A 72,089-nucleotide genomic window follows, 5' to 3' on the forward strand; every position below is an offset into this window, starting at 1 on the left:
TTAGGGCACAGGCCACTCTGTTTTTAGATATTTTAGTTCGTAGTACGTGACCTTGTATCTCTGGTTACCCGGCTACCATTTTAAAATTGTATTTGTATTGTTTTAACTTTGCTGACCCGCACCTTAACAAAGAAATTCACCGGAACTCCTTTGTTCCTTTCTTTTAATCTTTCGTTATTGCTAATTTGCACTGCCTAACATGGCGCTGTTTTGAAGCGCTCAGTCGCTGACTCCTTCAGGGTCACGTGACTCACGAGCCAATCAGCTTGCACCGGCCTCTATTTGGACTGCCGGATGCAAGCGCGCACTTTGCTGTAACTTTATGCCGCTTGCCGAAGGACGATCCTATTGCTTTGCGAGATTGTTTTTGTAATAAATAAGATTGCTGCACTTTAGGGCACAGGCCAATCTGTTTTTAGATATTTTAGTTCGTAGTACGTGACCTTGTATCTCTGGTTACCCGGCTACCATTTTAAAATTGTATTTGTATTGTTTTAACTTTGCTGACCCGCACCTTAAAAAAGAAATTCACCGGAACTCCTTTGTTCCTTTCTTTTAATCTTTCGTTATTGCTAATTTGCACTGCCTAACATGGCGCTGTTTTGAAGCGCTCAGTCGCTGACTCCTTCAGGGTCACGTGACTCACAAGTCTATCAGCTTGCACCGGCCTCTATTTGGTGTGCCGGATGCAAGCGCGCAGCGCACACGCCCAGCGGGCGCGCTGGTGGCGCGCCGGAAGCGCGCCAGAGGCAAGCCCGTCTGCGCCCGTCCGCGCCCTGCCGTGCCCAGTGTCAGGTAAGTGCCCTTTGCATGCCATTTCAAGGCCTAATATTATTAAATACTCTGCTGCGAACCTGAGGTCTTTACGAGCTCTGGCCTCCCCTACCTGTACCGTAGCCACACGTCTACCACAAAGATTTGTATGTGCTAATTGCCATTTTGCTCTAGGCCGCGGCCTTAAAAAACGCCAGAAGGCTTCTGTCTTGTCTATTCCAAAGAATAAGTCTCTTCCAGGAGCAGACAAGGTTTTTCACTTCTGGAGTTTAAACTGTCGCTCTCTCCCTAAAAACAGGCTCATATTTATGATTTTTTACATAAAAAAAAAACTGACGCCCTTTTCCTTACTGAGACTTGGCTTCATGATGGCTCTGGGCCGGATATTGTTGAGGCTCTTCCTCCTGATTATGTCTTTGTCAGGAGCGATAGGAGTATGGGAAGAGGCGGCGGGATAGGGATTATTTTTAAATCTGTTTATTCTTGTAAATTTGAGTCCCAATCCCTCCCAGGTTGCGAGTCCGCCTTATTTAAACTTGCGATATCTTCGCAACTTACCATTTCTGGACTACTCATTTATCGCCCCCCTGGCTACGCAAAACTTTGGTCATCCTCCCTGCCAGATTTAATTGCCCCTCTCATTCTACATGCAGCTAATCTTTTGATTTTGGGCGATATTAACCTTCATTTGGAAGACCTAACGAGTTCGGACAACTCTACTCTTCTAGCCGACCTGGAAGCCCTTGGCTTGTCTCTCCACAACAAAGGACCTACACATCAAGCAGGGCATTTACTAGACCCTATTTTTTCTAATCTTTCCTTTGTATGTAACTGCCCTGCTCTGCCCCTAAGTTGGTCTGATCATTATGCTGTCCACTTCCAACTTAAGGTTCTTGATTCTCCAGTGTCTCGGCCAATATCTGACTCAGGGAGTAAGAGACCCTGGCATAAGCTGAAACTAGACACGTTAAATGGTGTTCTTGAAGGGAATCTTCCAGATCCGACACTTCCACTTACCCCCTTACACAAGGCAATATCGGACTGGTTATTTTCCTCTATAAACCTTTGCCTGCCTCCCTCGTCAAAAATGTGCTATTCCCATCGCACCCCAGTTCCATGGTTTAATGAAGACTTGAAGATTCTAAAATCACAATGTAAAGTCTTAGAAAGAAAGTGGCGAAAACTTCATGCTCCTAACTGTAAAATTGACTATAAGACAGCTCTTCATAAATATCATGCTGCCTGTAAGGCAGCAAGAGCAATGCATATTTCCAAAACCATTACTAACTCATTGAACAAACCTCAAGTTTTGTTCTCAATGGTTAAAAAACTGTCCGGGGCAAATACTCTTCCTGTACCCCCTGCCCTGGATGCTACTAAATGCAACAACATTGCTAATTTTTTTACCGAGAAAGTGAAGACAATATATAGTAAATTTGTTCCTACTTTGTCTCAGGACTCAAATCCGTCTGACACAGATACGATGCACATGGATTCCCCCCTGACACAGTGCAAATGGATTCCCATTTTGACACAGTGAAAATCTCACAGTGGCCTCTCCTTAATCAGGAATCATTTAAATACTGCCTATCCAAGGTAAATTCAGGTTCCCCTCTGGACCCCCTACCAGCTAATATTTTAAAACTACTTTCCCCTACCATATTGGGACTCTGAAGAGACCTCCTAAATACTTCAATACGCGAGTCATATGTTCCAATGGATTGGAAACACGCGATGGTGATTCCTCTATTGAAAAAACCCAATGCTGATCCCTCGGTCCTGGCGAATTACCGCCCTATTTCACTTTTACCAGTATTTTCTAAAATTCTGGAAAAACATGTCAATTTTCACCTAACCACTCATATTGAAAAATCTGGATATCTGCAACCTTCTCAATCGGGCTTCAGAACACACCACTCTACTGAAACTACCCTTTTGGGAGTAACTGAAAAATTACGTCATTGCTTAGATCAGGGTGAGACCATGGCGCTAATTTTATTAGATCTGAGCGCAGCATTTGATACCGTGTCTCACCCTATCCTGCTGAAATCTCTTCAGTTAGCAGGTGTGGAAGGCTCAGCCCAGCTATGGCTGTCCTCTTTTCTTAGCGACCGTTCATTTCAGGTCTTCTCTTCTGGTTTTTCTTCCACCTCTCGAGCATCTGCATATGGAGTCCCACAGGGTTCTATCTTGAGTCCACTACTTTTTAATATCTATGTGCGTCCCCTTGCTACCATTGTTGAGAACGCAGGGCTCACCCTATACTCCTCTGCAGATGACACTCAGATCATTTTTTCGTTATCCTCTTCTAAAGACAATACGATATCTTCTCTAAGGAATGGTCTGCTCCAAGTTTCGAAATGGATGAATACCAACTGCCTTAAATTAAACGGGGACAAAACGGAGGTCATTATCTTGGGGAAAGATAAACATCTTTGGAACTATTCTCATTGGCCTCAAGAAATGGGTTTATTTCCTCAGCCGGTAACCCAAGCCCGTTTCATTATTGACAGCCAACTTTCCATGCGGCAACAAGCAGTGAATACTGTGGGTACCTGTTTTTCCATACTAAGATGGCTGCGGAAAATAATTTGGATGCTCCCTTTTTCTACACAAAGAACCGTAGTCCAATCCCTTATTATGTCCCGATTGGACTACGGGAACATACTCTACTTAGGCTGCAATACAGAACCCTTGAGGAGGCTGCAAATGGTCCAAAATTCTGCAGCGCGTCTTCTCTGCCATATTGCAAGGAGATCCTTGGTTACTCCTTTTTTGCAGGATCTTCATTGGCTCTGCATTAGCAACCGCATTAAATTTAAAGCTCTTTGTCATATTTTTAAAATAAAGCAAGATGCAGCTCCAGTGTATCTACGGGAAATCATTTGCCCTTACACACCGATTGCGCCCTGCGCTCCTCCACCCAGGGTAACTTGACGCTTCCCAGATTTAAATTGACAAGAATGGGCGGACGCTCCTTCTCGTACCTTGGACCGAAACTCTGGAATTCCCTTCCTAATCATGTGAAGCAGGAACCTTCTTATCTAAAATTTCACCGAGACATTAAGACCTGGCTCTTCATTCAGCAATTGGCCTAGTTACTTAGTCTAATTCAGACTTATCTGCGCCGGGAAACCCTAATAGGGTAGCTGTGCGCCTAACAAATTCAATAATAATAATAATAATAATAATAATAATAATATAGTGCAGACTTGTCAGGTATTGGAGTGCTTTACATGAACATTGATTACATCACACAAGATCAAATTCATTTTGGTTGTAGACATGGGGAGATTAAGTGATTTGACCAGAATCACAGAATGTTGAGCTGAAGCAGAAACTCCAACCTGGTTCCCCAGCTGCAAAGTCTGCAGCTCTGGAAGTAACACCACATCCTCTCTCCTAAGTGCAACATTTAATCAAGTGGTCTACTGGATAAAAAAACATAAAGATTACAAATAATTTAAAAGTTCTTTGTCGCTATTTGAAAACTCAGAAAATATGTCCTCATTTTAGTTTTTTAGAGCACTAACCATAATTTGGATGCAAATAAGACCCTCTCATATATGTAATTGCTAATTGAAATGCTCTAGGTATTACAGTTTTGATTACATCAAGATGACGTCAGGCGTTCCACACTTTTGTAATAAATAATATTGAATGTTAGCAATCTAGTTGTTCATTGGGATACTGTTGAGAGGCGGAGGCCAGGGGCACGGACTCTGAAAATTGAAGGCAGGTAGGAGAGTGCAGAGGCAACAATTTGACCACACTGGGCAGGCAGGAAGGGCAGTGGCAGCACAACAGACTATGGAGGGCAGTGGGAAGGGGGGCAGGGGCAGCAAACCAACAATACAGGACTGGCAAAAGAGGCTGTGGCAATATAATAGAGACCATTGTGGGCAGAAGGAAGAGGCAGTGGTAGTACAACCATACATGCCAACAGACCCGTTTCAGCCAGGAAACGTCCAATGTTTTTAAGCTCAAATGGGCTTCATTTGATCTGTCTCCTGTCTACATTCTCCTCTTTTTCAATGTAACTCAAAGGGGAAAATCAATACCCCAGTTTTTTTTCAAAATCTCCTTCTTACCAAGTTCAAAATATTCACAAGTATGGTACATTGGATCATGGTAGGCAGGAGGAATTGGGGTAGGGACATGGACTCGTATAACAGAGGACATGAGGGACATGGAGAGGTGCACCAAACTGACCCTACAGGGCAGGCATCAGAGTTTGCAGCAGCACAATACACCACACAGGGCATGCGGGACGGGAGTGCAGCACAACAATCCATAGAAAGCAATAGGGAGGGGACAGGGCCATGCACATGGACAACAGAGAACAGAGGGGAAAGAGGCAATGATAGCTAGCTGGCCATAATGGACAGACAGGAGAGAAAGCTGCAGCATAACAGACCATAAAGGGCAGGAGGGACAGATCAGGGGCATTACAATGGAACAGACAAGCCAGGAGGGAGGGAATAGGGGTCTGCACATGGAAACAGAGGGCTGGGGGCAAGGGGGCAGGGCAGGAGCAGCAAGATGACCATGGAGGTCAGGCAGGATGGGCACTAGAAACAAGACACACCATAGAGAGCAACAGTGAGACTATGATGGCAAACACACAGAACATGGAGGGAAGGTGGGAGGGGGTCAGGGGCAGCTAGCTGACTACACAGGGAAGGTGGGAGGGGCGATGGCAGCACAGAAAACCATGCATGGCAAGCGGGAGGGTTAGTGGCAGCACAATGGCTATGATGGGCAAGAAGGAGGGTGCAGGGGCATGCACAAAGGACCATGGAGGATAGAAGAGAGGGTCAGGACCTGGGCACAGACAAGAGAGTTCAGGGGAAGGGGCCTCACTACAGACCGTGCGGGGCAGGCAGGAGGAGCAGTTGCAGCACTACAGACCAGGGAGGGCAGAAGGGTGTGGCAGTAAAATGGACCATGGAGGACAGGAGGAAGGGGATAGGGGCATGGCATGTGGACAGGCAGGGTGGAGGTGGCAGCTCAACAGAACACTCAGAGTAGATAGGAGTGGCAGGTCCATGGAACATGGTGGGCAAAAATGATGGAGCTGGGGCATGCACAAAGACATCGGATGGCAGGGGGAAGGAGAATAGGGGCAGCAAGCTAAGCACAGAGGCTAAGCAGGAGGTCAATGATGGGCCATAGAATTGGGCAATGGAGGGCAGGAGGAGTGGACTGGTACATCATGCTAAATGGAGGGCAGTGGCAGCACATCAGACCATGCATTGCAGGAAGGAGGAGGCTAGTCCATGGATTCAGACAACAGAGGATAGGGAGGAGGTGGATGGGGCAGCAAGCTAACTATTCAGAGAAGGTGGGTATCAGGAACCTTATTGTTTTTAAAAAGTGTGTCTGTGCGAACTACTTAAAATATGAACAAGTATGCAGCATAATCTCACTTTTATTCAGGAAGAAGAGGACGTTTGTGACTGTGACTCCAGGCTCACTTGGCAGAAACACCCCCTGACCCTCCACCCCCCATCGCAAAATGTAATGCCCATGAAAAGGATAGGTGGACGCAGTGTTATATAGAACATAGTCCTGAGAGCATGATTGAAAATGAAAACTAGATATAGTATATGGTATAAACTATGCACCAAAAAGTGTGATATAAGATGAACCGGGCGTGAAATATAATATGCAATACATTGTGCGCAATGACAGATTAATTGGAGAGTGCAAGATAGCACAGGCACTAGTGCGTGCTATGCGATATGCGCCTTGGAGTGTAATATGCACAGGGCAGTGTTGTGTAACCTAACTAGTCTCTAAAGTTGTAATATAAAATATGTGCTGGGGAGTGTAACGTTGCATATGCATTGTGACAAAGATATGGATCCCAGATTGTAATATGTATGGCATAGCGCTGTGTGTTATAACATAAGCATCGAGGAAGGCACGTTAGATGGGGCAATATAACTAAGCCTGGGCTAAAATTCAGTTCCGGTCGCGGAAATTGTCATAATTTGACATTTTCGAGTTCCGCGGAGAGCGCGAAAATGTCAAAATTTCTGCAATCCGCATTTTACCGGAAATTTTGTGCTTACTCGCACTGTAAAATAAAACATTCTTGCGTGCGCGCGATCGCCTTACCTGAATACCTGCGTTCGCCGACAAGTTTTCCCGATCCGGTCGCGTTCTCCATGAGATGTTGGATTGTTGGTAGCCATTTGCGCTGTCTCGCGACAGTTCGCGCCCGCAGTGACGTCATTCGTCCCGCGATCACGTCTTTCTTCTCGCGATCATGCACCCCGAGACAAGTGAAAACAAGATGGCCGTGCCCGCGAGCAACCACATGGGTAAGTTGGTGAGCCGCGACCATGCAGAAAATACCGCGAACGGGCGGGAAAGAAACTTCCGCATCTTCGCGATATTTCCGCGTGTTTGCAGAGATTTTTAACATTTTCGCGATAATTTGCGAAAGCGAATTTCGCAAATTCCGCCCACCCCTAAATATAACCTGTGCGAAGGCAAGTGTGGCAAGACATATTCACGGGGTGGTATTACAGTGCACATGGGCTAGAGAGTGTCGTAGCATACGCACTAGCTGGTGGAATACAACACAGAGGTGTGTGGCATTTGGCGGGCACTGGTGGGTGTAACATAGCATTGGGCTCAGCCAGGAGCACCCTATGACTCTCAAGTGAGGTTTGTCTCCTTTCCAGAGAGTAAAATAAAATGTATTACACAACTGGAGGTGGATGTGTGTTTTATTAACCGTGAGGGGGGTTTCTTGCATAGTTCGGTCGAATTTTTGTTGATTCCCCTTAGAATAGCTTGGTGTGCATGTGTATTAAATGTGCCCATCAATAGCTACCCATGTTTGTATAAATAAACAGCAAGGGTTTCTACTTGGAGAGTACCCACCGGCGGGGGCGCCGGGATTAGGCACGGTAGGGCATCAGACACGTCAGAGCTTCACTAGCGGTGTAAATACCTTCCACGTGGATTCATTGTATGCATAGTCGCCTTTTAATGAAAATCACGCACATCGTCATGGTGATAGGTACATACGGTTTGTCCAGCATGTCCTAGGTGTTTGTATAAATATATATTTTTTAAAAACTAATAAAAAACAAAGGCCGGCCCCGGAGGATGGTGTCCCCGGGGCCATAAGTGGCCTAAGGAGGGAGGCAACGCAGCCCCCCTCCTAAAGATTTTTTTTTAAAAAAGGCCATGACCCGAGGTTTGGGGTCCCCAGGACCGATTAAGGCCTTGGGAGGGGGGCCACGCGGTCCCCTTCCAAATTAATTTTTTTCAACAAAAAAAATTAGGATGCAGGCCCTGGTGGATGGGGTCCCCAGGGCCAATAAATTAGAAAAAGAAGGGGGGCCACACAGCTCTCCTTCTTGAAAAAATAAAAAAATAAAAGACCGGCATCACGCCGGAGGCCACACCCCCTCCTTGCAGTACTCTGCGAACGCACCCCCTGGCCAGTTGTAAGTTGGGGAATTAATTCCCCTTCAATACTGAAGGTCCCTGAGGGCCAACTAGCCCAACAGGTATCTCCAGTATGCACCAGGGAGCAGCGTTGCAGACAGGTGTTCTGGGGCCACGCCCCTTTTTACACCTCTATGCAACGCAGCTCTGTGGCGCTTACTGGAGGTGCCTAGTGGGCTAGTTTGACCCTAGGGACCCTTAGGATTCAAGGGGACTTAATCTCTCAACTTAGAACGGCCACACGGCACGTTTACACAGTGGTGAAGAGAGGGGACGGGGCATGAGGTAACGTGTGCAAACACGCCCTGTGGCGCATTTTAAGTTGGGGAAATAATTCCCTTTCAATCCTGAGGGACCCTGGGGGCCAACTAGCCCACCATGTGCTTCCTGTAAGCGCCACTGCTCTGCGTTGCAGAGAGGTGGTGCAGGCCATGCCCCATTTTACACCTCTCTGCAATGGCGCTTACTGGACGTACCTAGTGGGCTATTTTGCCCCTAGGGACCCTCAGGATTCAAGGGGACTTAATCTCACAACTTAAAACGGCCACAGGGCATGTTTACACAGTGGGGAAGAGAGGGGACGGGGCCTGAGGTGACGTGTGCAAACACGCCCTATGGCTCGTTTTAAGTTGGAGAAATAATTCCCCTTCAATCCTGAGGGACCCTGGGGGCCAACTAGCCCACCAGGTGCTTTCAGTAAGCGCCACTGCACTGCGTTGCAGAGAGGTGGTCCAGACCGTGCCACTTTTTACAGCTCTCTGCAACGCAGCTCTGTGGCACTTACTGGAGGTACCTAGTGGGCTAGTTGGACCCTAGGGACCCTCAGGATTCAAATGAACTTAATCTCCCAACTAAAAACGGCCACAGGGCGTGTTTACACAGTGGTGAAAGGAGGGGACGGGGCCTGAGTTAACGTGTGCAAACACGCACTGTGGCGCGTTTTAAGTTGGGTAAATAATTCCCCTTCAATCCTGAGGGACCCTGGGGGCCAACTAGCCCACCAGGTGCTTTCAGTAAGCGCCACTGCGCTGCGTTGCAGAGAGGTGGTCTAGGCCGTGCCCCTTTTTACATCTCTCTGCAACGCAGCTCTGTGGCGCTTACTGGAGGTACCTAGTCAACAAGTTGGACCCTAGGGACCCTCAGGATTCAAGGGGACTTAATCTACCAACTTAAAACGGCCACAGGGTGTGTTTACACAGTGGGGAAGAGAGGGGACAGGGCCTGAGGTGACGTGTTCAAACACGCCCTCTGGAGCCTTTTAAGAGGTAGTTTTAACCCCCTGCCCTATTATGTACTAGGGGCTTACAGAGGAGGTCAGGCTAATCACAGGGGGACCCCAACGCATAGTGTTCCCTAGTGTATGTAGGTGTTTTCACTGTATTCTGAGTGTCTTTTAACATAGCACTGGCTCTAGGACTGGTTAGTCAGACTCAGTTACCACCAGTATCCGTCTGAAAAAGTTGAGGGTACAGGATGATTTTGCAACAAGGCTTCTTTCTGCTCTTGTTTGTTCTTTCTGCACGTTATCCTTCTTCCTGCACTTTTCTTCGTCTTTGAGGACTTCTGTTGCTCATTTCTGCATTTCTTTTTTTTCTTTCTATGCTTTTTTTCTTCTTTCTTCACATGGCCTATCTCTGTAGGCATAGTTAGAAATTAGCATTTAAAAAACCTTTGAAATTCACTGAAAAAAACATAGGTTTCAGGCACGTTATAGTTAGGAATTAGCATTTAAACAACCTTAGAAATTCACTGAAAAAAACATAGGTTTCAGGGGCGTTATAGTTAGCTGGACTTTTCACTCGTACAAAACCATTGAAATTCCCCCGTTATAGTTAGTTCAGCTAACTATAACTCGCGCGCCCGCAATGCACTGCTGATGACGTCACATATTACATCACTCATGACATGGTCAGTGACATCACTCATGACATCACTGATGACATCTCAAATGACATCACTGATGACATCACTGATGACATCATCCAGCGAATGTGTGTTTTTCTGAAAATTACATATGTTTTATGTATGTATATCTCAAGGTCGATGGAAGAATAAATGGGTATAGAAGTGTCTAAATGGATGATTTGTTTTTGAAAAATTGATTGTATAACTGACTCATTAAGTGTATCTTAGTGAATACATGGCTTAGTGAGTAATGTTTAAATATGTAAATATCTGTATCAGTCTCTCACTTTGTGTATAAGTGGCTGCATGGGTTGGTGAGTAGCTACATGAATGTCTTTATAGGCTATTAGTTGGTTTTTTGAGTATCAGTATGAGTGTCTGAGTGTCTGTATGGTTCGGTGGGGGGTGTTACATAGTGCATAGGTGCATGAATGAGTGACTCACTGTTTGTATGTGTTGAAGACAGCATGTGTGCAGGACTGCATGGGTGGATGAGTGTGTACATGGGTGTGTTAGTGAGTGAATGACTGTCTCAATAGTGTCTTTATGAGTAACTACATATGTTTGAAACTAGTATATGTGACTATTGGTGTATATAAGTGAGTATATGTGAGAGTGGGAGTTTGGAAGAGTTCCTGTATGAATAAGTATGTGTTTCTATAAGTGATTGTTTAAAAGACTAAGCATGTGTAAGTTTCTGTAGAAGTAAGTGTGGTGGTGTGTGTATAACTGTATATGCAAGTAAATGGATGTTTGATTCTTTATTAGCATGAGTGACTATGTGTGTGAGTAACTCTATGGATGAGTGGCATTGTGTAACAGGATGTATAGGTGTATGAGTACATATGATGAGTGAGTACATGTATGAGTGAATGTATAGGACTGTTGGTGAATGAGTGGATGTGTATGTAGATCTTAGAATTACTGAATAGGTTGTTGTAACTGGTATTGGTATGTCCATTGTTTTGAACATTTTAGTTTCTATTTTTGAATGTGTGTATCAAAGGTTATATTAGAGGGAGAGGAGGTCTACCACTCTATCACAAGGATGATGACATCAGTGATGTCATCAGGGATGTCATTTGAGATGTCATCAGTGATGTCATCAGTGATGTCACTGACCATGTCATGAGTGATGTAATATGTGACGTCATCAGCAGTGCATTGCGGGCACGCGAGTTATAGTTACCTGAACTAACTATAACGGGGGAATTTCAATGGTATTGTATGAGTGAAAAGTCCAGCTAACTATAACGCCCCTGAAACCTATGGTTTCTTCAGTGAATTTCTAAGGGTTTTTAAATGCTGATTCCTAACTATAACGTGCCTGAAACCTATGTTTTTTTTCAGTGAATTTCAAAGTTTTTTAAATGCTAATTTCTAACTATGCCTACAGAAGTCCTCAAAGACGAAGAAAAGTGCAGGAAGAAGGATAACGTGCAGAAATAACAAACAGAAGAGCAGAAAGAAGCCTTGTTGCAAAATCATCCTGTACCCTCAACTTTTTCAGACGGATACTGGTGGTAACTGAGTCTGACTAACCAGTCCTAGAGCCAGTGCTATGTTAAAAGACACTCAGAATACTGTGAAAACACCTACATACACTAGGGAACACAATGCGTTGGGGTCCCCCTATGATTAGTATGACCTCCTCTGTAAGCCCCTAGTATATTATAGGGCAGGGGATTAAAACTACCTCTTAAAACGCCCCACAAGGCGTGTTTGCACACGTCACCTCAGGCCCCGTCCCCTCCCTTCCCCACTGTGTAAACACACCCTGTGGCCGTTTTAAGTTGGGAGATTAAGTCCCCTTGAATCCTGAGGGTCCCTACGGTCCAACTAGACCACTAGGTACCTCCAGTAAGCGCCACAGAGCTGCGTTGCAGAGAGATGTAAAAAGGGGCACGGCCCAGACTACTTCTCTGCAACGCAACACAGTGGCGCTTACTGGAAGCACCTGGTGGGCTAGTTGGCCCCCAGGGTCCCTCAGGATTGAAGGGGAATTATTTCCTCAACTTAAAACGCGCCACAGGGCCTGTTTGCACACGTTAACTCAGGCCCCGTCCCCTCCCTTCACCACTGTGTAAACACGCCCTGTGGCCATTTTTAGTCAGGAGATTAAGTTAATTTGAATCCTGAGTGTCCCTAGGGTCCAACTAGCCCACTAGGTACCTCCAGTAGGCACCACAGAGCTGCGTTGCAGAGAGGTGTAAAAAGTGGCATGGCCTGGACCACCTCTCTTCAACGCAGCTCAGTGGCGCTTACTGGAAGCACCTGGTGGGCTAGTTAGCCCCCAGGGGCCCTCAGGATTGAAGGGGAATTATTTCCCCAACTTAAAACGCGCCATAGGTCGTGTTTGCACACTTCACCTCAGGCCCCGTCCCCTCCCTTCCCCACTGTGTAAACACGCACTGTGGCCGTTTTAAGTTGGGAGCTTAAGTCCCCTTGAATCCTGAGGGTCCCTAGCGGCAAAATAGCCCACTAGGTACGTCCAGTAAGCGCCATTGCAGAGAGGTGTAAAAAGGGGCACGGCCTGCACCACCTCTCTGCAACGCAGAGCAGTGGCGCTTACTGGAAGCACCTGGTGGGCTAGTTGGCCCCCAGGGTCCCTCAGGATTGAAAGGGAATTATTTCCCCAATTTAAAACGCACCACAGGGCGTTTTTGCACACGTCACCTCAGGCCCCATCCCCTCCCTTCACCACTGTGTAAACGTGCCGTGTGGCCGTTCTAAGTTGAGAGATTAAGTCCCCTTGAATCCTAAGGGTCCCTAGGTTCAAACTAGCCCACTAGGCACCTCCAGTAAGCGCCACAGAGCTGCGTTGCATAGAGGTGTAAAAAGGGGCGTGGCCTCAGAACACCTGTCTGCAACGCAGCTCCCTGGCGCATACTGGAGGTACCTGTTGGGCTAGTTGGCCCTCAGGGACCCTCAGTATTGAAGGGAATTAATTCCCCTACTTACAACTGGCCAGGGGGCGCGTTTGCAGAGTGCTGCAAGGGGGGGGCATGGCCTACAGCGCGATGCCGGTCTTTTTTTTTTTTAAGAAGGAGCGCTCTGTGGCCCCCTTCTTTTTCTAATTTATTGGCCCTGGGGACCCCATCTCCCAGGGCCTGCACCCTAATTTTTTTGTTGAAAAAAATTAATTTGGAAGGGTGCCATGTGGCCCCCCTCCCAAGGCATTAATCGGCCCCGGGGACCCTAACCCCCTGGTCATGGCCTTTTAAAAAAAAAATCTTTAGGAGGGGGGCTGTGTTGCCCCCCTCCTCAGGCCACTTATGGCCCCGGGGACCCCATCCCCCGGGGCCGGCCTTTGTTTTTTAATTTAAAAAAAATATATATATTTATAGAATCACCTAGGACATGCTGGACAAACCATATGTACCTATTACCATGACGATTTGGGTGATATTCAAGTTCAAGAAGTCTTTATTTCGAAATATTTCATCATAAAAGACATTGTCATGTATAAAAACCACATTTAAAACGTACGCCAAGATAAAATCTGAATAAAAACAACGTTTAAAACCTACAACAAAAGGAGAATAAAATACCATTGTTAATTTCTAAGCCACCGGAAGGGTCGTTAGAGAGGCCTCCCACTGGGACTTGTTAAGCCCTCAAGAACCACACCCAGCCCAAGAATTTTGATACAGCTATAACAATTGGTTCGCTTGTGTCCGATTTGAGAAGTCTTAGGGCCTCGGAACCAACCCGTATTGACATGCTGCGACAAATTTGTTTGAGCCATTTGGCCCGAGGAGCTGCATAGACCGGGCATTCAAAGAATATATGGGCAATCGATTCCTTGCGGTCTGGGCAACTGCGGCAACGATCAGACTCCTGACCGTTCCATTTCTGTACAAACAGTCTCGTTGGAAGGCAGCCGACCCTTAACTGATGGTAGAGTTTTCTATCACTGTGCTTTGTTACTGTATCCCAATATTCTTCTAGGGCGGGAGTAGATTTAAGATCCAGAAACATTCCTGACAAAGATGTGGATGGAATTTGGCTGAAATGTTTCTGGTAAACTGTTGCCCAGTAGATGTTTTTATAAACTTTTTTAGGGGGAAACAAGTTATTAACGGGATCTGACCACAGGTTACCCAAGCCCATTGACTCAAGTAATAATTTGAGTTTTTTAAACCAGGGGATATTACCCGAACCCAGGATGGATCTTACATCCATGGTGGCTTTAGCATAAGCTGCTAATTCGGGGGTGGTCCATAGCCTCCTCCACAGCGCCACTGGTTTAAAGTGCGCTAAATCATCTATTGCGTGGCAGCCTAGATCCATTAATAAAGGAATCATGGGGCTAGAACAGGGGAGACCTGTCAGTTTTCTTAAAAATTTGTTCTGTGCTTTTACCAAAGCAGACAGGTCAGCAAAACCCCAGAGGTCCGCACCATACAAGATCGCTGAAACTATCTTAGCGTTGTACATCTTCATGGCTGGGCCTATCCTCTTGGTCTCAGATTTTCTCTGTTCTTTTATCAAACACCCCGTAAGCTGGGCAAACTTGAGTGACAAGGCATCAATCTGGGGCTTCCAACTCATTTTACTCTCCAAAACAATCCCAAGATAGGTCATATTATTTGTCTGTTCTAACATAAAGTTATTCATTGAGATATGGCCAACAACAGGTCTGCCCTTGGTAAACACCATAAATTTATTTTTCGAGATGTTGACCTGCAGGTCATGGTCATGGCAAAATTTCTCAAATATAGACAATGCCGCTTGAAGGCCTACCTGGGTCTGCGATAGCAGAAGGGTATCATCCACAAACATAAGTAGCGGAAACTTAATACCGCCCAAGGAGGGGGCATCAGTCGGAGAGGCTGAGTAGTATTGCACCACCCCGTTGATGAATAACAAAAACAGGGTTGGGGCTAATACGCAGCCCTGCCTAACACCCCTGGACACTGCAAATCTTCTAGTGACCTGCCCTTGTTTTCCCCAACGAACTTGGGCAAAGTTAGCTTCGTGCAGCTTTATTACCATGTTCAAAAGCTCTGGGGGCATCCCCTGAGCCTTTAACACCACCCACAATTTGCCCCTGGGAGCTAAGTCGAACGCTGATTTTAGGTCGACGAAAGCTGCATAGATAGTAACAACTTTCCAGTAGAGCAGTTGAAACCTAAAAACCTGCTCAATTGTACTGATACAGGACCTGAACCCTGCCTGGAGGGTATTTGTTATTTGGTATTTTATTTATTATGCATGATTAATCAAAACCTTTGCATATACAAAAATAAAATTCTATTCATTCCATAATAAAATCGCTATATACAGTAGCTTATATGTCACAGACAATAAAATTATCAACACAATTAACAAAAGATAGCTGCTGTTGTTATTGTAGCTGTGGCCAAAGATATTGGAGTCTAGATTTAGTATTAGACTTAGTCTTTGAGCGACTCAGGCCAGGTTTTTTAGTCTCTTTGCGGTAATGTCGAGGAATTTAATCAACCTACAGTTCAACTGTACCCGGTCTGGGTTGAAACACAGCATTATTGCTTGTCTGCATGTTCTGACACCGTATTGTTTAAAGGCAGGTTTTAATAAGGTATACCTGATGTCTTTTAACTTATTGCAAATACACATTATGTGGATTGCATCTTCTGTACCGCTACTACAAAGCCGACATTGGGCATTTTCGTCCTTTCTCTCCCAAGGCGGCAAGAATTGATTGAAAGGGCCTGCCCCCAGTCTTAGCCTGAGAAATTTTTCCTTTATAGTCATTTTTAAGCCCATTTTCAAGTAGGGTTGAGGTATTAGTTTATTGTAGGTGTGTAAAACCATCCAGCCGTGTGATCTTTTAGCTAGGGTTTTTTATCTTCTAAAATGTATAGGGTACGGGTTACCTTGGTAACTGTTTTTTTGAAAATTTGATGATTGCCCTGGACCTCCCACAGTTCTGTTAACCCCAGCTGTTTGATTGCTTCCTGAAGGTATGCGTTTGCAGATGAATTTCTTAGGAGGGAAAGTTCTGTCCAGAGTAGCTCGTTCAGGGTACCCTTGTCATCGTGTTTAATTTTATGCCAGCATTTCACATAGGTACCCATGCGTTCTAAGGATTGTTTTTGAAGTCCAAATTCTAATCGAATTTGGGCGGGGAGACCAATCTGGGAAGATGGAAGATTGCGCGGTATGCCTTGGATATAATGTTATCTAGAGGTACTGCATCTTTTCCCTTCAGCGCTTCACTCCCGTAGAATATGGCTGGCTGAAACTTTGCTTGTATAATCCTAAGCAAGGGATCAAATGACAAGTCCGGTAGAAGTTTCTTTAGGTAGTTTGATTGTTAGATATGTTGTAACCCCCTTTCTCCGCACGGCTTCTAGTTGTGGTTTTGCTGAGTTATGTTGGTCCAGTATGACCCCTAGGTATTTATAACTTGCACCTTGGTCCAGGCGATGGCCATCTAGAAACCAGCTAAGATGTTTTCTTTTGTGGTAATTAACCGCCATGATTTTTGTTTTGTTGTAATTTATTATTAGAGCGTTTTCTTGCGAGAACTGCAAAGTGGCGTTTAGTAGGCGTTGGAGGCCGGCGGGGGTCCTGCTTATCAAAACCAGGTCGTCCGCATATAACAGGCAGGGTAGAGGAACGTTTCCTAATTTAGGAGCGTGGCCTATAGTTTTGCTCAGCGACTCTGGTAAGTCTGCAAGAAAAAAGTTGAATAACATGGGGGCTAGGACGCATCCTTGTTTGAGGCCTTTTGAGGTGGGAATTTTTCTTGATACTTTACCGCTGTTTGCCAGTTTTATCCTTACCCATGTGTTGGTATGCAGGTTCCTCAATTGGGAAAGAAGATTGGAAGGAATACCCCAGCTATCGAGCTTTTGCCATAGCTTAGTACGGTCGACGTGGTCGAAAGCTGCTTTAAAGTCTATAAAACATAGAAAGAGTGGGTATTTTCCCTGCTTAGCAGCGTCCATGAGTAGGGTCAGAGCTATTATGTTGGTTATGGTGCCTTGTCTTTTCCGGAAGCCAGTTTGGGTCAAGGGTATTACCTTATTTTCCTCAGACCAGGTAGATATTTCTTTTAGGAGGAGCCCTGCAAAGTATTTGGCCTCTGTATCTATCAAAGTTATTAGACGATAGTTTTTTGGTTCAGCCCTAGCCCCTTGTTTGTGAATTGGGCTTATAATTGATCCTCTCCAAGAGTCTGGAATTGTGCAGTTTAAGTTTGCGTATTGAAAAATGGGCTCTAGTGCCTTGCTCCAGAAGACCGGGTCGTTTTTAAAGAGTATAGATGGTATCCCGTTAGGGCCCGGGGCACCTGAAGGACGGCCCTTTGCTATTTGGTTCATTATCAGTTTGTTAATTTGGGCCGTGCTTTCTCCGTTTGTGGGCGATTCCGCTATGTACTCTGAGGTATCCTCTATATTTTGGGTTGGAGCTATTCTTGTTTGGTTGCCAGATGAATGTTGGCTAAGGGGCTTTGATTGATTTTTGGCCTTAATGTTAGTCCCCGGGATGTAATATTTGGAATGGGTTGTTGATTCATCATTATTGTTGAAATGGTTGAAAAGAAAATTTGCCCAGACCTCTTCGGAGATGTTGGAGTTTATTCCGTGATGCTGCGGCTGTTGCAATTTATTTATTGATTGCCAGAATTTAGCGTTGTTTTTTTGCTTGGCATCATAAATCAGTTTGGCCCAGAAATCATTATTCTTTGTTGTTTTTCTTAGCCAACTTTTCTTTTTTAAGAGGGCTTTAGTTTCACGTAGCAACTGGCGAAGATTTTGGTTTCCAGGTTGTGATCGTAACTGTCTTAATGTATGGTTTCTTGTTGTTTTCAGCTTCTTCGAGACGGGGCTGGTAATTTTCAAATTTGGAGGGACGTTTATATACTTTTTGGAGCTTTTATCTACAGGAAATCTTTTTCCAAGATTGGCGATGAAAGTCTCCCAAATTTCCAATGGGTGAGCGAGATTGTCTTGTGCTTCCTTCAGCGCTTCTTTAGCCTGTACTGCTACGTTTTCCATGTTTGTTGAGTTACACCTAATTCGGTGGAGGTTTATTGATCCCAATGGGGCAATAGATGTTTCTGCCTCCAGGTGTAATATAGCTGTAGCATGAAGTACCATCTCTTGCGGCATGTGGTCACTAAGGGTACTATTGCCTATTCGAAATGATACAACTTTGTTGAACATAGCTAATGTTGTAAATGTGAAGTCGATCGTGGTCGAAGCTTTGGATGAATGGTACGTTGGTGCTGGAGGGTTATCGTCCTTGAAACGGCCATTGGTTGCCCTCAGGTTTAGATGTTCAAGTTCTGATAGAAAGAGTATTGAACTCTTTGTAGATTTGTTTACTAACGAGAGGCCTTGGATTGGGACTCCCCAAATGCCAGTCAAGTCAGTGCAGAGATCGTCTTCCTGTGCTGTTCCTAGGAGATACATGTTGAAGTCTCCTGCCACGATGACTTTATCCGTATTTTCCTCTTCCATTATTCTTGATATCTCTTTAACCACTTCCTTTGATGATTGTGTTTTATTTTTCGGGTGAAGGTAAACATTTATTAATATTACCTTTTGAGTTTTCTGGTCAAGAGTCATTTTAATTACTGTAGCTTGGATACAGCTTGGGGAAGTAATGCGACTTGTTAACGGGTATGTATCCCCGAATTTCAGTATAAAAGAAAAAAGGAGCAGACCGCCCGAACGGCGTCCAAAGCTGGTGTTTTTTATTGCAGGTTTGAAGCATGAAATGTATCCCGGGAGGTCAAAGGATGTATCCGACCAGGTCTCCTGAAGTAAAATGATGTCAAACATTTTGAGGTAGTTCAGGAATTCCGGGTCGCTTTGTTTGGAATTTAGGCCGTTAATATTCCAGATAGTTATTTTAATTTCATTGGAGCCCCTAGAAGAGGGCAATGTAAGTAATGACTTTTGTCAGTTTGAGCTTGTTAGCCAAATAGTCCGTTGTAAGCCTTGCCTTCCATTCTTGGCCGAGGGATCCATTGAGGGGGACTGGTTAACTGTTGGAGAACTGCTTCTTGCGCCCCTTAAGATTGATACCGATGTACGGCATAGGCTGTCTGAGATTAGAAATGGAGTTGGATATTGTGGTTTGGGGACTGTTGTTAATGCTATCCCCCAGTTTTGAAATATTGTAGTTTCATTGCTGATTCTAGACGCTATCTCCGATGTTCTCCAAATTGTTTTGGAGGCGTCCGAGTTTGTTGAGTTGTAATTTGGTAAAAATTCAACAAACAAAAGGTCGGAACTATGAATCGTTGTTAGTGATGGAATAGCTTGTAAGAGGCGTAATATATTCCCCCTATTTAAGATGTCCAACCGGCCTCGGGACTTGTATCTGGGGGCAAAGATAATCATGTCGGAGACCTCTGCGTCAGTGGAATCGTCTGTTTCATGTCCGCTAGGGAAGGCCGCGTGTCCGGCCATTGAAGCGCTATGGCTGTCTCGTGCAAGGTTGCCCAGTCCATTTCTTGCATTGTCTTTTGAGGGTTTAGTTTGGGGGTGCCGACCTTTATCTTCTAAGTCTCCAGACTGAGGCAATTTTGGGGTTTTTGTAGGTTCATGACTTTGTTGTCCTGCCGTCGACTCTTGGGTTTGTAAGCTTTTGTTTACCTTACCTGCCTGGAGGGGTGATAATATAGCCTCCAGCTCGATCCAGCTCTGGATTCGTAACAAAACCATCCTAGCGATGATTGTTTGTACGGCATCAATCAGGCTGATAGGACGATAGTTTCCCGGGCTGGAGTGGTCCCCCTTCTTATAAATCGGGAGGATCTCAGCTCCACGCCAAGAGTCGGGAATTGTGGCCCCCTTTGCTATTGCATTACCCAGAAAGACTATATAGGGGACCCAGTTGTCTTTGTCATGCTTGAAGAGATCGGCAGGGGCACAGTCGATACCTGGTGCCTTACCGCTAGGGATCTTTTTAAGTACTGCCTCAACTTCGCTGCTAACAAATGTCAGATCATGGACAATATCCTTGGAGATAGAAATAGGATTCAGACTGCTAACAGTCAAATTGTCCCCAGAAAACTGGGACCCAAAATACTCAACCCAAACTTGTCGCGGTACATGATTGGCAGGGACCTGTGAGACAATGCCTTTACCCCATTTGACTATGTGCCAGAACTTTGTTAGATTTCTTAGTTTACTGGCTTCTAAAAGGTCCTGCCAGTGTTGGGTATCCCAGTTTAGCCTTCTTTTTGGCTTTATGGTAGTTAAGCCTTGCCATAATATTGGGGATTATTTTAGTTTTGATGGCAAGAGCCTATCTACTATAGGAATCCCTGCACAACTTGTTATACCTTGATTTACACAGTGGGTTACCATGAGTCTTCTTGGGTATGTCAGGTTTAGAAAAATACAATCCAAGGTCACTAAAAAGATCTTCGTGGAGGTTGGTTATCTCCCTGTTTATGTCTTCCTGTGTTGGGAGTAGATGCAAGACCCCCAGAGTCTTAGTTAGCCTATTTGAAATCTCATCCAAGACCTCAGGATCAATGGCAATCTTGTCCCACCGCACCCTGCGTAGGTTGTTAGTAAGCTGTGCATCAGCGGTGGCAACCTTAGCTGTAGAATTGATTTTGCCACCATTTTTTAGCAGGAGGCCCACTATGAAGGGATTATGGTCGCTCTCTGGACGGTCCAAGATCTCCATGTCAATCAATATGGACCAATATTCAATTTTTATGAGGGCATAATCAATTCTGCTTTGATAGCGGCCATTGTCAAAAGTGGTCCTGCCCATTTTGTCAGATGCAGACCGCCCATTAGCAGCTCTAAAGCCGCGCTCAAGGCAGAGACCCATCCACTGTAAAGCTGATTCTGTCCATCTCTTAATGGGTACAAGATTTAACTGGGGGATGCTCCACACGGCATTCTCCTCGGTCGTAAGGAATTCCCCATCCAAATTTAAGGGCTCGAACGAGCAATTTAAATCGCCAACGATTATTATAATGCTGTCAGACCTAAGGGAGTCCAAAAAGGAGTGCAATACTGGAAAAGTGTTAGAGCCACGCCCACCTGGTTTAACTCTATTGTACACATTGATAATATAGAGCTCTGGACCATCTATCTGGTGTAGCATTAAAGCAAGAATGTCTGGACTGTCAACCTGTAGTTCTTTGATTTGGTGGTTCATAGACTGTTTAATCCAAATAGTTAAACCCCCTGACGGTCTACCTCTTGTCCCATAGACTGCGACTTTGCAAAAATTAAGGTACCCCGTGTGATGTACTGGTTCTGTAGCCCAGGTCTCCTGGAATGCCAAGATGTCATATTTATCCACCAGGTCAGTCCACTCTACGGTGGGGATTTTACTCTTAAGACCAGCAATGTTCCATGATACCAGTGAATGCAGGTGGGTGTCACCATCAAAGGCGGTAGAAGAAAGTGGCAATGTCGTTTGAAAAACATTAGTACCAGGTGGATTCAAATTGCAACAACCCAAATTGGGATAACTAATGTCCTCAATCATACAAACTCCACGGGGTTCATCAATCATACAAACTCCACGGGGTTCGTACAAACTCCATGGGGTTGATATTCATTAAAAGGCGACTATGCATACAATTAATCCACGTGGAATGTATTTACAAGTCTGCACTATATAAAACTGGAAATACACAAAAAATAAGTGTTTTGCACACTTCTGTCATTGGGCTACATGTGGGCTACATCTTGGTGATATGTGTGCTGCATTTGGGCTCTTTTGTCTCTGGTGGCCATCTTGGGAGATTTATTTGTTATGAAGTTTCCTAATTTCCTCATTTACTGCAGTCTCCTCAGTAGGAAATGCTTTCAGTTTTTTACTTTGATTCCATCAAGAAGGTACTCAGATATGTCACACATTTGCCATAAACTCTGAATGTTAGCACTCTAGTTGCTCATTAGATCACTGTAGTAAAGCTACTGCTCACCACGGAAGTCTGCTGCTGGTATTAAAAGTGCATGTTTCAGTCTGCATATCAGAATTTTTTAATGAAATAGAAGAGGATTTGAGAAGTCACTCAAAATGTGCCCTAATTTTTCTTTCTTCAGCACTAATCATAATTTCTATGGCAAAATGAACCCCCCTCATTGTGTTCCTTTTTAAATTAAATGTTTTAAGTGTTACCAGTTTATTCCAATCAAGATGGCTTCAGGTGTGCCATTCTTTTGTCATCAGAAAGACAGTAAGCGCTCTAGTTGTTCTTAAGAGCGCTCTGGGACATTCTGTCATTGGGCTATACTTGGGCTACATCTGAGTGATATTTGGGCTACAGTTGGGCTCTTTTGTCTCTGGTGGCCATCGTGGGATATTTAGTTGTTATGAAGTTCCCTAATTTCCTCATTTACTGCAGTCTCCTCAGTAGGAAATACTTTCAGTTTTTTACTTTGGTTCCATCTAGAAGGCATTTAGATGTGTCACACATTTGCCATAAATTCTGAATGTTAGCACTCTAGTTGCTCATTAGATCACTGTAGTAAAGCTACTGCTCACCAGGGAAGTCTTCTGCTGGTATTCAAAGTGCATGTTTCAGTGTGCATGTCAGATTTTTTTTATGAAATAAAAGAGGATTTGAGATGTCAAAATGTGCCCTAATTTTTCTTTCTGCAGCACTAATCATAATTTCTATGGCAAAAAAAAAACCCTCATTTTGTTCCTTTGTAAATTAAATGTTTCAAGAGTTACCACTTTATTCCAATCAAGATGGCTTCAGGTGTGCCATACTTTTGTCATAAGTAAGACTGTTAGCGCTCTAGTTGTTCGTTAGAATGATGAACCTGTATGATTTTATTATGCTGCAACACTGCATATTGCACATCACACACTTGTTCGCTTAAAACATACCAGGTTATTCTACGCGGGACACTGTCAGCCAATCATTCTTTACTCATATGTATTTTAATGGCTGGTATTGTTTGGCGCTATATAAATATCAACATGGATGTACAAAGAGAGGACACCCTGACCACTGGTGTACATGAGTGTGCGCCTGCGAGTGTACTTTGAAGCCGGCAGACTGAACATGGGGTCACAGCAGAAAGCACAAACATACATGTGAACTGGAGGGCTGTCTGGCCTAGGACATAGAAGAGAGTGGGCAGCCTGCTTCTGTGTGTGCAAGGGAGAGTCGAGCCGAACGTGGGTGCACCTGCAGGAGGGCCGCTTGACACTGGTGGGCAGAAGACAGGGCAGAAGGTACATGACGGACCATCTGCCCAGGTGCACAGTTAAATGAGCCTGCGCGTGGGGTGAAGGTGAGAGGGGGGCCGGTGAATGAGCATGTTGTACAGAAGAGAAACTACGATGAGAGGGTAAGAAAGGGGGCGGCTTTACTTTATGTATACATGAGACAGACTGAAGGGAGGCGTACCTGTCAGTCACAGTAAACCTGCCAGCTCCTGCTGAATTCCTCATGCCGAAGAAAGCACCAAAATAAGCTGACGCGCAAACCGCCGTGAAACAGATCTGACCGACCTCCCAAACCTGCCGGCACCGCAGTGCGCTTCTCTTCCTGCTCTACTGGGCGGCTGCCTGGGTCCTGGTAAACACCTTCCTCGTTTTGCGCAAGAGCGTCTCCATGCCGGCTGCTGGACAGGTCAGGCAAAATAAAGTGCAAATTAAGCCAGACAATCCAAGGAGAAAACAAGCATTTAAAAATGCAATAGGACTCGTATTACGCAAGACCTATTGCATTATAAACAAAAGTGTGGGGGTCCAAGAAGGCATGATCGGGAGGGGGTGAGCAGAGAAGTTACGGACTGCGGGAGGGAACGGGGGCAGGGGAACAAAAGAGTTTTTAAAGTAAAGGGGCCGATAGCCATTGAAGGAGAAAAGTGATGACATGGCCGTCAGGAGGAGAGACAAACAAGTCGAAAACAAATCAGAATGCAGCATTTCTGATTTAAACCAATGAAAAACATGGAAGGAAAGTGGACGGAGCTTCCCCCGGTATAGTGCATACTGCATGCCTCGCAAAGCGGGCAGCGCATGCGCTGCACCGCTGGGCGAGACCTAATAAAGGCACAGATAGGGAACATTATGGACATTATGACGCCTACGTCAGCGTCATGACATCGTATGCCCCTTGCGTACGACGTCATGACGCTGGCGTAGGCGCTAATGCATCGCATCACATGACCAAAAAAACCACATCAAAAACAACAAAACGCTGCTGTTCTGCAATATGCATGGTTTAGAGTACACACCTAGGTCTTTGGAGGGCGTGTATCTTTGATGAAGAATGCGAGGTACTGGGGAGGCAGGCCCAGGGCCTTTATTTTAAAAAACAGTGCAATAAGATGATTATTAACTAGAAGACAACGATGCTGTGGCTGCTGGTTTTTACTTACGAATTGCTTATCCTTCCTTACAGAGTGTGACTACAGGTTCCGTCCCTATGGGGCACTAAGACTTCTCGAAATGAGTATGTTTGTACATTTCAAATAGAATTGCATGTCATTGGGCACAAGTCCACCATTTTTGTGTGCATATCACATTGTTCACTTTGAGCATGCGGGCAGTCTGTGGCAGCCAGTGATACTAGTCCTTGATCAGTATCTATAATATCTCTGCATTTTGACGTGTTATATTCTCACCATTTACTTTAGAAGCACAAATGAAATATATTTATACAAGAATTGAAAAATTAATGCCCAGATGTATCTCATTCTATTTTTTATTCTTTTTCAGGTTACCCAAATCAGGCAATGTGCAAATTGTAACTAGTGAGGCATGTGATAAAATAATAGCATGAGTGATTCATACTAACAATGACAACAACTATTGCACAAAGAGTGTTTGAAAAGAGATAAATAGCTGCTAGGGATCTATAGTTGTGGTCCTGAGCAAAGCTATTCGACTGCGTAGTGTGGGCATTCTTTAGTGCCTGAGACATGTAGACCTATAGATGTTTCGGTCCATTGCATACTCCAGTAATGTTTAACAGTGTTTTTAGTCTTGCCAAAGGTTATCATAAGGAATAAATAGATAAAGAGAATCGAGGTTATCTGCAGGCAATTTTAAAGTAGATCCCATACTAAATTACAGTCAAAGAGTTCCACTGGTAAAAAGCATTGAAGCCCATCCTGGTACAATCAGGTACCACGGACGGATGAGGACAAGAGGATGAAGCATGCCACCTAAATCAAAGAGGGGTTAAGGTCCTTTTAAAAAATAGCTCCCCCCATCAAGAATAAAAAAGCATTAGGTAGGCAGAATTTTGAAGAATCACTAGCTCTTTTTTTGGGAATAGATACCTTACCTGAAGTTAAACACGCATTGACAAAGTTGATTGTGTTGGCATTTATAGTCTGAAAAACCTTTTTACAAGGTTTCACTAACAGAACTGTGACACGATTCACTAACACAGAACACAGGTAGAGCAGAGGCAGCCCAGTGAAGCCCAGGCAACACAAATCACAAGTACAAGAAGGATGGCAACAACAATCCGATCGTGCTACCTTCTCTCACAGAACAGATCACCACAGGTAGCAGTAATGCATGTTTCACTGTCCATATAGAGAACAGGCCGAATGTGTGCAGCAGGAGTGGAAACTTTCCTCATCTAAAGTGGCCAGTAATGAAAAAGAAACCACCAGGGCACGCCTATTTGCAGGTGCATCACACACAATATGTCTGCACTTTGCTACACACACATCAGAGGTAAAGCACGCTCAACAGCAGTAAACAATTCCCAATTTTTAGGTCAAGCCTCAATCGACCTGTTGTATCCTCTTCTATGGGCTCAGGCAAAGCCACCAATTGCATTGTTTTTTTCTTGTGCAAGTCCACAATGTTGGCCTTCTATTGGTCCATTACCTCCTCGTTAGTCTTCCTCGCCACATGATAACAAGTGAGCTTCAGCTCCACACCAGAACCCTCCAAAGCAAAAAAGTCAACCTCCCATGCCTCCCATCCCTTCCCAATATGGCCGACCCAGTATACCCATGACCTCTATAAGAGGCGGGCCGGCCCAACCCATCAGCCTATTTTTTTCGTTCTGCGCTGCAGATTCTCCTGAGCATTTCAACAGGTAAGTTGGGGCCTGGGCCTGCTCTCGCAGTCTTCCGGCCCAGGGGATGAGGCCCTGCTCTAGCGGGCTCCTGCTCTGGGTGTTTTTCATCCACCTTGTGCTCTTCCCTTGCCCCCTTGGTTTGCCTGCTCTGCTCTAGCGGGTTTCAGGTTGGGGGCTCTGGGTGTTTACAGCCCTGCTCTAGCGGGCTCTCCTTACTGGGTCTCCCCGCTCCTGATGGCTCCGGGGTGTCGCTGGCCTCATCTTCTGTTCCCACCCCCCACCTTTGTTACCTCCTGAGTGCCGGGTGTGGGGGCTCTGGTGGGCTGTGGTCATGGAGGGTCCCCGGTGTTGTTTTGTATCTGTGGGGCACTCCTCCCGAAGGGCTTCCCACTTTTGTTTCCTGCGAGGGTGGGTTGTCGGGCTGCGCTAGTCGCCTCATTATGTCCTTCGCAGGGAGAGTATGTGGCCTCATGGCGGTGGTGGTCTACCTCAGAGCTGGGGAACCAGGTTCAGGTCTCGGGAGGGACGCTCAACATTCTGTGATTCTGGCATATCACTTGTTCTCCCCGTGCCTGACAACCATGTCTGCCTCCGTATGTGATGGGCTGTGCGCGAAAGGTGCGTGTCCGTGTGACCCACGGGTGTCCCTACCGCCTTCGGTGAGGTTGGTTCTCGGATCCCCTTGCGGTCTCCCGGCCGTAGCCGTTGCTTTTTCCTTTGTTGCTTCCGGTCCCCAGGCGGATATCCGTTTGTGCTCCAGGGAGCCGCATGCAGCTCCAGGCGGCCAGAGGTCGCACACTGCTGTTTGGCCTCGGCTCCCCTGATCCTGGAGGTACCGTGCTGGCTCGTTCCCCCTGACGGTGGGCGTCTGGTGAATTTTGCCCAGATCGGTGCCCCTTGTCGGGTGCCGCGAGTTTGCACTCCCCTGGGGGGGGCTGCATGGTTTTTTATGTATCCGTTTCTCTATGGGTCTGTTTTCCCCTTTGGCTGGCGGATTTTCCTTGTACCGCCGAGCCTGTGGTCCGTGTTTTTCACCTATGGGTGTCTCGGTCTGTGTTTTGTTTTGTGATGTTGCTACTGTTATCACGTTTTGTCTCTTCCTTCGCAGAGAGTCTCTCTGGCCTCATGGTTATGGTCTTTGACTCTTCCTCTGGGGCTTGGGTGTTCCATCCCTGGTCTTGCTCTGTCGCTGTTGGTTCAGTCTACAGGGTAGGCACTGGTATTTCCTTCAGTTGGGTGTCCTGGGGTTGGTGATCCTGCTGCGCTGAGCTGGGTGTGGATGGTCTCCGGTGCTGGGGCTCATGGGTTCGTCTGGTGTCTGGTCCTGTTACGGTGGGCTCCAACTCCGTCGGGTCCTACTTGGGCTTGTGGTTTGGCGAGTTTGGTTTCTGCCTTACTCTTCACTGTTCTCGTTTGGTTTTTCGGTGTCCATTCCACCTTTTCAGTGCTGTATTCCCGTCTGGCGGGCGCATTCACTCGTTGTCCTGGCGGCTTTGTCCCTTCCTGGTTTTCCGTGTCGGGTCCCTTGGGGTTTGGTTCCGTCCTGGGGGCTCTTGCTCTCTGGTTGGTCTTGTGTCCCTGGTGGCTCAAGATCTGGCAGGGCGATGTCCATTTGCCCTGAGGGTTTGTTTTCCTGCCCCGCTGGGGGTTTGTCCCGGGGCCTTGGATTCATGTTTCCTGTGTTGTCCCTGGCTTTTTCTTCCTTTCCGTGCTTTGGGCCTGCCGTCCTTCCGTCCTGTGGGCTCCTGCTCGCCGTTGTGTGGCAATGTCTGTGGGTTCATGGTTGGGCATCCTCCTTCGCCATGCTGTTGGTTTCTGCATCTGGGGCCAGGCGTCTGGCACCTGTCCACTCTTCACTGGGCTCTTTTCGGTGATATCCGTGCCGGCTCTTGCCGCTCCTCCTTCACCTGGGGGGCTTACCCTTTTTCTTCCTGTCGGGAGGCCCCATCCGTGGCTTACCCATCATTTATTGCTTCCCTGGCTCGTCCAGCAGCTGCGCCGCCTCATGTCCGGGTCGTTCTTCTCCTCGGCTCCGGCCACCTGTCCGGGTGGTCTCCTCTCGGTACCGGGCCTGTGTCCGCTGCCGGGCCGCTCCATTCAATTCAATTCAATTCAAAATGCTTTATTCGGTATGTACAAGTACAACCATATAGCAACATACATCAAAACAGTAAAGAATCAAATTTATGCAAATTAAATACAAGAACATTTAAAATGACATCACTATCCATGCCAATATTGTTAAATCAATAAAGTATATCACTTTGTGTGCAGAGTTAAATTTAATCATTAAATACATTGTAATAATAGTTGTTAAGGGGGGAGTTAATTCAGTTTAGACATTTTAGCAGCAATTTGTTTGTAATGAAAGTTTGTGCAAATGCCAGTACAGAAATAAATATACAACAAACAATGTAACTTAACAGTAAATCACCAATAGTCATAGTCAACGGGTGAGCGGGGATAACGGAACGAGGGGATCATATAATAATTGATTTCCTGTGCCAGGTGCACTTTAAAATGTAGATGGCCACGCGATAGCACACATTCGGGGAAGCCAAATCAAACAACAATTGTATTGCGGCTCTTGTATTGTATATCTTATATTCTAAAAATAGTTGCTTCAAATAAAACTTCCTAAAACCAGTATAAAAATTACAAAAAAGTAAAAAGTGGCAGATGCTCTGTTTTGATTTCCCGTCGCATGGGCACAAACATGACCCGGGTTTTTTTACGGTTGGGAAAGCCACCAGATGGTGGACTATTCCCAACCTCAGGCGTGCTAGAACGAAGCGATGAGAATTAATACTAACAAATGTAAGATAAGGTGGGAATCTTGTACTAAGATTGTACTCCAAATATAATTTGAACGTACTTTGCATTGCATACTCCTTCGTTCTGGTCCCTTTTGCATGGTCCAAGTAAATGGTTTTAAGGTTACGCTTTGTTAAAACCGATGTTGTTAAAATATCTTTAAAAATATCCTGGCCAAAGAGAATCTTATACCAGGAGTGAATATGTTCTAACCAGGGAATTTTCGAATGATGATCTAGTTGGATACAGTCCAAAATTACTTCCTGGGTAAACCTAGTTTCTTCTTTGGCCCATATGGACCGCCATAGGGACAGGGGACGCAATGCAATCAGATCTGCGGCATGATTTATGCCTAGCTCTCTGTGGGTAATCTCATTTGAGGCAGAAGCGGGGAGGCATAATAGTCGTTTCAGGTACTTGTTTTCCTCTTGCTGGATGGACAGAGCAATCTGACGATTATATCCCCATATCCCTGCTCCATACAAAGCAGAGGACATGCACCTTGAATTATAGATAGAAATCATCTCACGAATTCTACGACCCCCCAATTTCGAGGCAAATCTGAAGATGCAATTTGTATTTCTGGTCATCTTCATACCAACACAGGATTGCTCGTTTACCCATCTCCCATCACCTGAAAAGGTGATACCTAAATAGCAAAAATGTCGGACTGCCTCAAGTTTATCCCCATCTAAAAAGAATGACTTGTTTTTCTTTATTCTCTTACCACAAGTCATAGTCATAGTCTTACCCTTGTTAATTTTAAGCTTTCTGCCCTGAATAAAAATATGAAATTTCTCAATTAACTTTTGCAACCCATTCGCGGTCCTGGAGATCAGGACCGCGTCGTCCACATATAGTAGGACGGGTATTTGCTTTCCGTTGATGATGGGAGCATCAGCATAAGATTCTTGTAAAAATTGATCAACCTGATTTATAAAAAGGGAGAATAAAAGGGGAGCAAGCACACACCCTTGTCGGATCCCTCTACCAATTTTAAAAAGGGGGGTGCATTCACCATTTGTTCCGAATCTAACCTTACTTGAAAGATTACCATACATTCTAGCCAAGAGGTGGATGATTTCAGGTGGTGCGCCCATGTCAAGTAGTACTGGCCAGAGCAGTGCGTGTTCCACTAAATCAAAAGCAGAACTTAAATCGGCAAAGCACATAAACCAATTCCCCTCCTTGGCTTTAGTGTACTTGCCGATGATAAGTTCAAGGTTCACGCACTGCTCCATAGTTCCTAAACCCCTTCGGAACCCAAACTGAATAGGCGAAAGAACATTATTGTCCTCAGCCCAGGTCTCTAGTCTCACCAGAAGTATACGACTCAAAATCTTTAACGACGAGTCTAAAAGTGAAATTGGGCGATAATTTCGTGCTTCAGCCCTTGAACCCTTTTTAAAAAGTGGTACTAAGATAGATTGACCCCATGAGGTTGGTAACTCGTCCTCGATTGCAGCATTAAAATAACGAGTTAAAATGGGGGCCCATAGAACAATCTCAGATTTAAAAAAGTCCACGGGGACCCCATCTGGGCCCGGGGCTTTCCCCCCCTTACTCTTTTCAATTGCCACAATCACCTCGCTTAGTGTCACCGAGAACAATAGTTTCTCCCATTTAAAACAGGTTGGAGTATCAGTTAAAACATTAGAATTAAAAACGGTAGTAAAATCAGAATTAAAAATCCCAGTAAAGTGAGCTATCCAGGCCTGACAACTGACATGCGAGGTTAGTTCAGGGACATTGTCATTCTTCAAGAATGGGCTATTTATAGTGTCCCAAAAAAGTTTATGATCTTTAGTATCTGCAGCCTGGTCTAATTTTTCCCATGCCGCATCCTGCAATTCCTTCTTCCTAATGGAAAGTGCAGTTTTATAATTATGACGCTCTTCCCTGATCTTACAAACGTCTCTTGGTATTGCATCAAGTGAAGTTTTTAACCTTTTTAAAGACTGCGCACAATGGTCATCAAACCACACCGCCTTAACTTTCCTTGATTTCCGAGGTTTGTGTGTCAGGGATTTCTCAATGGTTTTGGTAATAGTTAGGAATTTGGATAACAGAATTTGTGGGCATGGGTCCAGCAATAAGCAATATTCGACCTCCCCACAACAGTTTGTGATCACATTGGCAACAAGTTTAATGGGGTCAACTTTTGTCCATTTCACTCTCATCCCATTCGGTCTTACTGCAACAATGTCCTGAATTGGTTGACCAAAGGTATTCCTTTTGATTCCCCAACCCAATAGTTCAACGGTTACACTGTTGTGATCACTGACCGTTTGTTCAATCACCCAAACATTAATATAAGCTACAGAGCAAGATATCATAATATGATCAATAAATGTTTGACTGTTCCTCCCATGGAATGTTGGACATCTAACGTTGTTTTTGTTCTTATTACATTCAAGGAGGTCCAGGTCATATTTGGCCAATAGGTTATTCAGAGCACTACCATAGTTGTTATGCGGGAAATGATTATATACACATGTTGTTTCCCTTCCCGAGTACTCCTCCCTGTGGCCACAAGCCCCCTTGAGTGCATAGGTACATGATTTAATGTTAAAATCTCCCACCCATATGATGGCAGCAGGTTTGGGTGTACTCAATAAAAAGGCATCAATGGCCTGCTCTATATCAGAAATAAACTTTCCCTGTTTGTGCCCAGCAATGTTGTTATAAAAGTTCACTATTATTAAGTCTCTGCATCCGCTATGGACCATACGCAGAACCGAGGCATGTTCGCCTAGAACTACATGATCACTAACACAGAACTCAGTCAGTGCAGTGGATATCAGGGTCACGAGTCCACCCTTGGCTCGACCAGCTTGGGATGCCACAGCCTGCACGTTAAAAGAAGTATAGCCCTCAACATGTACTTCGGCCCTATCCCAAGTTTCTTGCAGGCAAATAATATCATAACCTTGTTTAATAAAATCAGCCCATATGGGGGTGTTTACCTTAGAGGCTAGCCCAGCTATATTCCACGTAATAGCCCTTAGGTTCTCTTCTAAGGCTACTTGGGATGGGTTGGTATCTATTGTGGCCGATAATATTATTGGATTTAACATACTTTTTTCGGCAGTACATGTGGTGGTATCTATCACATTAGGAATTCTTAAAGTAGTGTTTTCTGCATCCTGGAGAAGCACATCACTACTTTGGGGGTCATCAACCACATTGGGTAACACAGTAACGTTCCCCGCAACTCCACCTCCAATTGGACTCTCCCACCTACCCTGCCCAGACTGTAATTTTCAATCACAATCATCAATGCTGGAAAAAACATCAAACCTGTTCCCTAATTCTAAAGGTGTAAAAGGCCTCAGGTACTCCATTCTCCGAATGTTGTTATTCCTGTGGCCACTAAAGGGAACCGTGTTCCAACCTTGGTGATCGATTCGCTGATTTGGTGCATAAAGGGCAGTGGGGTCATTTGCGTAAACTGAACGATTTTTCCTTACATGGGATGTGGGGAAAACCAAAGACCTGGGATAAAAATAGGTCAAAGATCGAGGGCGAATTTGGCTAGTACCATTGCCTAGGGGCCAGTTCAATATAAGAGCTACCGCTTCTGGGTCTCTGAAATTAATCAGAACTATATCTCCATCGACGTCTTTATTCCTTCCACCAAGCCATGGAAGACGTCTAACATGTAATATCTCACCATTTACTTTCCTGTTTATGGGTCTATATGTTCTTAGCCAGTGGATAGTTTTGTTTTTAAGCTGGGCATAATCCTCACTCTTATTAACAGTTAAAACAGGAACCCCAGTCAACACCACCACTAAGGGTGCAGCTTCTGGGGGTAAATCAACCCGAAGACCGTGAATCCCAGGAACCCCCTCCCACCTAGGGTTACCCTGCGCCTGGACAGTGCTCCCTTCTGGGGCAATACTGGCTTCCTCCACCAAATCCATAACGGGCTTGCTAACTAAATGTTCCTTCAGCAACAAAGGTTCATTTCTGCCCTGATCCGTAGTTAGGTGGCCCACAGTCTGCACTACATTCCTACTGAGATCAGGAGGTTCCCTGGGTGGATTTATAAGGGGAGCTCCAGCCTGTTTACTAGTACCATCCGTTGTAACCTTACCTACAACGGCCATATTTCTCATTGTAGATTCGATGTTCGCTAGCCTATGCTCCAGCTTCCTTAAGGTGCCAGTAATTGGTAAAAGGAGAATGCTAATCATGCCCCCCAGTTGGGGTAAAAAATCTATGGGGATGGGCACCTGTGGGATAACTTCAGCTGATAGAGCAGGCTCTGGGGGGGTCACAACAGGGTTCACAGCCGTTGGACAGGTACTAGTGGCCGCCGTCTGGCTATGATCTGGCCCAATTAATAACCCAGAAACAGACCCTTTAGAATGATGGTGGCCAAATTCTGAATGCTGTGTTCTGGGGCCATTGGTCACCCCCACCCTACGCCTTTTTTTCCTGGGAGGAGGGCCATGAATAATCCCCTTGTTCGGATTCTTAGCCTTTTTTCCTACCCCCCGTCCCACAAGCCGCGTATTAAAAAGTTTAGAATGACTTATGGCATGTGGGGGGAGAGAATCGCTGATAACCTGAACATTAGGGACACAGTTTGTGGGCGAACAGTCACGTAACAATAGCGGAACACCCTCTTGCGAGAGGGGGGTGTCGTTTACACCATTACTACCACTCTCGACAACAGGAATGTTTGGGGAAACAACCTCTGGAGCTCTACGTTTCATGTTTTCAATAGAGCGACGACGTTCTAGTCTGCGCTCCTCCAGGGTAGTGTCCAGCTCCTTATCCGTTACGATAGGTTTTTTAAAATAACTGTCAAGGGGGCCATTTACCACTGGCCTTGGTTTCTCCCCAGGCATAACAATCTCACTAGAAGCCATGGCAATGTTTAAAAGAGAAACTCCCAATTACCACGATTCTGCAGAGTCACTCCTGGCCCAGCCCAGCCTCGATCGGCCTCGGAGGGTCTCAGAGGGTCCGCCCTTAGTCCGGGCTTTGTCCCGGGTGATGTCCCGCAAACGCGTCCCGCTGACGCGTAATACCTTCAGGTATTATACTGGCTGTTGATAGAGGGGGCGGAGTCACGGGAAGAGGCGGCAGGTGTGCTGGATGGAACACGCACAGCCTGCTGGTCCTCGCAGTCCCGTCCTCCTCCACAGCAGCTCCCCGATCAACTTTCAAAGCCCAACGTGGCTCCCTGGACACAGGTTAGGTGAGGTCAATGCCCTACGGGGCTCCAGTAGGCAGCAAGCAACGCAGGTCAAGTACTCCTCTACGAGCGGCTCCCGCGAAGCGGGGGCCGCGAGGAGTTTTCAGCGGTCAGCAGGGGGCGGAGTCACGGGAAGAGGCGGCAGGTGTGCTGGATGGAACACGCACAGCCTGCTGGTCCTCGCAGTCCCGTCCTCCTCCACAGCAGCTCCCCGATCAACTTTCAAAGCCCAACGTGGCTCCCTGGACACAGGTTAGGTGAGGTCAATGCCCTACGGGGCTCCAGTAGGCAGCAAGCAACACAGGTCAAGTACTCCTCTTCTCCTGAGTACGGGTAGGACAGCTGTCCCTGCTCTTCTCCCTAGTCACGGGTGGAACGAAGACTCCGGGCTGCAGGTGGGCGCGGCCCGTGGAGGTGATTCACGCTGCGTCGCTCTCCCCGTGAGAGTCTCAAGGCACTGGAGAGCAGGGGGGTGAGCAGTTACGGTCAGTCGAAGAGCCAGGTCTTGTGGGTCTTCCTGATGATGTGCAGGGTAGGTGCACGTCTGATGTCGATCGGGTGCTCGTTCCAGGTTTAAATTGTTATTTGTGGAAATACGAAACCACGAGGCGCTGCGGCGACACACGAACCAGACGTGAAGCACGGCGTATAGGGCAGCAAGGAGGATCCACGGTCAGCGCTGGGGCGACACACGACGTGGAGAACGGCGTGAAGGCAGCAAGGAGGGTCCACGGTAGGCGCTGGGGCGACACACGACCATGACGTGACGAACGGCGTGAAGGGCAGCAGAGAGCATTCTTCCCTGGTTGTTGGGCTGCCCTTCTCGGGTCCATTGTGCTATTGGCCTCTGGGGAGCAGTGACTTGGTCGGGCCGGAGGTTTGGCACCCGCCTCTGCAGGGGTGTGTGTTTTGTGGACTCTTTTTGGGTGTCACCCCTGACTGTTCGTGTTGGGGTTGTCTGCTTTCGGTGGGACTGTCCTCGGGGTATGTTTCGAGTGTTTGTGGTCCTGGTGGGTAGGCGATGCTTGCCCGGTTTATCCGGTGGTTGTCCTTCCCATCCTGATGGTCTCTGGACTTTTTTTGTGCCTGCCTTGCTTCCGGTTCCGTTCCGTCTTCACCTGTGATGGCGGTGGTGTTGGCGACCTTTGCGTCCTCTCTGTGGTGCCTTCTCGGGTCTCTTTCCTTGCTGTGGTTGGGTTGGCTGCTGCAGCCTTTGTAGTGCTGCGCCTTGCCGTTGGTTGGCTCCTCCGGCTTCCCGTACTTAGCGTTCCGGGCCCCTTGACCTTCTGGCGCTGTGTGCGTCTGGCCTCCTCTGCTCTGGGTGGTTGGCCGGGTCTGGGCTGGTTTGTGCCTTGTTGTTTGGCGACCTGGGTTCGTCCTTGTGCTTTGGCCTTCCTCTCCGGTGGGGTCCTTGTCTTGTGGTCTTCGGACTTTCTTTCTTGGACTGGTGTTTCGGTTGATTGGTTTTCTGTCGCCCGTTCCTTGGCCTCTCTGGGATTTGTCCCGGCCCTGTGGGTGCTTCTTGTTGCTCTCCTGGGTGGTTTCTCCCCTGCTTCGTGCTTGGAGGTGTTTGCTTGGTTCGCCCCTGTTGACTTTTTGGCTGGATGGTGCTGTCCTTGCCTCAGTTCACTTTTCTTCTGGATGCGGCCGTGCCGCCCGGCCAGCTCCTGTTGTCGTCTGCTCTCTTCCTGTTGCTGTGGGTCGGCCCTCTTTGGTGCCTGGATGGGAGTTCTCCTGGGGGCGTCTGATGCTGTTTGCTTCATTTTGGGTCCCCGGTGTTGACTCTTGGGCCTTCTCGTCTGGACTCCCGACTTTGTGCTTCCTGGGGTCCCTTTTTTTCTTCCAGGGGTTCTGGGCTTGTTTGGCCTGGCCGGGGTTTTTGTCCTGTTGGTGGTTCTCGCCTGGGTGCTTTTCCTTTGGCGGGTGCTGCTGCGGGGGTTCTCTTGGGCATTGTTCCTTCTTGGTACTTGTTTTGCCTCTGTGGGCCCAGGTTTGTGTCCTGCCTCTGCTTTCTGGCTTACCTGGCTGGCTTTTGTTCCTGGCGAGGTTGTTGGGTGCCCGGGGGGGCTGGGATTCACATTTTTTTCTCCATGACGGGGCCCTGTGTTTCCGGTGTGGATTTGTCTTCATCGTTTTTTGTCCTTGGTTTTGGGGTTCCGGGTCCTGTTGGCTCGGTGGCTCCCTGGGTGTTTTGTCTGGGCTCGGGCTTCCTTCGCCCTGCCCTTCTGTTGCGCTCCTGTTCCTGTTGATTATTCTTTGTTCGACGGGGCGGGGCCTGGTTGTTTGCTGGCAGGCTGTGTGCCCTCCTGGGTGCTCGCTTCGGCGGCCTGCTTTCTTCTTATGGAACGTTCCTGGGTCGGGTTACTTGGTGCCTGTGCGGGGTGGTCTTGGGCCGCTTCGTGGATTTTTTCCTTCCTTCCGGGCTCTGTGAGTTTTCTTCTGCTTGGGGTCCTCTGGTGGCTGCTCGCTTCCTTTTTGGTGGCTTGACCATGGGCCTGGTCCCTTCCGCTCTACGGCCTACGTGGGCGGTCCTTTCGGCTTTTTGCTTTTCGCGGTTGGTCGGTTGGGTTCCCTTGATGGCCGGGTCTCTTCGGTGTCATTTCCGGCACCTTCCTGGGTCTTTTCTGCCTTGAGCCTGCCTGGGTTCTCTTGTTGATGTCTCGATCCTGTCCTGGAGGTCTTTTATGTGGGTCGCCCTTGCGGTGTTGCTGTGTTGGCGACACGCGTCTCATTTTCTGTCGTGGCCTTTTTGTTGGGTCGCTGTGGTGGGGATGCCCTTTGTTTCTTCGGTTCCTCTGTCTGGGCTTTTGCTCCCCTCTCGCTTTTGGCTGTCCTTTGGGCGGTCTTGATGTGTTGGTCTGGCTTGCTACTTTCTCTCTGGGGCCTGTTTGCTGTTGCTTTTGGCTCCGTGCGGCCTGATTCCGTGCCTTTTCTATCCTCCTTCGTCCTTTGGTTGGGGAGTTTTTTTTTGGCGACGCTTCGTGTCTCGGGGGTCCGGGTTTTTGGACTTCCTGGTGTTTTTCTGTCTCGGGCTCGTTCTTCCGGCTCGTGGTTGCCTCTCTTGGGTGGTCCTTCCACTCATCTGATCTGTTGGGTTTCCCTCTTTCTGGGCGTCCCTTTCGGGTCGGTTGGTTTCTGGTGCGTATTCATGAAGCCGTTTGGCTTTGGTATGCGCTCACTTGTTATCATGTGGCGAGGAAGACTAACGAGGAGGTAATGCCCCGATTACTTACTTCATTACTCCGAGTATAGTCTTCCTCGCCACATGAGTTCCCATCCCTCCCTCCCTGTCTGGCTATCGGTTTCATGTTTATGCTTGGTAGTTTCAGGCTGATGGGTTGGGCCGGCCCGCCTCTTATAGAGGTCATCGGTATACTGGGTCGGCCATATTGTGAAGGGATGGGAGGCATGGGAGGCTGACTTTTTTGCTTTGGAGGGTTCTGGTGTGGAGCTGAAGCTCACTTGTTATCATGTGGCGAGGAAGACTATACTCAGAGTAATGAAGATTACCGGTAAGTAATCTGGGCATTCCTCTCAGCTTTCCATCCTTTGTGGGCCTCCTTCAGCTGAGGCGATTTCTCTAAGGGGTTGTTTTTGTTGGCCATCCTCCTTCTCACACAGGGTGCCATGACCCCTCCACCCCTTTGGGCATTGAAGCTCTGCAGAGCACCACCGACGAACCAATCACACTGGCTTGTTTTAAATGTTTACTTTCCGCCGTCGCTAATCAGTGCTCGTGTTTTTGCGTGGGGGAGATCTCCATTCCCAACTTAGAAATTACTACTGCCCTTGACCCTGACCACCTGAACTTTTGAAGACTACTCCTTTAAATGTATGGGCCCCTCACTCAGTCGAAGGGTGAGAGTGATGGAGTGCTCGCTGGAGGGTGGTACACGCAGGTAAAACAAACAGAGTCATCTGACTCTGGGGACAGAGTTGGCATGGGCAGAGCTGTCTCGAGTGCATGTCACGGGCCCCTGGGTTGAGGAGCACCGGCAGAGCTGGGATAGGGCACTGCTACTGTACTCGCTGGGGTGGTGCAGCTCGTGATTGAGGTGATCTGGAAGAGCTGCATAAAGTTACCCATACTTGAATGGTAGAGGGAGCTGAAGGGCATGATTAGAGCTCATTTACACGGCGTATTGGGATCCCAAAATTGAAACAGCAAAGGGGGCTGAAGGTCAGGACTGGGCGCGTTCGCTGAGCTGTTAGATATGGAATAGATAGGTGCGCTGCAGACAGAGGCGCAACTAGAGCCAAATTTCGGGGGGGGGGGGGGCTGAGCAAAATTTTCGGGGGGGCTGAACATTAAGCAATAGGCAGAGTGGAGCTGCAGGGGCTCTTAGAAGGGGTGAAACAACAGCGAGGCCTCATTAACATGCAAATGGTCTTTTAAAGACCTGTAAAGTGCCCGGGTGCGGCTGCTTTTTTGCCCGGGAAGGTGTCTCATCCCGGGCTGCCACACACGACGGGGGGGGGCTGAAGCCCTTTGAGTCCAATGGGTGTTGCGCGCCTGGCTGCAGATCAGGATTGAAGTGCACTGACAGAGCTGTGTGGTGAGTGCGGCGTGTTTGGACGGAGATGCAAAGGTCACAGTGTTGGAATGACAATCTGCTGTCTTTCAGTGTGAGAGCCCACATGCGGTCCAGCTGCGCGTGGGCCCGGTCACGGCACAGCAAGGGACTTGAGTGCAGCGGTGTGGGAGCAGGTTTGGAATGAGGCTCATTGTCAGTGCTGCCTGTGGTCCCCAGAGCAGAGTATTGGGGGTTTCGGAGACTGCTGGTGAGCATTTGGGGCGAGTGGTATGACAGTGTCAGAGTTGTATGTTCATCAGAGCACTGTCATAGCCGGTGCAGTGCTGTCTGTCTAGGAGAAAGAGTCCAACTGGGAATGTTCTATTCCCAGACACCCTACAGCACCGCCCCACCATTTCCCACCCATCTATCATGCTGAGGATCTGGGGGGGGCACATGCTCTTAATGTTACCAGACTGAGACAGACCCTGCATGTTTATGAAGCCTGCTCTTCGTCACAGGTGTGAATGGGGTGACCTGCTATGCACAGAAATGAATCTCTGGTAATTTTATGATTTTTCCTAGAGCCCAATTCATTATATCAGTTCTGCAGCGGAGTGCTGGAGTGCTGTAGTGCTCGAACCACCCTCTCAGCTATTTCATACACAGCAACAGCTGACTCCCTCATACATTTAAACTTGTCAGGGTATTCTCTGGCTTTTGGTTCATTGTATGTATTTTTTTCTGAGATGGATATCCTAAGGGATTTGGGCCTCCGACACCTATTTGACAGCGGTATATCAGGGCAAACAGAGATGATGTTGCGTCAGACACTGCAAGCACTGCACCAATCTCGTTGCACCCATGAACTTTTAGTGCACGTAAAAAAATTTTTTTTTAGAAAAGTAATAAAAATTGTTGTTTCAAATGGACACCGCTGGATTGAGGGAATATCGTAAAATAATATAAATATCTCTGGATGATATTTCACAAAAAGCATACACTGGATATCTCATCATCCGCCAAAGATGTCTTTTGAATAGGGGGTTAACTAGTCGAAATGGAATCTAATTTTTCAGCCTCCGCAGAAAAACCATACCTGCCTTGAATCTTTCTTTTTTGTAAATCCTCATTTATTAAATTATGCTCTAAGTTCAAAGAGGTAGGGCCTAGCCAAACCAGAGAAAGGCAGTAGGGTGCCCGGTCTCTCCACAAGGGAGGAAGGATAGCTATTATCCCCGGGCCGAGCAGAGATTATGCCTCCTGGATGGACAATGGCACCATCTCTTCTATAGGCATGTGCTGGAAATGGAGTGGCCCCACCACTAAAGCAATCTGTATGCCATGTTGTTAATCATTGGACCATGGAACTCAAAACTGTATATCATACATAGACAAAAATTAAAAAAGTGAAGGAAAAAAAAGAGACCAAAAGGCAAAGACAAGCAGGAAGGAAAGGGGGATGAAACACGTGTAGGAGAGAGGAAAAAGGGAGACCCGAACCAGAATCTTGAAAGGAAAAAGGGTAAACTAAGTGAGGTTAGTGCTCAGTGAGATATATTGGAGACATACATCTTAAACCAAACGTCCCAATGTTCCCAGAATTTTGTTTTCTTAACAAGCTTATTTCATTATCGCGCGGCTCCCTAATTTCGACAGTTTCTGTGGCGTCCAGTATGCCTTGTGAACAGTGAAAAGATGGTTCCTCCTTAATAGGGCAGCTTTCACATATGACCACAAAAAAGACATAGATACTGGCCCTAAATCTTCGAGGTCTTCGCCTGGCAGGTCCCTCCTCCAGATCTTTGTAAATGGGTTTTGCGTATCTTCTCAGTTTTGGATTAGCATCCAATACCGTTCTGAGACTTCTTTCTGTACTGTAGAGCTAAACAGATCTTGGACACCAAATCCCGATTCCCTTCAATCTCCTTCCCCAGTGATTTTACCCAGCTTGAAAGTTGGTAATATTTGAATTTTGAAACCGAGTCTTCTGAGATCACTGAGAGATGTTGCCATGAAATTAGCTCGGTGTCCACAATGAGCTGCCCCACCTAAACATGACACAAGTTCGAAGCGGAACGGCGAGTGTGTCTGTTAAGCAGCCCGGAGTACCTGGAGAGTCCCAAATAGGTGCTGCATCGCTATAGTAAGGTAATTTGTAGAAACAATCTCACCTGAGACCAGAGCTTAGTAGCAGATAGGAAGACTTTCAGCCTCACCTTCTGAAAACATTTGGGATGCCACATTTTAGAAGGAAAAAGTCTGCTTGATTCGTAGTGCTCGCAGTAAGGGCCCTAAAAAGCGGGGACAGAACCGAACTTCCCATCAATAGTTGACAAAAGTTCTTTAAATGGAAGGCGCAGTAGTACAGATAAAGTTCCGGGGCAGCAATGCCACCATGAGCTTTCTTTCTTCTGAACTTCTTTAAAGATATTCTTGGTCTTTTGTTCCCCCAAATAAAACTAGAAAAGACACCCTGTACTTTCCTAAACCAAATCTTCGCAAATTCTAACAGAATAGTATTAAACAAGAAAGTAAACTTAGGGAGAATTGACATTTTTAAAAGGTTTGATCTACCCAAAAAAAGAAAGTGGGAGAGACCCCCTGCTTGTAACTCTCGCAGCTACTTTGTCGAAATTCACCTGCGCTATCTGCTCTATGTTGTGGACTATTTGGACACCTAGATATCTTATTTCCTGCTTTGTGAGGTCGCTCCTGTAGGGGGTATTCCATTTCATCAACTCGTGTTTTTTGCTGGTGATTGAATATCCAGATGCCCTCCCAAAGCTCTCCAACTGCTCCAATATCACAGGAAGTGACTGCTCTAGGTCCCCTGTCAAGATCATAAGATCATCAGCATACAGCCCGATTTTCTTTTGCCAGCCATTGCAGCTAAAAGGGTGAATATTCCGACAAGCTCTTAATTTACATGCCAGTGGTTCAATGTACATGTTAAAAAGGAGGGGGAAAAGAGGGCATCCTTGTCCAGTCCCCCTACCTATTTGTATTGACCTTGTGAGATTTCCATTAACAAGAACCCTGGCAGATGGATTTTTATATAGGGCCCTGACCGCTGCTAAAATGGTTTCCCCTAAATTAAAGCGCTGGTTCGTTTTGTATAGGAAAGGCCAACTGACCCTATCAAACACTTTTGCAGCGTCGAAGGTCATTACTGCTAGCGGAACTCTTGCCATATCAATTGCCCCGATTAATTAATGTGTTAATTTGTGCAGTTGCCTCCCCTTAAAGAAACTGGAAGTCTGGTGCAACTCACTAGACTCTGTGACCATGCTTATCACCCATGGCAATTAAATCTCACAATTGGAAGATCCAGGCCAGTTGGAGGGTTTCCATGACTACATCTGTAACTCTGACGTGCAGTAGTGGTAGTATCTGTATCCGATTTCTACATAGAAAAATCATAAAAGTACGTTAATATACAGTAAATTTAAAAAGAATATTTTCCACTCGTCGAGTCCTCAGAATAAATTTATACTACAAAACACAAGATACGTGAAGCATGTTACTTGATCACAGTTCACATCAACATTGTCTAGTGACTATACATTTTTTAGGATCCATACAATATCTGTATATTAACTTTCTTAAGCCACCGTATGTATGTTAATATTTAGTAAAGTGTTCAGTGCTCAATTCAATTATAACATCTACAACAGACTGATACTAAGATTACAGTATAATAAAATCAACGATTTAAACCTATCTATTGTGCAAATTACAGTATTCATTATGTTTAAAAAATAAAAAAATTTGATGCACCATGTAAAATCTCTAAAAAAAGTAAAAAATGTTTCTCGCATTAGAGCGGAACTCACATTGGGCGGTACACATTTTGTATACAAGTATATTAGCTACACTGGTGTGCTTGGTATTGTGTAATTAAGATGATACCACCATCATTATATGCCAAAAATTCACATTGGTTATAATCTCATAGAAAATACCTATCCTTGCAGCTTGGTTTGTCTTCCTATATGCACAATGACCTGTTTCTTATTGCCCAGGCTTGTAACAGATATCGAGACAATCCAAAGACTAGTTATTCTGCGCAATCACATTTTAGAATTTTGGTAAACTCCGATAGGTGGTTAGTGGCCAGAATCTGGCAAATCGGGATTAGCCAGGTTCTTCTGATCTATTTGTACTTAGGACAGAAGAATAGACAGTGTACTTCTGTTTCAAGTGCAATCTCAAAAGTCGGACAACTGGGGGATATATCAACACCATCCCAATTGCTGCAGAAACTATTAATTGGAAGAATGCCATACCTACATTTTAGGCATAGTGGTTCTATTCAATCCAAAAATTCTTCCTGCTGCATTTTGTCTTTGTTGCTAAAGAACCTACTTGTCAATTTCCCTGCAGCTCTCCTATTTAACCAACTATCATCCACATGGCTCCAGTATCTCTTTTTAAGAAGGTTTAGAGAACTTTTTTGGATACTAACGGGGTTTAGCCACAGGTCACTCTTACCCAATTTTCCAAACCATCCCTTGATGTAGTTGAATCACTGGACGCACCCTCTGGTGTCTGATGATAATACCGCTAAAAGTGATTCTTTCATGGGTAATGATGAGTCATTCGACCAGATATGGATCCAGAAAATTAAGGACCTCAGAGCAATTGCATGAGTGACGCTCTTCATTCGCAGATCTAAGCGCATTGGTGTCAGTGGAGCATTTTGGGGGAGCTCCAACACTGAGCTCATTAACTTATTTTAAAAATGTTTTCAATGGAGCCTATGTTAACATCTCCCCATAGCTCTGCCCTATAAAGTGTGGCTCCTATTCCCTTAGCTTGATATACTTGGATCACTGGGGTCACCGGTCTATAAGTTGATTTTCTTATTGTTTTGACTAAGTCAGTCCCCGCGTGTTGTAATGCTATTTGGCTTTTTAATATTTGTGGTGACCATGATTGCGTGTTGGTAAGCCTTACCCGTTGGTATTCGAATTGTCTCACCTCCTCTAGTGGAGTTGAACCCAGCTTACTACTGTGGTTGAAGGACTTGTGACGATTAAAAACCATGAATTTAGTTTTCGAGGTGATAATTTCTAATCCAGGTTCCTCGCAGCCATTCTGAACTGGTCCACTAGATTTTGAAGTCCCATCAGGGTTCTGGAGCTGACAAGGTGTGGTCGTTTCTGTTAGAAATGAGGGGGCTCTGGTTGACACAGGTGTGAACCCACAACAAGCAGGGACCCTTTACTTCTTGTCAGGGCGAAGGATGACTCCCCAGAATAACCCCTGCTCACCCTCTAGGTGCGTGGCGCGAGCAGTCTAGGCTAAGTCTCAGGCGTACACGGTTAAGCAAATGCAATTACACATACAGTAAACCCCTTGCATGCACCACAAACGGACACCAATCAGGAAGTATATAAAAATAAGCTTTTATGTAGATTCAGCAGATTCAAATACAAGGCCCAGTAACGTTGAACTGATGGGGCCACAATTCTTGGAAATACGGTAAAGTTCTCTTTGTTTTACGGAAAGTTCTTTAGGCGGGCACAAGGTAACTGTAGGCCTCAGCGCACTTTGTGCTGAGGCAGCGCCCAGGAAGCACACAGCAGATGACAGGGAAATAAGAACGTTGTGGACCCTGGATCCGATGCGAGCTCGCGGTCGAGTTCGTGAGTACAGTACCTTGTTTCTTGACGCAAAGGCGGGTGCGGGATTTCAGCGGCTCTTCGACAGAAGAGCGAGGCGGCGTCTGGGGCTCCCACACTTCACGATGGGGGTCTGATCTTCAGGCTCACGACAAGAGCGGGGTGTTGCAGGTGGCGGGTGAACAAAGCGGGGCAGCCGGGCACGCAGATACGTCCGGGCCGTCCGAGGCTTGGAGATGCTCACAAACGCCGATTCCGGCGGGAGGGTGAAGGTGCACAGCGAGCCTCCAACGAGCGAGGTGACGGGGCAGCCCAGCACAGCGTAGGGGGAGCGGCTCCGATCGAGCGAGGCTCTTCCCAAGGCGGGGGCGGCTAAGCAGTCCTGGTCACGGCTCAAGGAGGGACTGGGGCACGAGGGTCACAGCTCCGGCGAGGGAAAGGACACCACAGTCCAGCAGCAGGCGAGTGAAGATCAGGTAGAGCCCAATGGTCCTGGGGCTCAGTTCAGGGGGCAAGCTCAGTTCCAAGCCCTTGGAGATCGTTTTGGAAAAGCACAAGTCTTGAAAGTAAAAGTAAAGTGAAAGTCTTCAGCAACAGTTTCTCTTCTCCCCTTTGGCAGCAAGGTCACCACTGCAGGCCAATCCCCCAGGATAGGGACAGTCCTCCTCCTACAGCTTTCCCGGTGCCTCCTCCTCAGGCAGAGATTCTTCTTGGTCAAAAGCGGATCTAGTTTCTCAGGAGCAGGGCTCCTCCATTTATACAGCAAATCTTTTGTTCTCCCAGGCCAGGGGGGCCCTTGCCTAGTTCAGTCCGGTTTCTGAGCACTTTGTTTACGCGATGCAGGCTTCTTCTTTCAGAGTGCAGGGCAGAGTCATCAGACGCTCCACAGGGGGCGGAGCCGGCATTGAGGTAGCAGAGCACTGTCCTATTCAGAGCCTAGGAGCACTCCTCCCACCCATCTACCTGTCGATCGTCCTATTCATTACCAGGCTACCTAGCCCTGCCCATCTGGGTTCCCCCAGCCCTGTCACTCATACCAGCCAGACATCAGATACACATCACGCAGAGGCGGCTGAAAGGTTTAGGCAAGCAAAGGCCAACTTTCTAAAAGCGGCATTTGCAAACCCGGAATATTAAAATAAACCTTGCGAAAAGATGTACCTTATTATTCCGAGTTCAGGCATACTAAACTCGATCTTCTACCATGTTCCCTGGGTCGGTTAGGATCATAGGGTGTAATAATCCCGGCCGCCCATACTGGCCTATGAGAACAGGGTAGCCTTGCAGTAGTGAACAACAAGATGGCGGTAATTCACTACTAGGACATGCCACGCATCCAGGCTTGTCCTACCTTAGGCTTAGAACGCACCCTGCCCGTGGGCCTACCAGAGGGGTGACTAACATGCAGCTAAGGGAAGGTTTTAGGGACTGGCAAGTGTGGGCACTTGCCGGTCAGCATGTCAGTACCAGACTGCACGCAGGTTCTGCGATGGCAGACCTCAGACATATTTTACCGGCCGCTTCTGTGGGTGGCACAACCAGTGCTGCAAGCCCACCAGCGGTGTTCGCATTTACATGCCCTGGCGTCCCCGGCGCACTTTACTGGGGTCTGACAGTAAATCAAACAATCCAATCATGGAATCCAACCAACATATACAATTTACATAGGGAGCACTCGCACCGCGACACTGGTTGGCAGTGGCACAGCGCGCTGAGCGGCCAACACCATAAAAACACATGAGGCACAGCGACAAAAAGAGGAAGGGAGACTCACGCCAAGGTGCCAGGTCTAACACGTGTCCCCTCCAGCTGAAAAGTGGGGAGAACTACCCTACCCCAGGGAGTTCCTCATCACTAAGGCGGAAAAATCTGGACAGACCGTCAGCATTGGCTTGATCTGTACCAGGGCGATGTTCCACCGTGAAATCCATACCCTGTAGGGAAATGGACCACCTCAACAGCTTTGGATTCTCACCCCTCATATGCATCAACCATCTGAGGGGCCTGTGGTCCGTCTGAACCCGGAAGTGAGACCCAAACAAGTAGGGTCTTAGCTTCTTCAGCGCCCAGACCACAGCAAATGCCTCACGCTCAATAGCACTCCACCTTTGTTCCCGTGGAAGTAACCTCCTGCTAAGAAAGGCTACGGGTTGATCTAGGCCCTCCTCATTAATCTGTGAAAGAACAGCCCCCACACCATGCTCTGAAGCGTCTGTCTAAACGATAAACTCTTTGGAGAAGTTGGGAGCCAAGAGCACGGGCGCCGTGCACATAGCAGTTTTCAAGGCCTCAAAAGCTTTCTGACAGGTGTCAGTCCAGATCACTTTCCTGGGCTGCTTCTTCGAAGTCAGCGCTGTCAAGGGGGCAACCATGTTGCCATACCCCTTGACAAACCTCCTGTAGTACCCGGTGAGACCTAGGAAGGCTCTCACCTCCGTCTGGGTTTTGGGCGCCTCCCAATTCAGGATGGTTTCTATCTTGGGCTGAAGGGGTGCCACCTGGCCACTCCCAACTTGGTGTCCCAAGTACACCACAGAACCCTGCCCGATCTGGCACTTACTCGCCTTGATCATGAGGCCTGCCTTGCGCAGCGCCATCAACACTTCCCAGAGGTGACGCAAGTGTTCCTCCCAAGTGGAGCTGAACACTGCGATGTCATCCAGGTAGGCTGCACTGAACGAATCCAGCCCAGCCAACACCTGGTTGACCAATCTCTGGAAGGTGGCAGGGGCATTCTTCATCCGAAATGACATAACCCGGAACTGGTAGTGCCCATCTGGGGTGGAAAATGCTGACCTCTCTTGGGCCCCCTCGGTCAAGGCGATCTGCCAATACCCAGACGTTAAATCAAACGTGCTGAGGTAGTTGGCAGCCCCTAGCCGATCGATGAGCTCATCAGCTCTGGGGATGGGGTGTGCGTCGGTCCTAGTGACCGAATTGAGTCCTCTGTAGTCCACACAGAACCGGAGTTCGGGTGTGGCTCCCGGCGCTGCAGCCTTTGGGACCAAGACCACGGGGCTGGCCCAAGGACTGCTAGAAGACTCAATTACCCCGAGTGCAAACATCTTGGAGACCTCCTCCTTGATGCATGTCCTCACCCTGTCAGTCACCCTGTAGGCCTTGTGCCGCACAGGTGGACTATCCCCAGTGTCCACATCATGGACGCACCAATCAGTGACACCAGGGACCAGGGAAAACAGGTCAGAAAACTGTCCCAGCAACTGGCGACAATCATTCTGTTGCTCAGGGGTCAGGGTGGAAGAGAGGATGACACCATCCACTGACCCATCTTGCTCCTTGGCTGACAGGAGGTCAGGAAGAGGTTCTGTCTCCTCTTACATTCCAGCATCTGTTGCCAAGAGCATGCCCACTTGGGACCTCTCCAAGTGGGGCTTGAGGCGGTTGACATGTAGGACCCTTAAGGGGTTCCTAGGAGACTTCAGGTCCACCACGTAGGTAACAGGACTCTTGCGCTCCACCACCTCAAAGGGACCGGTCCACTTATCCTGGAGCGCACACGGCTCCACGGGGGCCAAGACCCATACTTTCTGTCCAGACTGAAGCTCTACCAGAGCGGCATTCTGGTCGTACCACCGCTTCATCTCCTCCTGGCTGGCTTCCAGATTTGCCTCAGCAAGTTGCCTGAATCGCCTAGTCTGATTCCTGAAGGCCAGCATGTAACTATATACATTCTGGGGAGGCTTCCTGGGAGATTGCTCCCAGCCTTCTTTGACCAGACTTAGAGGTCCTCTGACTGGGTGACCATACAGAAGCTCAAAGGGACTGAACCCCAGAGACTTCTGTGGCACCTCACGGTAAGCGAAGAGAAGGCATGGTAAGAGGACGTCCCACTTACGCCTCATGGCTCCTTCTAGGCCCATTATCATGCCTTTGAGGGTTCGGTTGAATCTCTCAACCAACCCGTTTCCTTGGGGGTGGTAAGGGGTGGTGAATTTGTAGGTTACACCACACTCTTGCCAAAGAGATTTCATGTACTTGGACATGAAATTGGTACCTCGGTCAGACACCACTTCTAGAGGGAATCCCACTCGGGAGAAAATTCCCATCAGTGCCCGTCCCACCACGGGGGCCGTCACTGTCCTGAGAGGAATGGCTTCCGGGTACCGGGTGGCATGGTCCACCAGGACCAGGATGAACCTATTGCCCATCGCTGTCCTGGGGTCCAGTGGCCCTACAATGTCAATCCCCACTCGCTGGAATGGGGTACCGACCACAGGGAATGGCTGGAGTGGAGCCTTCTGCTTCCTTCCACTCTTTCCACTTGCCTGGCAAGTCTGGCATGTCCTGCAGTGAGTATCTGAACTCCTGCGCATTTGAGGCCAATAAAAGTGGGTGACAAGCCTTTCAAAGGTCTTGTCCTGCCCCAAATGCCCTGCCAATGGCACATCGTGAGCCAGCCCCAGTAGGAAGGCTCTGAAGTCCTGGGGTACCACCAGCGCACGGGCTGACCCAGGCTCAGCAACCTTAGGCTCTGTATATAGGAGGTCGTTCTCCCAGTAAACGAAATGTGATCCTGACTGACCACCTGCGGCCTGGTCTGCAGCCTGCTGCTGCATACCCACGAGAGAAGGGCACTCCTTCTGTGCCTTGCAAAAGTCCTCCCTGGTGGGACCCCCTTCCTGCTGCCAATGGGTCAGCTCCGGCAGGTCTCCCAGTTCAGCTATCTGCTCCCCTGTAGGCTCCAGGGCATCCCCCTCAAGGTCTGCTTCCTCCTGGACCGTGGGAACTTCAGGGGCCGGCTTCCCGCGCCCCTTGCTCCTTCTCTCTGAGGCCTGTTCCTGGGCTCCAGGACCTCTTGAGTACCTCTACTGGCTGCCATGGACCGTGAATCCGGCATACCCAACATCTCCAGGTGAGCACTCCGCTCCACCTTAGCCCAAGGTGAGCTCTCCAAATCGTTCCCTAACAAACAGTCTACAGGCATGGCGGGCCTCACAGCTACCTGAAGAGTACCAGAGACCCCCCCCCCCCACTCAAAGGGAACCTGAGCCACCTTGCAGTGTCTCTCTGTGTTGTCAGCGGCAACAACGGGATAGAATGCATTGGGGACCACCTGCTCCTGAGACACCAGGTGACACCTGACAGCTGTCACACTGGCTCCTGTATCTCTAAGAGCTTCCACTCTATGGCCATTTATGGTCACCCACTGCCTGTACTTCTTAGTGTTCTCAGGTAGCTGGGTTGGAGGGACCACTTCACGGTCTCCTAGCGAGACCAGGGACATCTCTGCGGGACCCCACCCACCTTGGACATCCCTTTCCTCCCCCAAGGCTACACTAGTCACCTGCCGGGATGGAGCACCAGTGGGTGCTGGTTTACCAAACAATGGACACTTTACATCAGAGGCAAAATGCCCCAAATTGTTACACCTGTAACATCTTACGGGCCCCTTTTGAACAGGAGGACCTGTCGGGGCCCCGGTCGGTTTCTGGGGTGGGGGAGGCTGAGAACCCTTCCCTTGGTTCCCTTGGGGACTATTTTGGGGCCCTTTTTGGAACTGCTTCTGTTTACCCCTGTCCCCCCCACTCTTCTGCTGGGGACCCTGCCCACCTTTGGCGGAATCTCCCACGGTACCCTTGTGGACCCTGGTACTGACCCAGCGGTCCGCCTCCTCAGCAAGCTTCCTAGGGTTAGTCAGCCTACTATCGATCAGGTGCTGGCGTAGCTCAGGAAAACAATTACTGGACAAGTGCTCCCATGCCATTAAATCAAGAAGCCCTTGATAATCATTTACCTTACTACTCTTTACCCTAACTAACATGCAGCTAAGGGAAGGTTTTAGGGACTGGCAAGTGTGGGCACTTGCCGGTCAGCATGTCAGTACCAAACTGCACGCAGGTTCTGCGATGGCAGACCTCAGACATATTTTACCGGCCGCTTCTGTGGGTGGCACAACCAGTGCTGCAAGCCCACCAGCGGTGTTCGCATTTACATGCCCTGGCGCCCCCGGCGCACTTTACTGGGGTCTGACAGTAAATCAAACAATCCAATCATGGAATCCAACCAACATATACAATTTACATAGGGAGCACTCGCACCGCGACACTGGTTGGCAGTGGCACAGCGCGCTGAGCGGCCAACACCATAAAAACACATGAGGCACAGCGACAAAAAGAGGAAGGGAGACTCACGCGAAGGTGCCAGGTCTAACAGTTTCGAAGGAGGGATCACACCGGGCTGCACTTCATTTGAAGTGCACTAGTTATGGTGGATATTATCCACCATTATGTGCTTGTCCTTATTGAACTTGCACGTTCATTACCGGTCCATGGCTATCATACCACGCGTTCCTTTAACCTTCATATAATTGGGCATTGGATTACGCCAACCAATTTGCACTAGCTCGAATTGGATTATCAGTTTGAAGCTTTGAACAGACGCCAAGCTCCAATTCTTGTCTAAGATAACTCTTGCAACCAGGACACAACCTAGTGGATTGTTTGTTGCCTCATATTGACAGTGCCCTGAAGAAGCCCAATGTAAAAAGGACGAAACGCATTGGCGGATGGTTTTTTACGAATTGAATAATAAAGAAGAGAAACATCATACATCCTGCATTAGCAGCGACTTTCTTCATTGAATTATGATTCCTCAATTTTTATGGATAATTCTTTATGAACTTTTTTGATTAGTTGTGGTGCAGCTCCAATTTAGTTTCCTTGTTCTATATCCCCTTGTGAGGAGAAGTCCTTCTGGACAGGGGGCACATTTGGGGATTTTGCACACAGGATTATTTTGCATCTAAAATGTATTAGTAATTTACGGTATGGGTGCTGCATATGTTCCTTTATGGTCCTCTGTCCATTTTTTTGAGTTTCCAGCTGACAAGGTGTCGTCTGCGAAAAGTAGTGCAGGGATCACTTACCCTGCAAGTCTGGGGGGACCGTCCCTGCAATCTATTAATTGTTTGATCAGACCATTTGTATAAAGGATGAAGAGGGTTGGTGCAAGGACGCACCCTTGCCGCACTCCTTGACTCACCCTGATCCGATCCGTTAACACCCCCCTCGCTCTCCCATCTAATTTTCACGTAATTATCTGTATGGAGTTTAATGATTATTTGCAGGAGATTTTTGGGAATCCCAAATTTGGTGAGGGCTATCCAGAATTTTTGCAGAGGGACTAAATCGAATGCAGCACGAAGATCTACAAACACTACATCTAATGGGCCTTTCTTAATTGTCATGTATTTCCACAGAATCAGTAGGAAGCGGAGCAACTGACATTTGGTGCTTGTTTTCCCTCTAAATCCTGCTTGCTGGGGTGATGATAATTTCCCTTCTCTCATCCAGTTGTGGATTCTGTCCAATAATTGCCGGCAACATATTTTCTGGGCAATATCAATGAGGCTGATAGGCCTGTAATTTGCTGGGTCACTTTTGTCCCCCTTTTTAAATATGGGGACTACTTCAGTTCCCAGCAATGAATCTGGAATTTCTGCCCCATTTAGTATGGCTTTGAATGTGCAATTTAAAATCAGGCTCCATATTTGAGGCTCAGAGAGGTAGAGACCCCCACATTTTATCTAGGCCTGGTGCGTTCCCCCACTGCAAAGCTGTGATAGCATCTAATGTTTCTTCTATAGTGAAGGTGAGATAGTCTGTGTCCGTTCCCACATTAAAGAGCTAGCTGGTTGTGCAACCATATCCTTCGGTCCTGCGTACAGATTTGAGAAGTGAACTTCCCATGTCTGTGAGAGGATGTAAAAATGTTCCTCTGTGACTAAGCTGCTTGTCCCCTTCGATATCAAGGGCCAAAATTCTTTACTGTTTTTAGTTTAATCCACGGCAAAAAGATCTTGGTAGAACCCTATGTGCCAGTTCCTGTGTGTGTCATGTTGTGCTTTTGTATAGGCCTTCCTTTTGATGACTACAATAGTTCTCTGACCAGACTTAATCGCTTCCATTAAGGATTTCCATGCTTCTTTACAGTACTCATTAAACCATTCGTTCTTTTTATTCCTGTGTATTTTCTTTCCATTATAGTTATTATAAAATAATAAGTTGATGTTGTTTAGAGGATTTTTAAATATGTCCACTGGGGATTGCTTCTCCAATATTTCAGTGCCCAAAGTTACCAAGTAGTTAGCAACAATAGCATAAATTTGCGTCACTGTCTCAACGCTGCTCTCTATTGATAGCCATTTGATCCTCTTTTTGTTGTTACTAAGCACAATGCCATTAGATGAATTGGGTTTCGGAGAGGGTTGGTGGAGGCCAAGTACTTCTATAAGTTCGAGGGAGAGAGTATTGTGGTCACTAATGTGTCTCTCTATTACCCACATGTCAGCCAAATTTGACCACAGTTGTACATCAAGCAAAAAATAGTCAATTCTGGTTTTACAATTCACCCTCTTATATGTGTGATTATGCTTTGGTCAGAGGTGGAGCGACCATTTACAGCCCTCAGCCCATGTTTATAAGTGAAAGAAGCTACTTGAAGTGCTACTTTCACATTCTTAAGTGTCTTCCTATGGCTCAGAGATAGAATGCCTAATTCAGAGTCCTCTGCATCAGTAACATTTTTAGTTACTTCAAGGAGCTAGAAAGTTATTAAATCGCACAAGCTTGGACAGTGGAACCCTACAAACGAACAGCACCTGACCTGCTATCCCTATTTATTATGAATAATGGGAAGTACCCAAAATTGTGTGTGCACACAGTAAGCGCATCCACTGTCACGGTGCTGTTCAGTACTGGAATTAATAATTAAAACAAGAGCAAGTGGTGCACCACTTTACAAATAATTTAAACAAGAGCAAGTGGTGCACAAGTTATATTAAGTTATATTAAGATCTCCAGCAATGGCTATGTAATGTGATTCCGTTTCCTTTTCGACAACTTCATCTAAATATAGTATTGTAGAAGAATCATGGTGTTGAGAGCGGAATCTGTTATAGACATTCACTAATATAAATGACCTGTTGTTGATGGTATCTTTGATGATCAGGGCCTGTAGGTTGCATCTATCTAAATCTAGTTTTTTATACAAACCCCAAATTGATTTTAATCCAGATTATTAGTCCACCTGCGGGCCAGCCCTTTTTTGACGGTGTGGCTTCTATACTGTGATTGGTAAATCCCACTCTGTTTATTTTGTCAGTGGTCCATGTCTCCTGAAAAAGACAAATATTGTAACTAGCTATTAACTTCCCCCGGTCTTCACAGGCGATCTTAGACCTGAGACCTGCTAAATTCCAAGACAAAAGTCTCAGTTTCTTATTATGCTCGCTGTTTGGTTGAGGTTCCCTCCCCTCACTTATTGTCAAATGAGTAGGTGAGGCAGATTGTATATTCATTTGAACTAGGGACTGTCCCTCCGTAACACTAATCATGCTAATCTCCAATGACTGAGATAACTCTTTCGGGTGAGATGAGGGTTGCCTTCCTGTGGTATGGTTGATGTATCACTATGAGGAAACAGTCCCTGAACTTGTCAAATATGCCTATTCACAGGAACTGCTTGAGTCTGAGCCTGGGCATTGGTGTTAATGGTTTTGTTTAGCGACCCCTCCCCGCTTTAGATCAATAAGCTGGGCTTTACTTGGGAGAGAAAGCTTAAACTGGAACAAGGATCTATTAGGGGGCAGTGTGCGCTGGTCTAGAATGAGTAAACCCTCTACCAAATCCCTATCAGCCAAGTCAAGTATGATGTAGTCTAGTTCTATATTTATGGAACAGCATTTAGCACTTAATATATCAGATCTTATTATTGAGTGGCATTGCCTCACCTGCCTTATCCAGTGGGTGACTTTGTTAATTAGGGCGTCCCTCGATTCTCATAGATCATTAGTCAATTTGGGTACAATTATTATGAACACTCTACCACTGGCCTCTTTAGATGACTCCTAATTCCTGTCCAGAGTTCCTCCCCTCGAGAGACCACAGTTTCCGTCAATATGCCCTAATTTTTCATGTAGGGGTTTAAGAATGTGTTCCTCTTGCAAGGTATTTGCATATGGAATTGCTCTTACATTAAGTTCTCCCCATGGTCACTCCTCACTCATCGCCCTACCATAGCCTTGGGCTGTACCCTGAGACCATCCCCCTTCATATGAGTTACAACACGTGGTGGTTTTCTCAGTGGTCTTCCCTTGAGTGGGGTGCGAGGGCGGTGGGACTTCATAAAAGAACTGGGGAGTGTAGTTAGTTTCTGTATTGTACTGGTGGCTTGGGACCCTAGAACACATGACAGGACCCAGGCTCCTGAATCCGTTACTTATAATCTCTCCCCCTTTACTTTAGCAGTGTGTGGTACCATGTCCTACTCTTTGTGTAATGCTGTAGTGAACATTATTAAGGTGGTCTGTGAGGGACCCTACGATGTCCCTAAGCACAAGGACATCTGATGTTAATTTCTGGACATTAGTTTTCAGTTCTCTTAGTTCAAAGTGGAGAGCGCTGACATTTGCAGTTGTCAGGACATTTATTCTTCCTTGCCTAATCTCAGTTGCATTAGAGTCTGCTTGAATATCAGTGCTGTTCTTATTAAGGGCATCAGGGGTTGCTGTGTCTTTGGTAGCGAGAGGAGCAAACCGATTGGAGCATGCTATATTCAGGACTGCCATTCCCTCCACAGCTGTGTTTGTGCTATAAAGATTGGGAGATGAGTGCAGGGGGATAGACTCCAGGTGTTTTTGACTGGTTCTGCTGTCAGAGTGCACATGACATGTGGCTATACCCTCAACAGTTGGTTCTGTGCATGAGATCTTTTTTCTAAGTTTATTTTGTAAAAAAAAAATATCTGTCACTTTCGAGCTCACTTCAGATGGCTTGTTTTGACCGATTAGTAAACTTTCTACCTCTTCGATTAGGGTGTCAATATCATCTGCCACACAATTCACTGAAGCACTTGCTGTTGACCTTTTTGCTTGCTTCGGGGCGCCATTTGTGCAGCCTTTTGCCTTCTCCTTTGCCCATCTTGTTACAATTCCCCGGTGCTAGCTAGTCTATAACCGCGTGGGGAGTGATATTTGAACACACAACAACAATAGTACCTGCATGATGCTTAGTGCGCACTTCCCTTTTTTTCAATTGAGGCCAGAAACCAATAGGGGTTGCTCAACCCAGCCTCCTCCGGGCTCCTCCGGTGGTGGATGGGCCCGCCCTTGGGCCGGGCTTTGCCCAGGCGCAGCCCGCTTGCAGCCCGCGCGTCTGGCACCGTGTTGTCACATGGCACTTTTGAATGCAGGATCGGCGTGGCCAATACAAGGGGCTGCTGCGTGTTGTAATCCTCTTCCCCATAAGTCAGTGAGGCTGGCAACCTGGGTCCTGGCGATGATGTTATCACCCGCCGCGTTGTCGCATGGCGCTTTTGAGCACAGGATGGGCGTGGCCAAAACAAGGGGCTGCTGGGAGTTGTGGTCTTCCCCACAACTCCGTGAGACTGGCAACCTGGGTTCTGGTGATGGCGGTAACTCTGACGTGTATATCACCCAGAGACGAGATGACTTGAACCCATGCCTCACCCATTACGATTCACCACAACCTGAGCTTCAAATGGAGCAAAGGTAGCTGCTGCTAGAAATAACCAGGCAATAGTCTGTGATGCCCAGACCCAAACAAATGAATTAATCACAACCTGCATGAGAAAAGGTGTGATCTCTGTGAAAACCCTGACAGAGGCCGTCATGATTTTTTTGGTCTGAGCATTGCAGTTGGCATTGTAACAGTAAGGAACTGACTTTTCTCCAGCTACACTTTCAGTAGCATCTTGGAGAGTGCAGTTGACAAGGATAATATATATATACCATTTTGTTTTTCAATTCCTAAATCTTTATTTCGGTCATTACAGACCATAAAAAGTGAACAATACAAGTAGTCAAAAAGACAATTTTAAACATTTTTTGGGAATTATATCAATTAACTGTCTATACCACCAATGGAAAAGGAGTAATTCAATAAGACATTGTTATTAATTTAAAACAGTAAGAACAGCTAAAAATGTTAAAAAGAACTTTAAAAAAAAGATAATGGTAAAAATATTATATATTGGCAACCTTTATCATAGGGATAACTAGATGGATGAAGCACCAGAATACCCATACAACTAGTTAGATTGAGAGTGGCAATAAAAATGATGACCTCTAATTCCCATGTTACACATGTCTAAACTAATAGCTATTTAGTAGCATGATACATGTCCCTCACTGAAGCCTCCCCCATACTTCTGTCAAAGAGCACTTATGAGTGACCACTCACCTCCCTTATAGTCTGCATTGACAGCAGATAGATCTTCCAATACTGCATTGGTCCAATGACAGGGACATTGGGCTGGAAAACAACACCTCATCCGATCAAAGCACCAGACGCTTACCTGACAACAGAAATAATGTCTAGATACTTCACAGGTTTGACAATTACCCTGGCACAGGATTTAGTTTACCTAACTTGTAGAAACAGTAGCCAACAAAGTACCTCCCACATGACATTGAGTCCAAACCAAGCCACTGTCAACCTTTTACTGAGACCTGCTCACACCTCTCAAACTGGAATCTTTGAACATATATCTTCTCCTACGGAGCCACCCCTTTTGGTGATTTCAATTAAATAATCACGTCTTAGTGTAATCAGATAGCTGTTAAATAATCACCTCAAACGACCTTTCAATAATATCTCTTAAAGTGAATAGTTCTGCCCATTACATAGGGAGAAAGACAATAGACAGTTGTCATTGCGGACAATCTCGCCCTCATCCAAGAAACCCATTTATCTGAATCAGAGAGGCACAGGTTAATTTAGTGACTTTTGTGGTTCATCCTGGCATCCATTGTGGTGGATGCTAGAGAAGGGTTTATACCCCCCTCAACCAAAAATCCACTTTCTGACAGAGCCCATACAAAGGAGTGTTATCTGGACTCTATTAGATTGTCATGGGTGATGTATTTTTCAGAGCCAGTCTCTAAAGAGCTGAAAATATAGTGGTCTTCAAATTTACAGATAGATTACCAAGACAAATACTGGTCTGACCTTATGAAAGGACAAGATAAACCACTCAGGGAAGCCTGATTTAAAGAGTGATGCTGGACTTATCACTGAGACAAAGTGCTGGAGATGTGCACACCCAAACTGGAAAATAGTACAACTTGGATCACTACTGGTCAGAGGTAAGGAGGACAATGAGAGACAAATTTGTTTAAAGAGGGACTCTAACCAGACCGGCAGCAAACTTAGATGGTACTACCAAATACCCTGAAATCACACACCTTCGGATGAGATGAACTTCATCAGCCGTAGCAGTAGCAATGGCAAAACTTTATAAACTTATAGTATGGAGAGCCAAATGTATCCCCGATATTGAGACATGGTTATAGGAAATGCACAAGTCAGTATCATATGAAAGGGTGATCTATAGTTTAAATGATCAACTGGAGAAATTCCAGTAAGCGTGGGGAAGTATTATTTACAACCCGCGAAACATGGTAGCACCTAACTGTAACACACTGCTCCACAAATGCTACCTCATGCTGCCTTCATCTAGAGTGTTGCAGCTGTGGTGGTGGGATTTTTTAAATCTAGGTTTTAACCACCTCGCTGCTAGGCCTCCCCCCCACACCCCGTGCTAAGTCTTTTTTGGCTACTTGGGGTAGTTTGCGCTTAGGCCCCTGTAACTTTTCGACTACATAAGGTATCCACACCAAATTTGCGTCCTTTTATTCCAATTCTAAAGGTACCCATGTTTTGTGGATTTCCCTGGAGGACACAGAAATTTGCCAAAATACACCTAAGTTTTGTTTTTGTTTTTAAAAATGCGAAAAAGTGCTGCAAATGAAAGTGTCTGTTTTTTTCCCTGCAAATGGTTTCACCAAAGGGTTTGTGGGGCTGAAATCACAATTTTCCCAGATTTCAGGGACTGACAGAGTTTTGTCAGAAAACCAATATTTTTTACAGTTTTTGCATTTTACTGGGACATAGCCTATTTTTGCTATTTTTGTGCTTTCAACCTTCTTCCAGTTAATGGTAGAAATGGATATGAAAGCAATAATGGATCCTGGAAAGCTCTACATATTAGACAAGTAGACAACATTCTGAATTCAGCAAGGGGTCATTTGTGTAGATCCTTTAAGGTTTCTTCATAGAAACTAACAGTTGAAAATAGGAAAAATTGAAAATTAGTTGAAAAAAACAGCAATTTGTGCCAACGTTTTCACCTGTAACTTCTTCTAATTATGACAGATGTTGAAAGCAATATACTGTTACATCCGATGGGCCTTTCTGGTCGTGGGGATATATAGGACTTGTGGGTTCACCAAGAACCCAACGAACCCAGAGCCAATAAATGAGCAGCATCCTGCAATGTTTTTTTATTATGTACCGGGTATATAGCAATTCATTTGGGAAAATATATACAGTGAAAAATCGGGATGAAAGACACCTATGTATTTCTGAAACTGGAACAAAATATAGAGTTCAGAAACAGTAGCTATTTGCACATTTCCGAAATTATGAATACCCATATTAGCATGAGAATTATAGGACATTTTTCAAAGTGACTTATTTTTTAAACATTGTCTTTCTGTTTGGAAGGCAGAAATGCATCCAAAGTCAATAGGTAATAACAGTTGCTCTACAATCCTGTATTACCCTAAGTCTCCGGATAAAAATGGTACCTCACTTGTGTGGGTAGGCCTAGTGCCCATGACAGGAAACGCCCAAAACGCAACATGGACATACCTCATTATCACAGTGAAAACTGACCCTTTTTTTGCAAAGTGCCTATCTGTAGATTTTGAACCCTAGCACTGCCGGCACCTATGGAAACCTAGCAAACCTATACATTTTTTAAAAATAGACACCAAGGGGAATCCAGAATGGGGTGACTTGTCTGGCTCTCACCAGGTTCTGTTGCCCAGAATCCCTTGCAAACCTCAAACTTTGTAAACAAATAACATTTTCCTCACATTTCCTAGATGGAAAGTTCTGGAATCTGCGTGTATCCACAAACTTCCACCCACCCTGCATTCTCCAAAGTATTCCAAGAAAAATGGTACCTCACTTGTGTGGGTAGGCCTAGTCTCCGCCATAGAAAATGGCCCAAAACGCAATGTGGACACACCACATTTTCACAGTGAAAACCGACCCTTTTTTTGCAAAGTACCTAGCTGTAGATTTTGAACCCTAGTTCTACCTGCACATAGTGAAACCTAGCAAACCTATCCATTTTTTAAAACTAAACACCCAGGGGATTACAGGATGGGGTGACTTGTCTGGCTCTAATCAGGTTCTGTTACCCAGAATACCTGGCAAACCTCAAACTTTGTAAAAAAAAACACATTTTCCTCATATTTCTGTGGTGGAAAGTTCTGCAATCTACGTGGATCCACAAAATTCCATCCACCCCGCATTTCCCAAAGTCTTCAAAGAAAAATGGTACCTCACTTGTGTGGGTAGGCCTAGTGCCTGCAACAGGAAACGACCCAAAACGCAACGTGGACACACCACATTTTCACAGTGAAAACTGACCATTTTTTTGCAGCGGGCCTATCTGTAGATTTTGAACCATAGTTCTGTCGGCACCTAGGGAAACCTAGCAAACCTATACATTTTTTAAAACAAGACGCCCAGGGGAATCCAGGATGGGGTGACTTGTTTGGCTTTCACCAGGTTCTGTTACCCAGAATCCCTTGCAAACCTCAAACATTGTTAAAAAACCCCACATTTTCCTCACATTTGTGTGGTGGAAAGTTCTGGAATTTGCATGGATCCACAACATTCCATACACCCCGCATTCCCCAAAGTCTTCCTAGAAAAATGGTAACTCACTATTTGTGGGTAGGCCTAGTGCCCACGACAGGAAACGTCCCAAAACCCAATGTAGACAAACCACATTTTCACAGTGAAAACTGACCCTTTTTTTACAAAGTGCCTAGCTGTAGATTTTAAACCCTAGCTCTGGCGGCACTTATGGAAACCTAGAAAATCTATTCATTTTTAAAAACTAGACACCCAGGGGAATCCAGGATGGGGTGACTTGTCTAGCTCTCACCAGGTTATGTTACCCAGAATCCCTTGCAAACCTTAAACTTTGTCAAAAAAACACATTTTCCTCATATTTCTGTGGTGGAAAGTTCTGGAATCTGCGTAGATCCGCAAAATTCCACCCACCCCGCGTTTAGCTGACAAAAGCACTTTTTCCAAACATTTTTGTGAGGGATTACTGTGCTCGCACAAATGTCTTGCCACGTAGCATTCCCCTTGGTCTACCTAGTAAAATGGTACCTCACTTGTGTGGCTGCCCAATGCAGAATCCGCTAAAAACTTTTTTAAATGTAGCGCTTAGAATTCGCAGTGCTATACTTTCAATCCCAGTTTTTGGCTCTTCCCAGTCACAGGCCTTTGGCCCACCCACACAAATGAGGCCTCATTTTACTCGGGAGAACAGGGGGAACACTGGGTGGTAGGACATTTGTGCCGGCACTGTGATCCCACACAAAAATGTATGGAAAAATTGTTTTTTTTCAGCTACATTTGAGGTTTGCAGGGGATTCTGTGTAGGGAAACGTTTCTGGAATCCACGCAAGCCATACCTCACTGGACTCCCCAGGGTGTCTAATTTTCAGAAATGTGTAGATTTGGTTGGTTTCAGATGGCGGCGAGGCTGGGGCCAAAACCTTTACAGGTTATGTCTTAAAGCGTTGTGATAACGCCCACCGCTTGATCGCTGTATGTTTTAATGGGTCCGGGAGTACTACCCAGGCTTTTTGTTGTCACTATTTACACAATAGTTAACAATATGTCACTTGATACTTGTTTTTATGCGTTCTATTGCAGGTTCCACATGGAAATCATCCCTACACATTAGTAGGTAGTATTCCTTAAGAAGGTTGTCTATTCCCTACTCCTGGACTAAGGAGGTAGGGTTAGTTCTTTTGGGATCTTTTCTTTCATGTGAAGTCCTGAAGAAAGCCGGGGTAGTGATTAATGAAATCCTTTGATTCGGCTGAAACATGTCGACATTTGTTTGCAGAGTGGAGGGGTAGATGATTCATCATAATTCACCTTACCTTCATCCACTGGTCATATTTGTGGCCCTTTTCTTTTAACTCTGGGCAAGGGAGTCCATAATTAAAGGTGGATTGAGGATATGCTTTGATCCAGTTTTATATCACTATTTATGCACCTTTATTCATATATTTTGATCCCATGTTTTGCATTTTCTTTGTGTGTTGTATTGTCTTCCCCCTCCCTGTTGCTCCACCTCCAGCATTGGCGAGCGCGGAGGTGTGTTAGCAGCCCTATGATGAAGCTTGACACAGCTTGCTGTGTGTGAGGGCAATTTCACACACCTGGGTATTCTCCCTGGGATCTTGTTAATTTACAGCGATTCCAGCTTCAATAGTCCTACTTCCTTGATGTGTGTTTATGGTATTATAGGAGGTCGAAGTGGGACTTATATTCCTCCTACCCCTTCTTATCTTTTTGTGTGGTTAACTCTTTCACGGCCGCCGAGCCGTAGGGGTTTTTTTATCTTGAGAACTGCAGGACTGCCAGACTCATTTTGGAGCACCTTACACGCTGATACGCGGTGGTTCAATGGCAACAGAGCAGGGTCTAGCTTTTGGAGATGACATAGTTGCAAAGATCTTGGCTGGACCATCAATGCTAGGAGACACAACCATTACTCAGGTCCTCACCCAGGGTGAAGGATGGGACACTTTGATTGAATTAAAAAGAGCACACGTCAAAGCAATTTTACATGGGGCAATCCTAACAGAATATCTAAGGGGCAATGCTGCCCCGAAAGGCTTGCTGGTGTCCAACGAGCCTTTGATTTTTCTGGAAAATCCCACCTTTCATAAAGATTGGTCCCTAATAGCCTGGAAGTGTACGAGGGATTGGCTGATCCTCATTATTAACACAACTAAGAGGACAGCCAATACCCTCTACATCAAGATCCAGGCTAGTGAACAGGGGATCAAGGCCAGTATCCTTCTGGCAACCTACAAGAAAAAATTTGAGGAGGCCAATAATGAAATAGGGGAGTATAAGGACTACCTTTTACGCTCCAAAGTGAACAAACTTCAGAAAGATTTGAAAAAATTCTCCTGCGAAAAGGTGTACCCTTATATTACGGACGAGTACATTAAAAAAAAGATGGAGGACATGAAGAAGGGTAACTTCAGGGAAAATAGGAACTCCCATAGAACAAGCTCGAGTAGTGATGAAAGTGACTACGTAAGGAGACCTCGTAGGAGCGATAGAGGGAGGGGCTTTTTCAGGGGCCCCCGTCCCCCCTTTAACCAAATGTACTCCAATTTTCCAAAACAACATTTTGAGTGGCCTAATATGTACCAACAACAATTCCCTGGTATGCAGGGAACTCATATGACTCAGTATCCACAAATGTCAACTCCTACTTTTTTAGGGAGAGGCAGAGGGAGAGGCAGGGGCAAACAGAAGTGCTCCACAGGAGTGCAGCGGGAGGACTTAGAGCAGAGGGTCACCAGGAGCATGGCAAGGGATCCATCACCAGGGACAAGCAGGGAGTGATCTCTCTCGTCATTAACCTGACAGACACACCTCTGACTGCCCCACACTAAAAGCTCCTCAACAAGGGCTTCGGCTTCGTACCAACTAACACCCTTGATGTCTTCAAAATACGCCAGGATTTAGGAAAATTAGGTTGAAAGTTTTCATTCAAGTCAAGGAAGAGGGTACTGAGAACAGAGGCAATATCAACTTTCGCCCCCACCCCTACATATATTTAAAAAAATCCCTGGGGCCTTGTGAGCTTTCTGCCCCCACCGGTGGGCAGATCAGGGCTACTGCCCCATCTGCTTCCTGGGGGGACAGTAAGACAGTGGCATTTTTTAGGGGGGGTGGGGGCATTGGCATGCCCATTTTGGGCAGCCCCCACCCCTGGCCTATAAAAAAAATCATCCCTGGCATCTATGGTGCTTTCTGCCCCCAGACTGTCTGTGGAGAAATCTATGGGGGGAGCAAAGGCCCTAGCACAAGGGGCCATTCCCCCCTCCCTGGTGCTAGTGGGTAGATCCCTGCTTGGGGATCACCCTCCTGGGGTGATCCCCAAGAAGGTATCCACTAGGTAAGGGTACCGTTGGAAAGGGTAGATTCTCCCCTTTCCAACGATACCTCTCTCATGTGTTTCTGTGCTCGCGCTGAGATAGCCCCACAAGCACCAAAACTGTGAAACTGAAACTAAGTTACGTTTTTGTTGTAATGACGACAGCGCACCATGCACGTAATCATCATTACAATGAAATCCCCTGACAAGCCTCAGGAGGTTAGGGAAGCTCTTCCCAACCTCCCAAGACAAAAAAAAAAGAAAGGGATATCCCTCTGCAGTCTGTAGCAGAGGAATTTTCTGATGCCTGCACATGCAGAGTTGTCATCAAGAAGTTAAGATGGAGGAAGAGGGCAGCCCGGGGACGCCGCAGCTCAGGTAAGGCATTTTACTACTTTATATCGTGTTTTTAAGCTTGTAAAATAGTTGCTAATAGGGCGTGTGGGAGGCGAGTGGGAGGCGGGTGGCATGGAGCTACGCGGAGTGTGCGGAGTTTGTTTTAAACTCTGTGGCGCTCCGCGTAGCCCCACTACGCCCACTACGCCTAGGGTTACTCATGACGGAATGGTTCCATCATGAACACAGGAGCACTGGTGCTCATGACGGAACCATTACATCATGAGCACCCAAAGGATTAAGTCTTAGCCTGCATTAAGAAGAGGGGTGTTTATACAATTGTCAAGTTGGGTATATTTTTATGTTATTTGCACAAACTGGAAAAAGTGTTGCCACTTTACTTTTACTGCATTTGCACATCTAGAGCTGACATTTTGGTAGGCGGTCTAGTTGTTTTGGGGGCGGTCTTCCATAAATGAAGGCTGCAGCATAGACTCGCCGTCCAAACTAATGCTACCTCATGCTGCCATCAGCTGAGGTGTTACAGCTGTTGTGGTAGGTTCTTTTTTAAATCTATGTTTTAAGTCTTAGCCTGAAATTAAAGGGGGGTGTTTTTAGAATTGACAAGTTATGTGAATTTTGCTAATATTTTCACAAACTGGAAGCTGTGTTTTTGCACTTTACTTTTACCCAGTTTGCACATCTAGAGCCACCGTTTTGGTAGACGCTCTAGTTGTTTTGGCGCGGTCCTCCTGAAATGAAGGCTGTGGTGCGGATGCACCCTTCAAATTAATGCTACCTTACACTGCCATCTGCTAGGATATTAAAGCTGTGGTGGTAGATTCTTTTTTAATCCAAGTTTCAGGTCTTAATAAGAAGGGAGGTGTTTTTACAATTGACAAGTTGGGTGAATTTTGCTATCATTTACACAAACTGTAAAGTGTGATTTGCACTTCACTTTTACCATGTTTGCACATCTAGAACCATCATTTTGGTAGGCCCCCTTGTTTTGAGAGCTGTTCTCCATAAATTAAGGCTGTGGCATGGATGCGCACAGCAGGCGTGACACTGACACGCCGAAGACACCTCAAATGGAAACCATCTACACTAGTCAACACCTGGCTTGGACCAGGGACCAGTCACTATGCCCCTTTAAACCAAAATAAGGTAACATAAGCTTTCTAACTAGCATTGTGGGATTTACCCAAAGACTGCTGTTTACACTCAATTGATCTTTGTCAGTAAAACCTGCCTATTGGACTCTCAACTCGACCACAGTGTAGCCCATCTTAACCCCTTCCATGCTCATGACGGAACGGTTCCGTCATGAGCCACGGTTGAGCTGTGCTCATGACGGAACCGTTCCGTCATGGTCCCGCCCGCGCTCGAACCCTTCAGCACCGCGGCGGAATTCGCCCAGCGCTGAAGGGGTTAATAAATAACAGGCAGAGAGGCACTTGTTTATGATTAACTTCCATTCTCGGGCTGGCCATAGGATGGAGATTTTCTGGCCCAGCAAAGATAATGAGCTGCATGTGTTATGCTTGACTGAAACCTATTTGCATGAGGGATCTGCACCTGACTTAGTTCAGGCCTTACCCTCTGTCTACCTTATTGGCAGGTTGGGTGGGAAAGACAAAGGAGGGGGTGGGGTTGCTTTTATTAATAGAGACTCGTTTAAACGTACTTTTACTCCTCTCACATCCTCAATTGTGAAAGTCTTTTATTATCAATTTCGCTCACTCCTATGTTTGCCATTTATGGAGCTCTATTTTATAGGCACATTTTCTTCATGCAGTTCCTGATGTGATAGTAAGTTTGGCCAAAAACAAAGCCAACATTTTGCCTTACTCGGAGATTTCAATGTACACCTTGATGATAATAAGAGTAGTGTATAGAGGAATCTTTTTCAAGACTGCGCATCGTTGAAACTCACTCAACGGGTTGTAGTTCCCACTCATGCGAAATGACACACGATGGATCTAGTCTTTAGTAGTGTTTCTAATTTACAAGCATCACAACCGTTTCCTACTGTTTGGTTAGACCACTTCCTGAAAGATATCACTGTGTGTTCTAACTAGGCCTGGGTAAAATTCCGTTCCGCTCCTGGAAATTGCGATAATTTGACATTTTCGCGTTCCGCGGAGAGCGCGAAAATGTCAAAATTTCCGCAATTCGCATCTTACCGGAAAGAAATTTTTTCTTGCTCGCGCTGTAAAAAAATAAATTCTCGCGTGCGCACGATCGCCTTACCGAAATCCCCGCTTTCGCCGACAAGTTTTCCCGATCCGGTCGTGTTCTCCACGAGATGTTGGATTGTTGGTAGCCAATTGCGCTGTCTCGCGACAGTTCGCGCCCGCATTAACGTCATTTGTCGCGCGATCACATCATTCGTCACGCGATCACGTCTTTCTTCTCGCGATCATTCACCGCAAGAGTATGAGATGATTGAGATCTCGTGCCCGTGAGCACCCGCATGGGTAAGTTGGCGAGCCGCGATCACACAGAAAATACCGCAAACAGGCGGGAAAAAAACATCCGCGTCTTCGCGATATTTCCGCGTGATTGCGGAGATTTTTAACATTTTTGCGATAGTTTGTGAAAGTGAATTTCGCAAATTCCGCCCACCCCGAGTTCTAACCCTCCCTGGAGTCCTCCATCTCAGGCCATGCGGCAGGATCGCAGTTGGTTGAAATTGGACCTTAAGGAGTGGACAACCGCCCTCTATAAGCTTAGACCTGAAGTTAGTGATCAGATTATCACTGCTGCCTCCGAATTCAGTGAGTGGATAAATAACTCTTTAAACCAAGTCATTCCATAGACCTGGAATAAATATGCTCAACATTTAAAAAAATCTTGTGGTTTAGCTCACAACTACTGTCCCTGAAAAGGGAGTGTAAAGGTTTAGAGAGGAAGTGGAGAAAGCCTTATGATGAATTAAGCAAACAGGAGTACAGGATGGCAGTTGGTAATTATCATTGCGAAATTAGAACCACCCAAGCCACCTATTACTCTAACAAAATTGACAAATCCTCTTATTCACTTAAATACATTTTTCAGATCTTGAAATTTTTTACGAATCTTAGGTTGAATAGTTGTTCTCCAGAAACAATTGTGGAACATAACAACAATCTGGCTGAGTTTTTAAAAAAAAAGATAATGGATATCTATTCTTCTTTTCCCTGACAGGCAGAAGCTGCCAGAGGTTCTGTCAAAGTGGAGACTGCTGTAGGGCTTTGAACCAAGTCTGTCTGCCTTTCCTGACACAGCAATGGGCAATTTCTCTGATCTTTTTAGAATGTTTAGTTCCGGCTCCCCCTTGACTCAGCTCCCCTTGTCACTTTGGAACAATGAAGGGAGGTTATCTTCCCTGTCTTGTTGTTAGTGTTAAATCTATCTCTAACTAGTGTGTTGGTTCCTTTGTAATGGAAACATGCTGTGGTAAGACCATTCTTTAAAAAAACAGTCTGAACCCACTGTGTCTGGGAAAGTATGCACCTATCTCCCGGTTGCCAGGAGTGTGTAATCTCCTGGAGAATCATATAAATGAACATCTGTTTATTTTCATGGATCCAAGAAATATCCTTCATCCAACACGAATGTGTTTCAGACCACCGCACAGTTTGGAAACTGTATTGTTAGATGTGGTTTAGGAGTTTAGGAGCCTCCTTGATTGAGGCGACTCTGCAGCAGACAGGACCTCAGTGCAGCTTTTGAAACTGTTGATCATACAGTACTTACCCAGAGAATTTCCGATACAGGTATAAAAGATAGCGCACTGTAATGACTTGCTTAATTTCTTGAGGGCAGGACCTTTCAAGTGCTTGACCAGACATGTTATTTTGACATTTTCTCATTAAATTGTTGGGTCCCATAGGGCTCGGCTTTGAGCCCTACTTTATTTAATATTTATATGCATCCACTTGCAGGGATAGTATGTTCTTTTGGACTGTCAATTGTTTTGTACACGGATGACACCCAAATAGTTATGACCATCCCCACAGATCACAGTTCACACCTCCACCAACTGGCCCCCTGTCTAAAGAAGGTGGGTAATTGGATGGCAGACTGTTCCCTTAAGCTTCATGGTGACAAGACAGAGGTCATGTTCCTGGGTAACAATCTCAAGGACCAAACATTGACATCCTGGGTGAATGTCTCCGGAACCTGCCCAGCCCAAAAAGCTCTATAAAGATTCTGGGTGTTTGGCTTGACAGCACCTAGTCTATGAAGGGCCAAGCCAAAAATCTTGCAGCAAGCTGTTTTGGTATTCTCAGAATGCTGAGGGAAGTGTGGAATCTTCAACCCTTTCCTTCAAGGACAATTGTTATTCAGGCATTGGTCATCTCACACCTAGACTATGGGAGCTCCTGATATCTTGGGTCTTCTTGTTATGTAATGTAAAGATGGTGGGTCAACCAAAATGCAGCTTCTCGTTTTCTCAAGGACATCCCTAGGCACCAATCAGCTAGAAATGCCTTAGTGGATCTTCCCTGTTTTCCGTTCGAGGGATGGGTACAAATTAAAGCTCTATGTGTATAGCTAGTATATTCATTGGTCACACCCTACACCCTTGGCAGGGCTTTGAGATTAGCCAGCGCCCATCGCGTGTCAGCACCCATAATATTCATGGCAAGATGAGAAGGCCAGTCAATTGCTAATTTGCCCACTAAATTGTGGAAATCCCTATCCAGCAGGCTGTGTCAAATGAACATAGAATCCACCTTCAGAAAGGCCCTGAAAACCTGGCTGCTCGCAGGCTAGTCCATTCCTTGTTTTGAGTCAGCTTTGATGGTAGTGAGGTGGCCATAGCACTGGGAAACCTTTGGGTGGCCATGCACTCTATAAATCTGACAGAATAGAATGCCTGATGGTGGTCTATTAGAATATGGATATGCAAAAGGGAAACTCACCACTTTTATGACTTCCCATGTCTTATACTTTTGTAGTTTATAGTGCTTAGAAATGTTTATATCCATGTGAGGTTTGGGCAATTACACTCGCAGAAAGCATATAATCCTTGCCCCGTGATAAATAAACCTCTGTAAAAAAAATGTTGTCTAGAGATTACACATATGTATAAGTTCTGTGGGTAGAGGCTTTAGAAATTTGTTAAGTTTTAGCACCCCATCAATATTTTTCCAACCAAATTCACCTGGATCTTTCCCTACAAATGCATGATCCAAAACATTTTTACATCTTCTGATCAAGTAGAACGCTCTTTTAATGTGTCCATGCCCAGAATATGATATCAGGGGAAGGCCACTTAGAGGGATTGATCCCTTTAACTCACTGTACCAAAGATAATCGAATGTGTGACAGTCAGAACTCATTTTCCACACATGCACAAGGTATTTTTCTACATCTTTAAAGTCACATTCTTCTTCAGTCTCAGAAAATAATTTTAGAAACTTCACAGGTACAGCAGTTAAAGCTCCAAGCTTTTTTCCACATTTTCTCATAGTGAAATCACCTGTGAGACTTTGTGCCTTAAAAATAACACTGGGCATCTCTGGGTCAAGTTTCTTGTACAGAATCTAAAGAAGGATTAAGTGTCTTTTCTTGCCTGTTCCATAACATATCCATAACTCTGACAATCCTTGACTTATGAACATTGCAACAAATCTATGTGGCACAATAATAACATCTGTACCATTTGACAGTACAATGACTCGATCGGAACCATTTTGAACTGCCCACTCAACATGTGGCACAACACGAAGGTCAGCTTCCTTAAAATTACTGTTAAATTCTTAAACAGTATGGTCCATACCTTTTGAATATATCTCTGCAGGCACCAAGTCCTCATTGAAAAATATTCCACTTGTGATAATTGGAAATTCAATGTTCACTGAGGCATCACCAATGTTTTGGTGAGTTAACATCTCCATGTTCATCTTGTTTGATATTAATGACCAGAATGTATCAAGTTGCACTGGTAAAGTAGTTGAATTTTTGATGCAGGCAAGGTCAATTGTTTCACTTGAGGAGCTTTGTCTGATTATCTCACATTCTCACAGTTCTTTCAAGGTGCACACTGACTTTGATATGTGTAGAACAGTCTGAACGACCGCTACAAAGTTTTTGCATGGATGAAATCTTAACTATTTGCAATTATGACATATAGTCCACAATTAGGACTGTTCTATCCCAGTTTCAGTGTAATAAAGTAGATCTATGTATATGTTTGAACGTTATCAATTGTTTTGAAATGTAATGTTTAATATGGTTTGAGGCTCTCAGGAGGTTATATATAAAGCTTCAATTCTACCGATTGTGTAATCAATAATTAAGGTGTTGACTAGAGAAGGGAATTTTTGTTGTTTCTAGTTCAAACACATCCTGTCCCATTTCTTTGACACATTGTTGAGTTTTGATATATCCTTGTACAGCTTGTTAGCTGGGGAGCATTGATAGGAAAAGGGTTTCCCTTTCCAATCATTTTTTTATCTTTGCAAAATGGACACATTAGAAACCTTTGGTTTTTCAGAGGACCAATTCAATAAAATTATTAATGGGACCTCAAAAACCATAAATACAATCACTATGATGAACTCTGATGAAGAGAAATAGAATAACCTGTGGAACCTCAAGAAAAAGGTTATTCGCACAGAGCTCCACAAAGACTTCTTGAATGAAAATTGTAAAACAGGGTTTATGCCCCAAGGGCTACAAGTTAAAAACGAACCAGGACTTTTTATAACGAATGAAAAAGTTATTGAAAACTGGACATTTATTGCCAACAGGCAGGTGTAGCTGGGATTTGATACTACTCATTATAGAAACAACCCATGAGGTGTTAATAGTAGAAAAACAAGAAATAGAAGAGATAGAAATACAGTTGAAAGAGAATACTTCATTAGAGGATGCCAAACGTCAATTAGATGAAATACGGGACAACCTTAAGGTCTATAAGGGATATCTTTTAAACAAGAAATCTAATAAATTTAGAAAAGATATAAACAAATACAAGGCAGAGTGGGTATACCCGTATTTACAAAAAGACTAATACGAAAAACCCAGTGTAGAACAAGGTAAAAGTAATTGGCAACAGAGATATATGCCTAAAAAACATGTTCCATTTTCAGACACCTCATATACTAGTTCAGATTCGGTACTAGAAGGAGGCCAAGACTCCCGAGTAGAAAGAGAGAGAGATGTCAATGCAGGACCAAGAAGAGAAAATTTCTCTTTTTTAGAACAACGACAGATGAAATTTCCTACAAATATCAGAGGCAGAGCAAGAGACAACTTTCACCATCAGAACCAAAGTCAGAGAAAACCATATATGGAAGCAAGGAGCCATAAAAACTGGGATTAAATGATGATAAGGCTCCAATAATTAATCTATCAAGTAGAAACCTATCAGAGGAGAAAATTTGTTTTAATGAAAGGCTTAGGTTTTGCGATTGCATCTCCTATTGATAAATTAAATAGAGAAAGGTATATTAGGGATCTCTTTATAAAAATGAGACTAAAATCTTTTTTGCATGATAAGGAAGTAAGAATTAGTGACAACATATCATGCCTCAAACCCAAATCCACATGGACTTCATCAAGACAGATAGTGGGAAGAGCGATTGAATTCTTTGAAAGAGTAGTATAAAAGGGACTAGTTGACCTCCTAAAAAAGAAATCCTGGACAGCCAATAATTTGTCCCACAACCAATGAGATGCTTTGCATAATCTTGAACACTGCGGCAACATTACCATAAAACCTGGGGACAAAGGTGGGAGTTTTGTGTTCTTAGACACAGATGATTATAAATAATAAAAGAATGCATCTGTTGCTAGATAATACTGTCCATTATAGAAAATAAAATAGGTTTGAATGGAAAGATCTCGCTAAAAAAGTAGCTAACACTTTGAGGCTGGCAATGGAAGCTAGTTTACTCTGTCAAGAAGAATTTGATTTCCTTCTCAATGAAAATCCAATCATACCAGTGCTGTATGGTTTACCTAAAGTCTATAAAAGTATTATAGACCCTCCCATGCACCCTACAGTTGCCAGCATTGACTCAGTAACTGCACCACTGAGTAAATATGTTGATCACTTTTTACAGTCGTTAGTAGTGAAACATAAATCATACATATAAACACAGGGGACATGATGAAAAAAATAGAGAATACTCAATTTTACCCTGACAAACAATGGCTTGTAACTTTAGATATAGAGGCCCTTTATACAAAATATTCTTCAAGATAATACCATGGAGATGATAAAGGTCTTTTATTGAACAACAATGATGATGATCTATCCCCACACTCGCTATTTTTGACAGAGCGTGTAGAGATCATACTCAAGAATAACATTTTCCTATTTAATAAGGATCTCTACTGTCAGGTTAAAGTGATCAGCATGGGTGCCACATGTGCCCCCAGCTTAGCATGTCTCTGTGTAGAATCTT

Source organism: Triturus cristatus, chromosome 9 (genome assembly GCF_964204655.1).
Source record: "Triturus cristatus chromosome 9, aTriCri1.1, whole genome shotgun sequence".
In the NCBI taxonomy this organism is placed as follows: domain Eukaryota; kingdom Metazoa; phylum Chordata; class Amphibia; order Caudata; family Salamandridae; genus Triturus; species Triturus cristatus.